A 72,089-nucleotide genomic window follows, 5' to 3' on the forward strand; every position below is an offset into this window, starting at 1 on the left:
CACTTGGTCCCCCTTCCACCTGGTCCCCACTCCACCTGGCTCCCCCTTCACCTGGTCCCCCCTTCACCTGGTCCCCTCTCCACCTGGTCCCCCCTCCACCTGGTCCCCTGTCCAGACCCACCGGACAGTCCACTAAGACCCACGGACCCCTAGGGAGAGAATGGGGAGGGGGACAAGAGATGTAAGGAACGGACAGCAAGTCAAAGAATCTGATCAAGCTGACAAAATTTTATTTTTCTCAGGCTGCTTATAAGCACAAGGCAGAATGTGGGATGGAGGGCAGAGGAGGAGCTAGGGTGAGAGCGAGGTCAGCCCCCTGCTGCTGTATACCGCAAGGGCAGCAGCCCCCTGCTGCTGCATATCACACAATGCTCCCTTCATGGTCAGGTAGCCCTGCGCTAGCAGTTTTCTAGAAGCGTGGGACAGCAGGACTGGAGCTAACCTAGGTGAAACAGATCTATATCTGGTTATTGAGAAACCTAAAGACAGGAGGTCTCCTGGAGAGTTCTCCGAGAGGTCACTGAAAGGGAGAGAGCAGGAGAGGTTTTGTCAAGCAGAACACAGGGGGTCCAAATGGCCATATTTGCTAAAAGCGCCCCCATCAGTCCCCCCTCCACCTGGTCCCCTCTCCACCTATCTTTGATGTCTTGCTGGTATCTCTGATCAGCTGAAGCAAACTGGAAACCAGAGAGCTAGGGGACGTCTTGCTACTGAAAGAGGGGCCTTTGCCGAGCAGAACACAGATCTAAGCATGGAGAGACAAAGCGAAGATAACTAGCCTACTCGAAAGTCAAGTCACCAGTTTTGGACGTTGTTCTCTACTTTTTCCTTCTTGAAATGTTCTCTTCTCTTGGCTCTGTCTTAGTTACGTCACCTTGCTGTGATAAGACACCACGGCCAAGGCAGCTTATAGAAGAGGGAGCTTACTGTCAGTTTATATCACGGTTTCTTCAGTTTTTAAACCTTAACTCTGAGATGGGATAAAAAGATATGGAAAATTTGAGGGACATAAGAAGGGGAGAGGAGCTCCTCAGCCAGGAATCCAATATATCTGCACACTAAAGAGATGGGCGTGTTATTTTCACATTAAAAAGTAGAATTTGAAGGGAGGGCTAGAAAGATGGGTCAGCTGTTAAGAGTACTTCCTGATCTTGCAGAGGGCCCAGGTTTGGTTCTCAGTCAGTTAACCACATGGCAGCCCACACCGGCTGCAACTCCAGCGCCAAGAGACTTTTCTTACCTGTGTGGCTTTCAGCACACATGTGACTCCATACAAACATTCAAACAGACAGACAGACAGACAGACAGACACACACACACACACACACACACACACACACACACACACACACACACAGGTCATGCAGGTCATTGTCGTCAATGTTTGAGATCTTCTCCAGATGTCAGCAATGCTTGGTTTTGTGGCATAGGGAAGGTCTTTGAAATACCTATTTTTTTTTTTTTTTTTTTGGTTTTGGTTTTTTTTGAGACAGGGTTTCTCTGTGTAGCCTTGGCTGTCCTGGACTCGCTTTGTAGAGCAGGCTGACCTCAAACTTACAGCCTCTGCCTCCAAAGTTCTGGGATTACAGGCATGTACCACCACACCTGGCTTAAAAGACCAGTGTTTGTTTGTTTGTTTGTTTTTCTTTTTTTTTTTTTTTTTTTTTTTTGTTTTGTTTTGTTTGTTTGTTTGTTTTTCAAGACAGGGTTTCTCTGTGTAGCCTTGGCTGTCCTGGACTCACTCTGTAGACCAGGCTGGCCTCGAACTCACAGCAATCCACCTGCCTCTGCCTCCCTGAGTGCTGGGATTAAAAGTGTGTGCCACCAGGCCCGGCATAGGAATGTAGATGGTAAATAGGTCTGATGCATGCCAACATTGGAGTGTGAGGCCTTTAACGAAGTCATGAATTTGGTTGTCATCAGTCGAGAAATGGTATTTGAAGTGATGACTTCTCCATGTACAACGGTGGTTGTCACTCAACCTTCCTCATGCTGTGACCCTTTAATACAGTTCCTTATGGTGTGGTGACCCCAACCGTAAAATTATTGTGTTTGGTTGAGACAGGGTTTTTCTGTGTAACAGCCCTGGCTGTCTTTGAACTCACTTTGTAGACCAGGCTGATCTCAAACTCACAGAGATCTGCCTGCCTCTGTCTTCCAAGTGCTGGCGTTAAAGGCGTGTGCCACTACACTCAGCTAATATCTGTGTTTTCCGACGATCTTAGGAGACCCCCGTGAAAGAGTTGTTCCCCACCCAAAGAAGTCACGACCCACAGGATGAGAACCCCTAATATACAGGAAAAGGATGCAGTGGTGACAATTTTCCAGAGTGATTTCAAACAGCTCCCATCAGAAGCCTACTGGATTTTTCATCTTTAATAAGAACACGGCCTCATTTTCTATAAATTCTAAACCAAGCACACCACAAGCCAGAGATTTTTCAACAAGAGGCCTCTATTTGCCCAGCCTTCTCCCTCAGGAACCTTTGACAGTGTAGGTGATTTTATTACTCTGAAGGTTCTACTGACATCTGGTGGCTGGAGGTCAGGCTTGCCAAGCAGCCTGCAGTGCCCAGGGCAGCTGCCCATAGCAAAACTCCATCCATCAGCTATCCCCCTACCTTGTAGTCATGCTGTTGTTGAGAAACATTAACATCTCTGTGCAAATAGAAGTATTTGTCTGAAGTTGAAAAAAGAATTCTGAAAGTTGCAATATTTGAAAATGCTAAAGGTCTGTGTGCTAAGTTGCACAGGTACTGGTAACTGTGAACTTTGACCTGAGGGTTTTTTTTTCTTTTTGCTCCCAATCTTGTGTTTGTTTCATTCCTGGTGATAACGTGAGTCCATGCATAAAAAGGAATACAAAACAAGTGACATAAATTATCTTTCTGGGGCTAAAAGCGTGAGACAGGCACGTCACATATACCCGTGAAAGAAGCTTTGTGGTGTGTTTTTTCCTTACGTGGTTTTATTTTGGCCCGAAAGATGGCAAAATGTTTTCTGTTTTAATTAGATTTATTTTCCACAACCCAGCTGAATCATTTCACAGATGTCCTTTTGACAGTATCAGTCAGTTTGTGTCACTTACGTGCCAACTTAAGAGATGCCTTCAGTGAAATTTACACATATTCTGCTTGTTCTTCCTTTAGCCCCGTAACAAGTATAAAAGTGTTGGTATGTTGTAGCTGAGGTGCCACTCACAGTTGGTGGCTGCCTTTTTAACTGCTGTGGTCCCTGGTGGGTTGACTATGCATCAGTGGGATGGGCACACACTTGTACATATGTGGACAGTACTGATTAGACTCGGTATGATATATGTGGGTATTAATGTACGTACAATATATGTAGATGTATAGTAAGGACATGCAGTAGGGGTTGGGAGATCTGTCCAGGAGGGGTTGGAAGGGGGGAGGAGTGTGGGGTGAAGATGATTGACATACATAATTTGCATGTATACATTTTTTTTTTTTTTTTTTTTGGTTTTTCGAGACAGGGCTTCTCTGTGTAGCCTTGGCTATCCTAGACTTGCTTTGTAGACCAGGCTGGCCTTGATCCACCTGCCTTTGCCTTCCTAGTACTGGGATTAAAGGTGTATGTCACCACGCCTGGCTCATGTATAAATGCATACGGAATGCGTTTTCACAAAGATGTTTTAAAGAGTTGATGGTAAGTAGGACCTTAGGAATACAAAGCAAATAGTGCTAATACAACATTTAAAAGTAATGGCAGTTTATACAAATATATTTAGAGATATTTCTTTTCTTTCAAATAGTAAATGTATAGGAAGATAGAAAGGATACTAATAAAGAAATATATAAATAAAAATTATGAGAATGAATTTAATTAAAATCTTAAATGTAAAATTTTATTTAGATACATTTATTTACAAATAAATTTACATATGAATTTATTTACATTTGCTATGCTACAGGAATCTTTGTCTTCAGTTCTTACATGAAAGCTGTTAAAATTCTGCTGAAAATTACAGCATGCCTAAATGGATGCTGATTTTGAATGTGTGGATATGAGTGTATGTGCGTTCCCTGCTAATTACTAAACTTTTCAGTTACTTAGCCAGCATCCTCAGTATGGCATGGTCAGTGCTGTGCCCCCTCTCTGGGCTGAGACAGGTTCAGGAAGTATTCCTTGGCCCTCCAAGGAAGATGTAGGTTGTTCATAGACTGTTTCCAAGTCCAAGGATGCCATCACTCAGGTGTTCTCTAAAAGGGATCATTTCATTAGCCTTGTCTAATTCAGATCCATCCTCAAATCGTGTCAGCGTGAAAACAAATCTAGGTTTATGTCACTATCAGAAACAAGTAGACCCCATTAAATATTATTAAAGTTAGAATCTGAAATGTCCCCCCAACATGTATGTGTTAAAGTCTTCTTTGCCAGCTAATGGGTTTAGTGACAATTTTGGAACATTGGTATCTTTAAAATCACAGAAATAGTATAAGAATATGTTTTCATTTTAGTCCGAGGTGTGGAGTTCAGATTGTCTACAGCTGCTGGTTATGATTTGTCTCGTGCTCTAGCAGAGGCAAGGCTTTGCCAACTGTGGATAGTTTCTGCCATTGTGTGACCTTTGGAATTCTGGGAACATTTCAGAAGGTGCATAAATGCTAGGGCCCCAAGAGGTGGTGAGGGTGGTTATTGGTCACTTAGGGAGATTGTTTGTGGTTTGTTAGTAGCTGTAGTCAAAGAAGAAACAAAAGGAAAGAAATTAGGGTCCTTGTTTCTCTCCTCTCTAGGATTGGGGGATGAACCCAGAGAATAAAAGAGGAACAAAGAAGAACCCACAAAGTAGCAAAGATGAGGTGCCATGGATACAACTGGCTCGTGAGTGCTCTGACTTATCAATGAGTTATTCCACTGATGGGGTCATAGTTTGATGGCTTTATTGGGGGGTGGTAAAGACTAAAGAGTTGGGCTTATTTATCCAAGGAGATCACCAGAGACCTTAGCTGTTGAGAGGCATCTTGTGACTGGCCCTTGCCTGTCTTTCTCTCTCTCTCTCTAAGTCAGCTCTGAGGTGAAGGCGCTCCACTGCATGCAGCCCCACTGCTGTGTGTGCATCACTGTGCCCAGCCCAGAAGCAATGAGGACACGTGACCATGGGCTGCTATCCCAGAAACCGTGAGTAAAATAATTCTTTCCTCCCTTAAACTATTTCAGGCATTTGTCACAGGGAGGAACACTGACTATGACAGGTGTGCTCAACCACACCAGAGCAGCAGGGCACATGGCCTGAGAAGAGAGCCACAGGCATTGAGATTCTTGCTCTCTAGCACTGGGTCTTTCTTCACAGATGAGACTCCCATGTTTGACCCTTATTTTTTATTAATTAAAGCAGGTGTCCTGGTGCAAACTCCTACACAGCACCTTTTGCCTGTGTTCCTGGCCTTGAAATGCTGTTTCCATTCTGATTTCAGTCATATGTGGCGATGCCTTTTCCTGTCGTTAATAATTAACGCAACCTAGTTGACCCAAAATTTTCCCATTCAGTTCACTTAAATGGAAGGTAACGTCAAGCAGGTGACATATATGGTTTTGATACCATCTCAAGCCATGGGCTTTTGGGGAATGTTTTTGGTTTTGGTCTTCCTGGAGAAAAGTTGGGGACAGGCGCAAATGTAAGTGAGCAAGGCATTGTTGTTTTACAGTGTGTGTGGCCTGTGATGCCTATAGTGTGTGTGAGCTGTGATGACTGTAGTGTGTGTGAGCTGTGATGACTGTAGTGTGTGTGAGCTGTGATGACTGTAGTGTGTGTGAGCTGTGATGGCTGTAGTGTGTGTGAGCTGTGATGACTGTAGTGTGTGTGAGCTGTGATGACTGTAGTGTGTGTGAGCTGTGATGACTATAGTGTGTGTGAGCGTGATGACTGTAGTGTGTGAGCTGTGATGACTGTAGTGTGTGTGAGCTGTGATGACTGTAGTGTGTGTGAGCTGTGATGACTGTAGTGTGTGTGAGCTGTGATGACTGTAGTGTGTGTGAGCTGTGATGACTATAGTGTGTGTGAGCTGTGATGACTGCTGAGTGGAGGCGTCAGACTGTGAATCTCACAAGACCCTCTCTTCTGAGACACTGGGTATGCGAGCTCATCTGAAAGAGAAAGTTGTGTGCAGACCAGTGTGTGGCTAACGTATGACAGCTTGAGGGAGCGCTTGGTGTCCGTCAGTGGCTAACCCAGGAGAGCTTAGGTATTACTGCCACCTGTGAGAATGACAGAAGTGTACTAACATTGCTAATTAACAGAAAAGGGAACCATAAGAATGCATATATACCAGCACTCGGGAGGCAGAGGCAGGGGGATCTCTGTGAGTTTGAGGCCAGTCTGGTCTACAAAGTGAGTCCAGGACAGCCAAAGCTACACAAAGCAACCCTGTCTTAAATATATGAAATCACGCACACACACACACACACACACACACACACCCCTTTGTATTTGTTTGCTCGTTTGTATTTGGTGCTTAATTTCTTTGTGTTTTTTATGGGTTTGTTGCAGTTAAGCCACAGTTGCTTGGGGATCAGATCCTTTTTTAATGAATTAGTTTACCTTTAAAAAGTAATTTGATTTACTTCTAAAAATTTTCACACATTTTGATCATAATCTTTCACCTTCCCCAATTCCCCCTAGATCCTCCTCTACCAAACCTCATGTTCTCTTTCTCTCTTAAAAATGAACAAACAGTAGTGTTGGAAGTCAGGTTAGAACCTGGACTCCCATGACTTGTGCCAAGAAGCACTCTGAAAGCTTTCTGCACTGTTGTGTTGGTCCTTACTGACAGGCAGCGCCTCATGAACACCATGGGACTCAATCACTTAATGCATGCATGTATGTTTGATTCAATAACTATCTGGTGAGGACTTTCTCTGACAAGAGTCACATAGGAAGGAGCAGCAGGTGGCAGAGCAATTCCTAGAGCTTTCGACATAGTGGGAGAATCAGGGAATGACTGACCGACCCAATGAGGAATGCATAAATAAGGGTGTGGTGGGAGAATCGGAGAGGAGTATAAGAAGACATAGAGGTCAAAGGGCAGAAATGGAGGGGCAAGCCTGGGGAGAGCATGCCGGGTAAGGGCCAGAGTAACACTCCTGCCTCTCTGCAAGCTCAGGGCCCGATGTGCCACTGCCAGCCAAAGAATATAAAAACAGGAGATTTTTCACTCAGCACACTGCGCTGCAGATACATCTGAGAGGACCAGTGTGTATGAAGGAGACCCACAGCCAGATTAGGGCTTTGATATGTTGAGTGCGCTAAACCCTCAGTGCTATACCTGGCTGGCCCCATGGCCCAGGACAGATGACCAGCAGGTTGGCGGTCTTACAGTGGGAGCTATAGTGAGGCCTCTGTTCTGAGTGTTGTACAACACAGTGAAGATGGCACAGTGAGTGACGTATACATGGCACTCTAAGGATGGAATCTTGTTACCCGTCGTCCTCATTTCCTGTGTCTCTGCTAAGCTTAAACAGCAGAGGATGTAGGCTTAAAGATTCCTCAATTGGTCTGGAAATGACTCCAAATTACTTGTGGAGGAGATCAGGTGGGTTCTGTAGTGGTCTTAATTGCTGACTAGCTTCATTGTTATGAAAGACTTGCTGATTGGGAAACCTTATAACTTATGTTTAATCTATAAATTAAAATATAACAACATAACTAAAAACATTATAATGTTGACAGTTGCCTGCAACTACCCTCAGATTGGGTGGTGGGTACACCCCTATTTGTTAGGACACTTCAATGAGTCAGTGTGGAGCCCTCTGGGGTTAATATGTAATTCTCTTTGGTGTAGTAGCTCTCCACTTCTTACCATTAAATCACATCTAGTTTAGATATATTATTTTTGCTGTTTTTTTTTATAAGTTTCTACTTAATGATATAATGAAGAAATCAATACAAAATTTAAATACATATTTCAAAACCAGTCAGGGCTGGGGGTGGTGAGCACACGGGACAAAGAGGCAGGAGGATCTCTGAGTTTGAGACTTGCCTGGTCTACCAGGTAGAGAAACCCTCTCTCTAAAAATGTCAACAAAAATGTGTTTCAAAGCTTGCCTTCAATTCCAAGCCAAACAAAACTGAAGAGTCTACAGTTGTAGACTTGTAACCTTGACCCCATTCATAAACAGAGAGATTGGAGCGCCCTGGGTAAAGTCCTGCCTCGTTCACTTATAAAGCACATGGCCTTGATCACATTCCTTTTGCTTGAATGTAGCATAGGGATAATAGTTTTACCGGGGACATCCCTGACCTTCTGTAAGGAGTGAGAGAGTCCTGTGAATTCCTACCAGAGCCTGGGATGGGGAACACCTTGGTGTGTTGCCGGTTGCCAGCCAAGGACTCCCTTGGCTCAGGGACTCCCTTCCTCCTTTAGTTTACAGAGCCTCCTGTGGTTGATTTATCTCTGCCCACGACTGTGACACATTTCTAAGATCTAGTTCTTTCAACTACTGTTGAGGGAGGTCTTTATTTCTTGAGCAGTACACGCTAATGTTTTATAGTTGTGTTTTTATTAAGCTCACCACAAAAAGATGACAGAAAAGAACTTACCTTCACGAAGACAGCAGCAGACAGAGCTGGCATTCAGTGACTAACATCTATTTGATATCTTTATTCATTGGAGAAAAACGACGCCACTTACATGTTCTAGTCAACCTTGGATTTTGTGTGTGTTTTTATTTTTACACCGGCATTTAACTGTTAATGTATTATGGCCTTATTTGGTCCTTGTCAGGTAACGTAGGCCAGACACACTAGCACTATTTTTTTTTTTTTAACTGTAAACCAGATTCCCTGCTCTGTTGTTAGGGCTTCATTTCAAGTTACTTCTCCTCAGAAACTAGGCTGAATTCGCCATACATTACAGCATCTGTGTAGTTTCTAGTCATGGCTCGTAGAAAACACAGCAGCCAAGACATGGCCGGGAACCAGAGTAAGGAATGTGTGCCCGCCTGCTCAGCTTTTTCCTGTTTCCACAGATACGTTAGTCCAGCACAAATAGTCTTTCCGAGTCGGAGTGCCTGAGAACATTTCACTTGAAGCCACTGCTTCACTGATGCCCTTGAGGCGACGATCTCTGTGAAAAGTTATCCTAATGAAGACATTAGTTACTCTTCGGGTTCTGTTAATTTATCGCCAGAAAACAATTTCCAAAACTATACAATCTTAACAGTACGTATTTGTCTTTCTTTTTAGAATATGTATAGAAATATTTTGGTAAAATATGTAAATTTCCAGTATTGATAGCACAGAGATCTGATGGTTTTCTATCAATCTTCCATTGTGTAATTAATAAAGGGAAATCATTAAGTGACAACAACCTGAGCTTAACAGAATACTATATATATATAATTTAATGATTTATTTATTTGCATTTTATGTGCACTGGTGTTTTGTCTGCATGTGTGTCTGATTAGGGTGTGAGGTCCCCTGAAACTGGAGTTACACACAGTCGTGAGCTGTTATGCGGGTGCTAGGAATTGAACCCTGGTCCTCTGGAAGAGTACCCAATGCTCTTAAGCACTAAGACATTTCTCCAGCCTTCTCCATTCCCTTGCTAAAGATTTATCTCTTTTTTATTTATGTGGGTGGCTATATGAGTTTATGTGCACCATGTGTGGTCAGGTGCCCAAGAAGGCCAGAAGGTGTCAGACCCCTTGGGACAGGAGGATGGGGAGGTGTCAGATGAGGGTGCTGGGAACAGAGCCCCGGGTGCCCTTGACCACTCAGTCACACCCTGAGCTTAACAATAGTCTAAACAGAGAACTGTGTTTACTTGTTGAGCAATGCATGTAAAATGTTAGCAACTTTTTATTGGAAAATGAAATCGTATCAGTGTGGAAACATTTGGAGATGAGTTAAAAAGAATTTTGTCTATGAATGATCACTAAACCAGAGAACCATCACAATGCATTTAACATTGTCCAAACTTAAGTAATCTACGGTGAAGTGCATAGTGTCCTGAGCTGATAAAAACATTGCTCTCTTTTACTTTCTTCCAATGACTTCCTCCCTCCCGACTTCCAGTGATGATGGCGCCCTGGGGGGATGGAGCCTGGGTTTTCAGGTTAGCCAGGACTCCAACATGGAGCCACAGCTCCAGCCCCCAGAGAAATGATAGCTTACTGCAGGGAGCAGCTCTCACTGAGAACCAGCAACAGAACAGCAAGCTCAGCAATGCCTTTTCTTCGGTTACAAAACATTTCCAGGCATGGTAAAGGTTCAGTGGTAGAACGTGGTGTGTGCAAGGCCCTGGGTTCAAACCCCAGTGTCATGTAGAGTCATTTTGATACAGGTTGTTTGGAAAAGGACTTGCAACCCAGCCTATTAAAAATTCTGACACTAGAAACCTATGCAATTGAGAGAGGGTAAGCTTTAGCAGGGGCTCTGTGGCTGCATAGAAACTGAGGCTTCTCTACAGTGAGAAATTCATAAGGAAAGCAAAAAACAAACAACAACAACAACAACAAAACCCACCACCACCACCACCACCACCAAACCATTATAGAAGGCCTAAGGTTAACGATTGACAGGTTTTTAAATTCTTTTTTTTTTTTTTTTTTTCAAGCCTGAGGACCAAACCCAGGGACTTGTGTTTGCTAGACAAGCGCTCTACCACTGAGCTAAATCCCCAACCCCACTAAATCCCCAACCCCAATATTTTAAAGTTTTTATGGCTATTTATATATTTATTTATTTTGGGTTTTTCAAGTCAGCGTTTCTCTGTGTAGTCCTGGCTGTCCTAGACTCGCTTTTTAGACCAAGCTGGCCTCGAACTCAGAGATCTGCCTGCCTCTACCTCCTGTTTTGATATTGAAAATCTCCGGCCCAGTGTACCTACTTAAAAATGATGCAATATACACAAGCTCAATTTTGGTCTCAGTGAGATTAGAGTGTGTGTGTGTGTGTGTGTGTGTGTGTGTGTGTGTGTGTGTGTGTTTGTTTAAGAAGGTCAGCATGTTTCTCAACTTACAGTCGCTCTTTCCCATCTGTGGTTTTTATTCTTGTTTACAGATTCAGGCCAAACAGTTGTCTGAAGGACAAAACTCATATTCCTATGTGTTTTTGGAAGTCGTGTCAAAGGATTTCTCAAAATCAGAAAAAGTGCCGATCACCTATGGCAATGGCTCTCTCCTCATTCATGTTGACAGGCCTGTGTACACTCCAAGGGAGCCTGGTAGAGTATATGATGCCTCTCCCAGGGGCGAGGAGGGACAGAAAGATGTGGGGCTTTTTAAAAAAATTTATTTATAATGTGTATAGTGTTCTGCTTGCAGGCCAGAAGAGGGCACCAGATCTCATTATAGATGGTTGTGAGCCGCCATGTGGTTGCTGGGAATTGAACTCAGGACCCTTGGAAGAGCAGCCAGTGCTCTTAACCTCTGAGCCATCTCTCCAGCCCAATCTGTGGACCTTTTAACATCTGAAATTAAGTGAAGACAGTTCCTACCCCTCACTTAACAGAAACTCAAACGCTAATGGCATTTATACTCTTGAACAGCATTTTCATTTCTAATTTGTAGAGGAACTGCTAAATACATCACATGATCGATGATTCCTATTTTACCCACCCTGTTAGAGAATTTATTCATAAGAAATACAGAAGACATCATTGCAAATACATATTTGGAAATAATTTATCATAAAATGTTATTTGTAAAACAATCTTAGGTTCAGGAACTAGTCAAGTTGTAAAAAGAACTCCTAAGGGAGAGGATGAGGTGTTTGGCAGGGCTTAAAGTCCACCACAGAGACTTGTAGATGCTGATAGTCTTAAGTTTATCCACCTAAGAAGGTCCGTCAAGCATGGTCTCAGATTTACAGTTTTACTCTTTTTTTCTTTTTAAAGATTCATTTATTTTATTTATTGCATATGAGTGCTTTATCTGCAGAAGAGGGCATCAGATTACATTATAGATGGTTGTGAGCCACCATGTGGTTGCTGGGAATTGAACTCAGGACCTCTGGAAGAGCAGGTGGCGCTCTTAACCACTGAGCCATCTCTCCAGCCTCCCAGTTTTACTCTTGGAGGGGAAGGACAGGAGCCACAACCCCGTGACTGAGGAAAGCCTGTTTCCCCAGAAGAACTAAAAATAAGACAGAAAGATGTCAACATTGCTTATGAAATGTTCTGGTTTTTTTCACCCACCACTTCCCATCAGCACATTTAGAGATGGAGTCATGCCAGGTGTCCATGTGAGCTGAAGAAGGTGGGCTGTCTTGTTGACGGTTCTTTGGGGGAAGGACCAGCAATGGCAGCCAGGAGCATCATGTTTTTTTTTTTTTCCAGTTTTTTTTTTTGTTTGTTTGTTTGTTTTTTAACCGTGTGCACAGTAAATACTTTCTAGTTTCCTTGTACACTGATGCTGTGAGGTTGTCTGTGTAGCCTTGACCGTCCTGGACTCCATTTGTAGTCAAGGCTGGCCTTGAACTCAGAGTGATCTGCAAGCCTCTGCTTCCCAAGTGCTGGGATTAAAGGCATGTGCCACCACACCAGGCTGGATGTAACTAATTTTTACTATACACATGTTCTTCATAACTTTTACATAAGTAATTTCATAAAGTGATCCATCTTTTTCACTAGAAGTACCTCAAGGGGATTGGTTTAAAATGGACTCATCTCTAGTAATGTGTATGTTTACCAACAGTTTTCTTTTAAACATGTATTTTTATCTGTGGATCATATAACACTTTTAATGAGATTTTATTTCATTAAAGATGTTTTCAACTATATTATTTTATTAGTCTTTGAGAATGCCATCCAATGTATTTTAAATCATTTTCAGCCTGGAGGCGTTGTTTCTAAAATCATAATAGTCCTGGTTTAGAAAGGCTTTTGACAATATCACTTATTCCCACAGTAAAGGTTTCTGTCTATTCGCTGGAAGATGCCTTAGCGCCAGTCACTAGGGAAACGGTCTTAACTTTCATAGTAAGTATGTCCTTGGTCCCATGAGACTTCCCTCACAGATGTGCTGAGTGAGTAGGGCTGTGTTCTTAGGGGAGAGCGTTCTATCGGAGGGGCCCGTCATAAGAACAAAGTCTGCATTCCTGGGTGCTTGTGGGTTTGTTCGTGTGTTTGTTTGTTTTCCATGCAGAGTTGAAGCAGGGCAGCTCCCATGCCCAGTGTCATCTTCTCTCAAGCCTAGCCTCCAGGACAGGGGGCCAAACCAAGTCTCTATTCTTTAAACCTTACCTGGTACCAGCTATTGTTCTGTAACAACAACAACAAACACAACAACAACAACAACATGACCTAAAACAGGGTGGTCTTTCTTCCTGTTTTTCTTCTGTTTCCCCAAAGGACCCTGAGGGATCAGAAGTTGGCATAGTAGAAGGAAACAATCAAACTGGAGTCGCCTCTTTTCCTGACTTCAACATTACTTCGAATCCCATGTAAGTAAAATGTCAGTCAATGAGTTCTTTTCTGAAGAACACACCTGGAACTTCTGTCCAAGGCAGAAGTAGTTGAGTGGAGCCACCTGCTGCTGACAAAGGACAGCACAGGTGGGGACCTGTGAAACCTTCCAAAGAATTGGAGAATGTAGGCCCAATTCCTGGCAAGACAAAAAGGAGTCCCAGATACCAAAGCACAGCCCCAACTTACCAGAAATCTCAGAGACCCGGGATACTGAAAACACCACACACAACACACACACCACAACACCACACACACACACACACACACACAGAGTCCCCAAAATTTCCCATGCATTCTTTTGATAGTGAGAGCAATACAAATTTAGAAGAGAAACAAAATCTTTTTGTTTATTTGTTTGGTGTTTGTTCATTTGTTTGTTTGTTTGTTTTTGAGACAGGATCTTTTCTGTGTAGCCTTGACTGTCCTGGACACTCTTTGTAGTCCAGGCTGGCCTAGAACTCAAAGCAATCCACCTTCCTCTGCCTCCTGAGTGCTGGGATTAAAGGTGTGTGCCCCCAGAAAGGCATGAGTCCTTTTTGTTTTTTTCAATAAAGCCATCAAGAGCTTCCTCTAAAAGAGCCTAACAGAGTGTCTGTCTGTAGGAGAGTGGGGATTGGTTATAGCGCAGTAGACAAGTCCTTATGCCTGGGCAGGACAGAGATTTGGCTGTGATTGAAAACTCTCCCTCTCTCTCTCTCTCTCTCTCTCTCTCTCTCTCTCTCTCTCTCTCTCTCTCTCTCTCTCTCTCTCTCTCTCTCTCTCTCTCCCTCTCTCTCTCTCTCTCTCTCTCTCGGAAATTTTGTTCTATTTGGCCTTACATGTAAGGATTTTAAAACCATGTTTATACAGGATCTGATGGAATGAGCACCCCTAGTGTGTGTAAATCACAGTAAGAGGGGAAGGTGCAAATAGAAATCGAGCATGCGCAACCCCTGCTCTCAAGGAACAGAGAGCAGGAAGCCAAAGACAAGGGCAGCTATAAAGCTACCGCATAACTTACAGAAGAACACTGTATAGCCATGCCCCTCTGTCCTCTCTCAGGGGCTTTGTATTGACTTCATCTTGAAAACATTTCTCCTAAGACCATGGACTGAAGTTGAGAGGTTAAAATAATCTGGGTGATTTAAAATTGTGTAAGTTCTTCAAGTGCTGCAGAATAGAGTTTGTCGTTACTGCTCTTATTTCCCAGATTTCACCTTGTGCCAGCTGTCCCATGGCAGATTATTGGCACCCACCGTGACGACACATGCCTTAGCAGCCTGGCATCTGTTGTCCACTGCACAAAAATGCGTGCCTGTCCTTGACACTCTGCTTTACAGTCCTCTTCTTCAGGACATGGGGAGACAATGCTTTGCACAAATACCATCCCTGGATGTGACTTGATATCCCCTTTACTCTCTACCTCCGTATTTTCTCATGCATTTCCCTTTTATCTCCATGTCTTATTCATTATTCATTTATTTCCCCCCCCCCCCCCCATGCACTAGACTACAAACTCCTTAAGGACAAGGCCCCGAGCTGCTGATAGTCGTCATGGTAACCATGCCATTCGCCTCCATTGATCACACCCTCTATCTGCTTGGTGCACATCATTTCCCAAACGAGAGGCAGTGACTTGCCTGCTAGGAAAAATGTAGAAAATCTGAGTTGGTGTGGACTATGCGCCATGCAGTCTGTGTCATTCGTTTCCTATCTCAGCGTAGTGCTCACTAAATGTTTTGGGGTGAAGGTTTCTAATGGGTTACTTGACTCAGTAAAGAAGCCATACTTTGTTTGCAAACAGACTTTTCTTTATATGCGATGTGAATTTCCTCACTGGCACAGCATCTTTCCAGGAGTATTATTATCTTTTTTTTTTTTTTTTTTTTTTTTTTTTACTGTATTGTGGGTTTAACTGGTAAATTCTTGGTTGAAGTAAATTCTGAAATTGTCATCAGTTCTCCAAACCAAATTGCTGTTTTTAGATAAAATATGTAGGAAATATACAATTATGAAAAACTAATTGTTAGGCAATTCCTGTTATCTTTGGATTACACAGGTATGTCTATTTACTGTTTATAAATCTTCCTTCAAACTTTTACTTAGGGTGTATGTGTGCACACATATCTGTGTCTGCCACCTTCTGCATATATGCTCAGTTCCTCAAAATAGGAATTACTAGATTGAGTCTTGGTGACTAAACTACTCACTTCCCTCTATGACTTCAAACATTTGCTTTCACAGACAGGGTAGATGGACAGTTAAGGCTAAATATAAAGACGATGCATCAACAACCGGAACCACGCAATTTGAAGTTGAAGAACATGGTAATCTTTGGCGTTTTAAAACTTAATGATAAAAAGTTAGGATTTCCCAGTCATTCTTTTCAATAAGGAAGCTGATATAAACCACACCCAGATGGAGATGAGGCTCCATGCCAGAGGCAGGGAAGTGCTGTGTGGGATAGGGCTGGGGAGTTCATAGTTGTTACAGACAGTGGAGAGTCACAGCTATGTAGCACTGAATACTGTCGTGGGATTTTTAAAAGAAAGATATAATGTCTTCCTCACTTTCTTCTCTGTCTGTCTGTCTGTCTCTGTCTGTGTCTGTCTCTCTATCCCTGTGTCTCTGTCTCTGTTTCTTTCTTTCTCTCTCTCTCTCTCTCTCTCTCTCTCTCTGTCAGATAAAGCTTACAAAATAACTCTCATGCCAACATGTGCCCCACCACACAGAGTCGAAGAGCAAGGTACTCTACCACTTAGGAGATTGTCCTGGAGCCTGGAGTCCGCTTGCCAGGTAGAGGACGCCAGCTAGCCTTTGTAGATTCGTGTTCTTCCTGATAGATGTGGTATGCTCCTCTGCGGAGCCTGGCTTACTGAAGACCTTCCTAGGCTTATGGTTTTAGTGGGAGAAAGAACCATTAGAGAGGAGTTCAGTAGCTAAGCAAACAAACAATGAAATCCAAGCTGATCAGAGCATGAGGGTTGGTACTGCAGGACTAGATCTAGTTTTCAGCAACATGACAACAGTAAAAGCCTTAAGACTCTCCCACCATTCATTTCCTCCCTCACAGATGAAGCCCATCATGTGAGTCTCCAGCCAGTAAATTCCCTGGAACAGAAGATAGAAGAAGAAGGTACAGTACAAACTCAACGCAGCGGTAAACCACTGCAGGGAGAGCATTCCAAGGACCAAGGAAAATAAGACATGGGGTTTCCCCACCGAAAATGCAGGGGGTGGGGAAAAGGTGGATGTGGAGGTTTAGCGCACCCCTCAAAAACATCCAGGGAAGCAAATTCAGGATTTGATTGGCCATAACCTTAACTTGAGGAAAACAGTTCTTTTACATGTTCATGCCTAAAACGATCTAAAAATAATCTTTCCCACAAACACATCTGGCAAAGGAGTCCTTTAATGGCTGAGAAAATAGCCCTGAGATTCTCAAGCCTGAGGCGTAATGGCTGTTGACGATAAGGACACCTGTGTTGCCACCATTTTCAGCTTCTAAATACAAGCATCCAATACTGAAGAAATGCTGTTACGATGGAGCCAGATACAACTACCATGAGACCTGTGAGGAGTGAGCTGCCCGTGTGAAAATAGGCTCCAAATGTGTCAAAGCCTTCACCGACTGCTGCAATCTGATTGACTTCAAGCAGATCATTCTGGCGATGCCGATGCCCCCACTCGGTTTGTATGACATTTTCTATCAGAACCTTGCCAGATCTGGGTAATTTTGTGTGTAAATGAAATCCTCTGAGTAAAGCAGTTTTCATGCCCTGTTTACAACTAAGAGTTGAAAGGCCTTGTCATGCCCAGAAGAAAAGTCTGTTGTTTTTCTTGGGTTTCTCACTGACCCTGGAGCTCCCTGATTTTGACAGGCCACGTGGACAGTACCTGCAGGGGTCCAAGTGTCCCTGCCTCTCCAGTGCTAGGAATGCTGGGAATACTGCTGTGCACTGCTTTGCCCTGCTTTGCATAGGTGTTAGGAATCCACACTCAGGTCCAAAGGCTCCTACAGCAAACACTTCACTGACTGAACATCTCTCTGCTTCTATTTTCTCTCATTTAAAGGGGGAATTTTTAGATATTAGGGATTATTTAGGGTCATAAAGGCAACTTTGGGCCATAGACTTCTATTCTGTGACCAATATTCCTTAAAGCACAGCATAAGTTTTCAACTTTAATACAAATCCCATGATTTTTTTTTTTTTGTGAACAAATATGAATTATCTAACTGTGAACAAACCAGAAGGGAACAATAGATTAGAATGCAGAGAAAAACAGCTTGTTATGTAATTGCCACCATAATAAGTGTCCCAGCCCAGGGGGCATGCCCAGGGGACATGCTTCCCTGGAAGAGGGAGTGGGGATTAAAAGAGCGGTAAAGAGACGATAGAACTATAGAGCCAAGACAGTGAATTCTGGTCAAGGCTCTCCTTATTACAAGTGAGTACAGTTTAATAGCAAGGGCACCACAAGCTCTATTACAGTCTCACTTCCCCTGGCTCCCAGGCAAGAACACACCCCTCTGAGTAGTTCCCTGTAAGATGTTCCTTATTTCTTTCAAAGGTAAGCAATCCAAAGATAGCCTAAACACAGAGACCTCCTTCGGCAAAGGTCAATGTTTTGATGGTCACATGGCTCCCCACAATACACACACACACACACACACACACACACACACACACACACACACACACACAAAGCGTCTGTCTTAGGTTGGTGAACTAAAAACCCTTCTTACCTGTCTTCAGGGTCCTCAGGTAGAATTTCACAGGCTCTGTCTTAGGTTGATGGAGATGCGGATTCACCCTTACCCACCACTGGCTGCCTTCGTCTCATAGGGTTAAGGCAGCGCTTCAGCTCTATACCACGCACTTGTGCTTTGTATCGGCTGCAATCGCTGAGACATGAGCTGTGTCAGGCAAGGAAGGAAGGCACAGGCTATAATTTCAAGCCCCGCCATCCCTGCCACGGATAATCCATGCTGTAGAATACTCCTAGTTCCAAAGAGATGATGTGGAACGCGAACCTAGCCGCATTATACTCACAAGGAGTCTAGGGAAACCTAGCATGGACATTGCAACCTGCCCAGTCTTCTCGAATCGCTAACTTTTTAGTTAAGGCATAAACAATATTAGTAAAGCAATAGCAAAAACAATAGTAGATACAAGAATAATAACAGAAATTTTACCACTCAACAGTACAGCACAAGTCTTTTTTCAGTTCTCCACAGTCTTGCTGATAAAACTGACCCTAAGAATTAGGGTGGGAAAGGACTTGTAAAACCTGAAATTTGAGCTTCTGGAAGGAAAATATTCCGGAAGAGTCTCTGCAAAGCAGCATTTGCAAAGTTCAGTCAGGTCTGCAAGGAGGACGCTTCGTAGGCACTGGAACACTTGGATTCTCCTTTCCCATTCGTACACAGGGGAAGGAAGCAGTTGAGTGTAGTTGACATACGTTATCACAGGAAACAGGTTGGAGAAAAGGAGGATCAGGAATATGTGTCCAGTGAAGCTTCACCTCCCACCTCAGGATCATCAGCCGACTCATCCACGCCAGCATCCACTTGACGCACAAGCCTCTCGGGTAGCCAGCGTGCAGCATCATGGTCCTGTGAGAAAACACAAACAGAGCCTCTACCCTGTATTAATACAGGGCCGGGTCCGTTCCACTGTCCAGTTAAAGGATCCTTCCTTGTCACTGAGTGTTAGCGTGCCAGAATTGATCGGCTGCAGACGTTCCTTTGGCATCAAGCAGTAAGAAAATTTAAAACAAAGATAACATGACTCACAGCATTTTTAGGTGATTGTGGATGTAGTTCCCCCTTCTTTGCTTTTGCAAATGGGTTTTTATGGTAGAATGATCTTGTTCCACCATAGCCTGTCCTTGAGGATTATAAGGAATTCCTGCAATATGCTTTATAGAAAAAGAGTCACAAAATGTTAGAAAAGCTTTGCTAACATACCCTGAGCCATTATCTGTCTTGATAGCCTTAGGCATACCAATGTGAGAAAAGGCAGACAGACAATGGGCAGCAACATTTTCTGTAGCGTCTCCAGACTAGCGAGAAACAAATATATACCCAAAAGAGGCATCTATGGAAACATGGACATATTTTAACTTTCCAAATGTAGGCATATGTGTAACATCCATTTTCCAATGTTGATTAGGCACCAGCACTTTGGGATTAACTCCCAAACGTGGTCCAGGTAAAAACTGCGGACATGTGGAGCATGCCTCCACGATGGCTCAAGCTTGTTCTTTAGTAATCCAATATTGAAGTCTTAGACTTGGGCTATTAATATGATGTAAATCATGAGCCTTTTGAGCTTTTTCTACCAAGTTTCTAGTAGCTGCATCTGCCAATGCATTACCTGTAGCCAAAGGTCCAGGCGAATCAGCATGAGCTCTTAAACATCCTATAAAAGAAAGGATGTTTTTTTGTTTGAATAGCTGTTTGGATTTGTGAAAATAATCCACTAGCCCATGATTGGGGTTGGATTTGCCCTCTGCTACATAGGCCCTATCTGAATATAAATTAATAGCACAAGAGGCATCGTGTTGAAAAACCATCAGCTACCACTTGTAGCTCTGCAATTTGAGCAGACTTAGCAGAAGGAGGAATAACATATGTCTGTTCGCCAACTACGTCACTAGCTTTCCCATTAGAAGAGCCATCAGTAACATTCAGCAAACCATCTGCCACAGGCTGAAACTGAGCGATTTTAGGAAAAATAACTGGCTATCTTTCCAAAAAGTGAAGAAGCTTGTTAGAGGGATAGTGATTATCAATATTCCCAAAAAAGTGGGCACAGGCTAACAGCCAATCATCAGTATTAGCAAACAGCCAGTCCTGCTGTTCCTTAGAATATGACTGAACAATAAAGTCAGGTTCCTTGCCAAAATACTTTTTTCCTTGCAATCGGCCTATACGAATCAATTTCCCAATAGCCAAATTATATGGCAATATTACTTTATTGGGAGAAGATGGTAAATGTTCCCGCATAATTGGAGCCTCTTGCCAAAATACGGCAGTAGCTGCTGTATGAGTGGCCAAAATAACATACGCCGAAGGCTTGTCATAATCTATATAGGTTATGAATTGATGGGAAATAGCCTCTTCCACCAACACCAAGGTTTTTCTAGCTTCAGCTGTAAGCTCCTGGGGTGAATTTGGAGAGGAGTAAGATTTCAACTAAAGGACTCAAATTTCCATTTGTCAACTTTAAATAAGGTCTTATCCAATTTTGTATCACCAAGGAACTTCTGAAAATCATTTAAAGTCTTTAACTGACCCACTCTTAATGTGATCTTTTGGTGTTTGATTTGAGAAGGAAAAAGCTGAAAACCCAACTTCAAGTATGGATCTACTTTTTGGACTTTTTCAGGAACTATCTGCAGACCAGAGATAATTGAGTCTCCATAAAAGCATAACATAAAAGCCCTTGTTTCCCATCCTTCCCAGCAATAAGTGTAAATCCATATAATGAATGATATTCAAATTAGTATACTTTTCTCTAACCTTTTGTAAAGCTGCAGCCACAAATTTTTGACATAAGGTAGGACTGCTGGCCACTCCTTGAGGCAGAATCTCCCAATGATATCTTTTCATTGGTTCCTTAAAATTCACAGAAGGAACACTAAAAGCAAAGTGAGGGCAATCTTTTGGTTGTAGGGGCATAGTGAAAAAACAATCCTTAAAGTCTATAATAATTTTGAAAGTACTTTCAGAATAGCTACAGGGGAGGGCAATCCTGGTTTTAGTGCTCCCATAAGGTACATAGCCTCGTTAACTTTTCTTAAATCTTATAATGACCTCCATATCCCTGACCTTTTCTTGATTAGAAAAATAGATTCCATAAGATGTCTGGCAGCGAGTTGTTCCTGCACTAACACCTGGGCTGCCTGAATCTTTTCTGTGGTAAGGGGCCGTTGATCCACCCATACAGGTTCATCTGATTTCTGGATTATACCATCAGCATGGAGTGCAGTGTGGTCAATAGCCCCTAGGACAAACTTCCTAATCCTGCAGTCCCTAAATTTCCCCTAGCTTGGACAGGGTGAATAATACCTGTTCCGTGCTTTCCTAACCCTTTTCCTGGCAGATATCCCTGTTGTAGCATTTGCTGCGTAACTATCTCATTGGGACTACACATCATAATTCCCATTTGTTCCAGGATGTCTCTTCCCCATAAATTTACTGGCAAGCCTTCTACAATATATGGCATACAAGTGCCTTGGTTCCCTTCTAAATCTCTCAATGTCAGCAGATCAGTGCTCTGCTCAGGGTTTTGAGACTGACCGATTCCTCTTAGATTGGTAATGGTACTTTTTTTTTTTTTTTTTTTTAGGCCAATGGGCAGGCCAATACTGTCCAGAGATAATAGAGGCGTTGGCCCCCATATCCATAAGGCCCCAAAATGCTTTTCCCTTTAGGAAAAGCTTTAACTGAGGGCATTCTTTACTTATTAGCTGCACCCAATAAACATCCGTTGACCCAAAATCCTTGATTTCCTCTGTGCCTGCTAGCACCTTTGTTAGGTAGGTGAGGCACGGCAATGAACATTAACTGACCTATGCACTGTTTGCGTTGAATGATATAAGTGTCGGTATGCAAGCTAGTCATAATTTTTTATTTCTCCAGTATAATTAGAGTCAACAACTCCTGGTGCTACATGTAACCCTACCATAACACTTCTGCTTCTTCCCACAATTAGTCCCATCATGCCCAGAGGTAAAGGTCCATAGACCCCAGTAGGTAAGTCTTGCATTCCCATCTCAGGGGTTAAAACTGTGTATAGGTGGAGGGACTGAGGTTCAATCCTGCGCTTTCTGGGGTTGCTCTGACAAGTTGTAAAATGGATTTGTGGGGTCCTGAGGAACAAACGTCATGGCCCCATAAACTTGTTTCAGGTTCTCCGCTGGCCTCATTTCCCATTTCCCTGCCACTTAGGCAAAGGCTGTCCTTGAACACAAGCGCGAGGTTTACACTGATGAGCCCAATATTTACCCCGCCTGCAGCAAGGGCAAACTCCAGGGGTAGTTTTATGACTCCCTTTCCTGTTGTCTCTAGACTTTTGTAGACAATTCTTTACTTGATGCCCTTTCCGAACACACCCAGAACATCCCTGCCTTCCTTTTGCCTGCCAAGTGAGCATAGATTGTACTGTCATTCCTTGTAAAGCTGCAGCCATAGCTAATCATTGATTATAGGATGGGCCAATATCAGCACACAATTTAACATGTCCTGTCAGATCAGATTTATTTCTGTAGGACCTAATCACAGCATGACTAGGAGCACTGGCCGTTTCAAAGGCTAATTGTGTCACAGAAGGAATTCCACTTTGAGCATCACCAAGAATTCTCTCTGCTGTTTAAAGTAACTTATCCACAAACTCCTTAAATGACTCATCAGGGCCCTGCTTAATACTAGATAAGCTAATGCTCAGATCTCCCTTACGAGGTAGTTCGTTCCATGCTCTCGATCAGCCACCGTGACTTGTGCATACACTCCAGGAGGGTAGTTAATTTGATTGCCATTACCCTCAGATGGCCCTTCTCCTGCTAACATGTTAACATTCCATTGAAGATTCCCTTCTTGAGCATTAAGCTCTGCAGTCCTTTTTACAGCATCCATAAAATCTGCTTTCAACAACAAACAATCTTCCTCTCTTAGACATGCCTTACTCAAGGTTTCCCAGTCAGCAGGAGTGAAATTAGTATTCACGAGTGCATTAACCATTGCTGTGGTAAATGGAGCTGTGGGTGCATACTGAGCACAAGCAGTCTTTAATTCTTTGATTTGTTTCCATTCTTTAGGGGGCATACTGTCTAATTCGGTTGCCCTGAGGATCTAATATCTCCACAACCGGAAAAGTAAACTGTCCATCCGTCTCTTGTCCTGTATTTCTACCTTCCTGTATGGCAGTCTCCAATGGAGACATTTTCTGGGGACTGTTTCGTACTGAACTGAAAACCTTTTCTTTCTGTCCCCAAGGATTTTTCTCAGCATTGTCGCAAATTTTTATTCTATCTAATTCTTTCCCTAATTGTCTCTGTCTATCTTCCAGAGTTTAAACCTGTCTTCGAAGATCTTCCTTAAGATCCTGCTGCCCTACAGAAAAATCTGGAGGTACCATAGGCGGAGGAACCCGGTCCTGCTCGAGATAGCAAGCAGCCTCGCTTCTTTCATCTTCCTCATTACTGACCCTGGATTCCCTCACTTCTCCCATGACCTCTTCAGCTTGGGATATTAATTCTCTTATTCTGCCACTTTTATGTTGGGGGTCAAGAACAGCCCTGATCAAAGCCCAAAGTGTAAAATCCATGGCAGATGTCTCTTCAGGTCCATTTGTAACATAGTGACACTGCAATCTTTATCCACCTTTATCCCACATCTCCAAATTAACCGCTCCTTCCTCAAGATACCATGGGCATACTTCATTGACAAACTCTAAAAACTCAACCAATTGCTCAGTATTTACCCGTATTCCTTGCATTTGAAGCGCATATTCCAATGTCTGTCTGAATAAATCTTTGCTATTTCTCTGTCGCATGTTTTTGCTGCTTACTTACCAGTTCTCTGCAAAGCAGACGACTTCAGGGGAAACGTTCCACTTGTCTCTTCGAGGGCACCCTCCAAGGCAATGTATGTTACTTAGTTCCTCATTTCTAGGTCCCTGTACCCAGGCACCATATGTCCCAGCCCACGAGACAAGCGGAACACGGTTCCCTGGAAGAGGGAGTGGGGATTAAAGAGGGCAGACAGAGACTCGAGAAATATGGAGCCAAGACAGTGAATTCTGGTCAAGGCTCTCCTTATTACAAGCGAGTACAGTTTAATAGCAAGGGCACCACAAGCTCTATTACAGTCTCACTTCCCCTGGCTCCCAGGCAAGAACACACCCCTCTGAGTAGTTCCCTGTAAGATGTTCCTTATTTCTTTCAAAGGTAAACAATCCAAAGATAGCCTAAACACAGAGACCTCCTTCGGCAAAGGTCAACAATTCGAAGGTCACAGCACACAGCCTAAGCACAGGATTTCTAGCATGGCTGGGGTGGCTCCCCACAAATAACAAAGATGCTCTGCTGTGAAATCCTTCTGGTCAACCTCCTCTCGCACCTGACACCATAATCAAAGTAAGTTCAAGGGTAACTTAACTGTGAGGAAGTCTTCTCAGGAAAGGGAACCCCGTTCTGGTCATGCAGTGGTCTGGATTCTGACACAGGCTGTCCTTTGAAAAGAAACCTAAAGCTGCACAGTGGGACTAAGAGTGTTGCAGTCAATGCAGTGTCATAAAGCAATGCATCCTTGTACCCTCACCCTAACAAGGTTGTCCGGAGACTTGGACAAAATGGTGGTTGGGAAAATACTAAACACTCAGCTCTTTGTCACAGGTCCTGGGCTCTGAGGCTCCAGCTGTCACAGCAAAGTGGCAATGAGTCCTTTACCCAGACCTTCGTGAAGATGACAAGTGAAAGTTAGACAGGCAGGCAGTGCTCCATTCACCATCTACAGACTGCCTCCTTGTCACATGCTCAATAAAGATATTCTCCCACATAAATAAACAGGGCAGACAGGTTTCAGCTACTATGGAACCTGTGTAAGATGAGAGCTGCCTGTATTTAATTATGGCTGAGATTTCTGGTTTACATATGAAACTGCTGATTTGTCAATGAACTATGTACTTTCACAAAACAAATCTCACTGTTGGCTATGTACACACGCCTTTAATCTCAGCACTTGGGAGGCAGAGGGAGGTGGATCTCTAGAGGTTGAGGCCATCCTGGTCTGCATAGTTCGTTCCAGACCCCCTGGAACTGTATAGTGGAACTCAGTCTCAAAACAATAAAGCAAGTATCCCATTTAAAACATAACTTAACCAGGCAGTCAGTGGTGGCGCACACCTTTAATCTCAGCACTTGGGAAGCAGAAGCATGGGGAATCTCTGAGTTCAACACCAGCCTGGTCTACAGAGTAAGTTATAGGACAGTAAAGACTACACAGAATACACACTGTATGAATAAACAAAACAAAACAAAACAAAGCCTGTTTTTCAAGAAATTGGAAAATCCTTCAGTTTTTATGAATAACTTACTAAACTTTATCTTGTTTTTTTCCCCCAGATATTTTCATTTAATCCATTACTATACTAGAATATGCTTAACATTAATTCCTGCAAGATAGGGTATTTGAAGATGACAAGTATTTTCTGTGCCTTCACTTTTGTTGGAAACTAATGGGCTAAATCACACACAGTTGATGCAACAGTGAGATCTTCCCATTAACTTTGCAGTAAGCAGCCTTGGCTGCAGAGAGGCCATCTTCATAGCTGTAACTCATCAGCTGGTCTCACAAGTGAGAACAAGTTGGCAAAATGAATTCACCAGAACAGCTGAATTGCCACACCTAGTGACCCTGCCCATCTTCCTGTCAGACTTCTAGGCGTCCCATCACAGAAGAGGGTGCCACAAAGACTGCTGACATCCAGCCCAGGGGGAGCTGTGGACTCAACATCACAGTGTGCCACCGTGCTGCCCAGATGTCCCTAACTCTGCAATAAACCATCAAGAATGATCAGCTGTGCCAGCAGAGTAGGTAGCTGCTAAAATGACACTATGTTTGTAAATACGCATCATAATCTGAATATTTCAATAAAATGAAATATCATGACCAATATTGAAAATGTTTCATTGATGAAATCTTTCCCACATTGTTTGCATCTCAGTTATCAAGTTACACCCTGGCCGATTTTCTGTTCTAGGCCATTTATTTCTATTCTCCCCAGTTTCATCTTCATTTTCTCTGTAATTATTTATATCTGGATCAATTCCTTTTATGAAACTTTTACTCTGTCAGGTTCATTTGTTTCTTTTTTTTTTCTCATTTAATTTTTGCCTTTTGGAGACTTCAACTCTTAGTTGCTTTAATTTGTTGGCCATAATAATGTATTAAATGTAGCCTGGGAGTGAGCAGGTAGCTACAAGGATTTTCAAGATTTTTTGGGATGGGGAACCTGTTAATACTCAGAGCGAGTGTTTAGCCTACAAAGCCCCCAGCTTAAGCCTTAGCACTAATAAATAAATTCAAGATTTAATTCTTGTGCTATTTTGACTATACCATGTTTTCCCCATATTTGTTACCCCTTGTCTATTTTGCTGTGTTTATTTCTCACAGAATGTTCATTATGAATTCAAACCAGCATTGGAAACACATTTCTTGTAGCAGTGAGCAAAGAACATCAAAATAAATGCAGTCAACTGAGTTAAATTTCTTTCTATTTTCTTTCTTTCTTTTTCTTTTGTTTGTTTGTTTGCTTGCTTTTTTTTTTTCCAAGACAGGGTTTCTCTCTGTAGGCTTGGCTGTATCTGAACCCACTTTGTAGACGAGGCTGGCCTCAAACTCACTAAAATCCACCTGCCTCTGCCTCCCAAGGGCTGGGATCACAGGTGTGGGCCACTACCACCTGGCTGAGTTTAATTTCCTCAGTATTAAAATTCTTTCTGGAATGAACCAATGTACTGTGGCCAACATCCTGGACACAGAAATGAACACATGAAACTACAGCAGAAGTTCCCATACATATGGGAGAAGTCGGCCTCTGTAACAAATGGTCTATGGTAACAGCAATATGCCATGTGGAAGAATCGAACTAGATCCCTATCTCTCCCCATGTACAGAGCTCAGTTAAGATTCGAACACTTGAAATGCTTGTGAAAAATATAGGGGGAACACTTTAAGATCTAGATATGGGCAAGGTCTTTCCAAATAGAAAATGAGAGCAAGAGTTGACAAATGGGCCTGCAAGCAATGAAAGGGCTGCTCAGAGGGCTTGGGAGATGACTCGATGGGCAAAAGCACTTGCTTTCTAAGCATGAGGACCTAAGTCGAAATCTCTAGCACACATGCTTCTCTTTCATTTTTTCAGCCAGGTATGTAATTCATGCATGTAATGCCAGCATTAGGAGGTGTGGCAGATCCCACTGTTCAGCCAGCCTTGTGGAAACAGCAAGCTTCCTGTTCAGTGAGAGACTCTGCCTCAAGGCAATGAGGTAGAACATGAGAAAAGGCACCCAACACCCTACTCTGTCCTCCCAATATGTGTTCATGAGCAGGTGCACCCACATACTCCCTATACTGGCCACACTATGAATATACACCTCACACACATGTTGGGGGTTGGTCTGATGTATTTTGATGCTAATTAATAAAATGCCATCACACCTTGGCAGGGCAAATGAGATAGGTACGGCTAAGGTTCCCCGGTTTGGAGAGACAGAGAGAGAATCTGGGGAAGAGGAGAGTCCCAGAGGAGGAGAGAGGAGAAGACTGCCGCCATAGGATGAAACAGACTTGGATAAAAGAGAGACTGCTAACTCAAGTCAGTCTACGTTTACATGAATTCAAACTGCAGAACAAGCAAGTAACTTATATTGCTAATCCTATTACATGGGAATAGCTCTGAGACTGGCTGAGACATGAGTGTCTATGCATAGTCGAGGCTTCCTGTTGGTTCCAGAATCCCCATGATTTATTATTAGATGCCATTCTTCATATGGCATGGATGAAGATTTACAGATGTCTTTCTCATCCTTAATTGTTCTGTGCATCCTGCCCGCCTAATATATTCATAGTTTTAGGACTGTATAGTGCCTGTGAGAAATTATATGCTTTCAGAGTATGAGAACAGGACACTCACTGATGCTGGATCAGACCTGAAAGGATTCACTCCTCCAGCATGCTGAGATGCTGACATCCTGTGTCCTTCATGTTCCAGTCCTAAGTGCTTCACTTGCTGTTCCTCATTAGAAAAGGACAGCTTCAAAGTAGACTCCTGATCCCAATTGGTCCAGCATCTCAGACTGTCCCACACAGGACTTATATTAAGCCTGGAATTTCTCAACATTTAGAGGCTGGACCATAAATACTATTCCTAGCTTGTTTAACCATTTTTCCCCAAATTTTATTTGGGCCCCAACATAGGTATTATTCCCCCCAAATTAGCCAGAAGAAACCTTAAGAGAAAGATGCCCTGTTTTCCTTAAAGGGGTAGGGCAGGTTTTTGGTTGCTTTCTTGGGCTATAGATGTATATTGTCATTGAGAGGTATGGAGACAGGAGTTGAAAAGAAAGAAAGGGAATATAGAAACGTATAGGGATGATAGGACAAAAATTTTTTACTCACAAATAAGGTTAATTTTAATTCATCAATTTCGAATTTTGTATGTTGATACAAAATAGGTTTAATTTTGACACATTGAAATAGAATTCCAATTTAATATTATTCTTCAAACATTATATTTCTACTCTACTATGAGGTATTGTACACATACAACTCAATTAATACATGGTTTATTTCCAATACTCTGATAGTACTATTGCAGGCTGTTTAGGATAATTAAGTAATAGAAGTTAATTGTTAGTTGCTCAAGTCCAGGAAAATAAATCCTAGGTTTAACAGATAGATATGATTCTACAGATACATAAGATAAAATAGTTAGAAATGGTCTTCAAAAGCCTCAGAGACCTACAGAATATGGCATTTAGAAATGGTTTTATTATTTTAAGGATTCTTTGACAATAAGACAGGTTAGCTTCCAGCCTACCCCAAAGAATATGGTGAGCATTGAAGAAATTCCTTGCAGAGATGGCTTTGAGTGTGGCAAACAAGCCACTGGACAAAAATGTCCTTTTATCTATCTGCCACAGACAAAATTCTGCCTAAAATGGGCAAGCTTGGAAGCAGGCACAGTTGACAGCCAGTGTCAGCTGTTACAAGGTAGGCAAGTCCTCAATAGTTCCTGCTTCACAAAGATGTCTGTGAGAGATTTGGGGCCAGAAGGCTGAAGATGATGCTCCAACCTTAGTGAAAGTTTTGGGTGGCTGTTCAAGCACTGGCAGAGTAAGTTCTTGTTTGGACTTTCATTTCAAAACAGAGTCTCAGAAAGGCAGAAATGTGATCATGGTTTGAACTTCCAGGCAACCCAGTTAAATATCCCAGGTGTGCAGCCAATCACAATCTGGTTTGCTTGGACATCTCATCCCTAGTTCATTCACCTCAGCTAACAGCAGTTTGAGAAATAAAGTACATCTTGATTTAAGAAATGGTTAAATTGTGTTGATTCTAAGTGAAACAATATTAAAATCACATTTGATTAGGATATTGTGTAATTTCACTGTTTGAAGAGGTATGTCTCCTCTGTACCTAAGGCATTCTGTGACATGGCCCAATTGTAGTAGTTGAGGCTCAAAGATACACAGAATTGTTTCTGTTACCGTAGCTATTAAAGGCTACATACATTCTGGCCAAGTTCTCTCAAAATCTGAATTCCCAAAATTTGTAACCTTAACTGTACATGTTTATCTCAGTCATGTCATGTCTCTTATATGTGAAATGTTTCTATGGACACCATACAAACAAGCCTCTGTTCATATATATTTATATATTTAGATTAACATATGACTTTTCAGTTGCATAGCAATGCCAGCATCCTCAGTATGTAATGGTCAGTGCAGTGTCCCTTCTCTGGGCTGGGACAGGTTGAGGAAGTATTCCTTGGCCCTCCACGGAACACGTAGGTTGTTCATAGACAGAAATAGTATAGGAATGTGTTTTCATTCTAATTCGAGGTGTGGGATATGGGGCTGCTTCAGACAGTCTACAGCTGCTGGTTATGATTTGCCTCATGCTCTAGCACAGGCGAGGTTTTGCCAACTGTGGATAGTTTCTGCGATTGTGTGACCTTTGGAATTCTGGGAACGTGTCAAAAGGTGCATAAATACTAGGGCCCCAAGAGGTGGTGAGGGTGGTTATTGGTCATTTAGGGAGATTGTTTGTGGTTTGTGACTAGCTGTAGTCAAAGAGAAACAAAAGGAAAAAATTAGATTAAGGGTTTTCCTCATTCTTCTCTCCCTTCTGTCCTTGTTTCTCTCCTATCTAGGATTGGGGGATGAACCCAGGGAATATAAGGGAAAAAAGAAGAACCCACAAAGTAGCAAAGATGGGGTGCTCATCTGGCTCATGAGTGCTCTGACTTATCATTGAGTATTCCACTGTTGGGCTCGTAGTTTGATGGCTTTATTGAAAGAGATGGGCTTATTCATTGAAGGAGATCACCAGTTACATTAGCCGTTGAGAGGCATCTTGTGACTGGCCCTTGCCTGTCTTTCTCTCTCTTTCTCTAAGTCAGCTCTGAGGTGAAGGCGCTCCACTGCGTGCTGCCCACTGCTGTGTGTGCATCACTGTGCCCAGCCCAGAAGCAACGAGGACACGTGACCATGGGCTGCTATCCCAGAAACCATGAGTAAAATAATTCTTTCCTCCCTTAAACTATTTCAGGCATTTGTCACAGGGAGGAACACTGACTATGACAGGTGTGCTCAACCACACCAGAGCAGCAGGGCACATGGCCTGAGAAGAGAGCCACAGGCATTGAGATTCTTGCTCTCTAGCATTGGGTATTTCTTCACGGGTGAGGCTCCCATGTTTGAGTCCTTATTTTGTATTAATTAAAGCAGGCATCCTGGTGCAAACTCCTACACAGCTCCTTCTGCCTGTGTTCCTGGCCTTAAAATGCTGTTTCCATTCTGATTTCAGTCATCGTATGTGGCAATCCCCTTTCCTGTTGTTAATAATTAACGCGACCTAGTTGACCCCAAAATTTCCCGTTCACTTCACTTGAAGGTAACTTCAAGCAGGTGACATATGTGGTCTTGATACCATCTCAAGCCATGGGCTTTTGGGGAATGTTTTTGGTTTTGGTCTTCCTGGAGAAAAGTTGGGGACAGGCGCAAATGTAAGTGAGCAAGGCATTGTTGTTTTACAGTGTGTGTGGCCTGAGAGGACTATAGTGTGTGTGAGCTGTGATGACTGTAGTGTGTGTGAGCTGTCATGACTGACTATAGTGTGTGTGAGCTGTGATGACTGTAGTGTGTGTGAGCTGTGATGACTGTAGTGTGTGTGAGCTGTGATGACTATAGTGTGTGTGAGCTGTGATGACTGTAGTGTGTATGAGCTGTGATGACTGTAGTGTGTGTGAGCTGTGATGACTGTAGTGTGTGTGAGCTGTGATGACTGTAGTGTGTGTGAGCTGTGATGACCGTAGTGTGTGTGAGCTGTGATGACCGTAGTGTGTGTGAGCTGTGATGACCGTAGTGTGTGTGAGCTGTGATGACTGTAGTGTGTGTGAGCTGTCATGACTGTAGTGTGTGTGAGCTGTCATGACTGTAGTGTGTGAGCTGTCATGACTGTAGTGTGTGTGAGCTGTCATGACTGTAGTGTGTGTGAGCTGTCATGACTGTAGTGTGTGTGAGCTGTGATGACTGCTGAGTGGATTCGTCAGACTGTGAATCTCACAAGACCTTCTCTTCTGAGACACCTGGTGTGCGATCTTGTATAGATATAGTATTCTTGCTGTTTTCATAAAATTCTACTTATTAATATAATGAAGAAATCCATACAGTATAAAATGTGTATTTCAAAACTAGACAAGGCTGGGCGTTTTGAGCACACAGTTGATCCTAGCATTCAGGAGAAAGAGGCAGGAGGATCTCTGAGTTTGAGACTTGCCTGGTCTACTAGGCAGACAAAACTTCTCTCTAAAAATGTCAACAAAAATGTGTTCCAAAGCTTGCCTTCAATTTCAAGCCAAACAAAACAGAAGAGCTACATTTGTAGACTTGCAACCTAGACCCCATTCATAAAAGAAAGACTGGAGCGCCCTGGGTAAAGTCCTGCCTCGTTCACTTATAAAGCACATGGCCTTGATCACATTCCTTTTGCTTGAATGTAGCATAGGGATAATAGTTTTACCGGGGACATCCCTGACCTTCTGTAGGGAGTGAAAGAGTTCTGCAAATTCCTACCAGAGCCTGGGACGGGGAACAACTTGGTTCCATGTTGCCGGTTGCCAGCCAAGGACTCCCTTGGCTCAAGGACTTCCTTCCCCTTTTAGTTTACAGAGCCTCCTGTGGTTGATTTATCTCTGCCCAGAACTGTGACACATTTCTAAGATCTAGTTCTTTCAACTACTGTCGTGAGTGTCGTTATTTCTTGAGCAGTACACGCTAATGTTTTATAGTTGTGTTTTTATTAAGCTCACCACAAAAAGATGACAGAAAAGAACTTACCTTCACGAAGACAGCAGCAGACAGAGCTGGCATTCAGTGACTAACATCTATTTGATATCTTTATTCATTGGAGAAAAACGACGCCACTTACATGTTCTAGTCAACCTTGGATTTTGTGTGTGTTTTTATTTTTACACCGGCATTTAACTGTTAATGTATTATGGCCTTATTTGGTCCTTGTCAGGTAACGTAGGCCAGACACACTAGCACTATTTTTTTTTTTAAACTGTAAACCAAATTCCCTGCTCTGTTGTTAGGGCTTCATTTCAAGTTACTTCTCCTCAGAAACTAGGCTGAATTCGCCATACATTACAGCATCTGTGTAGTTTCTAGTCATGGCTCGTAGAAAACACAGCAGCCAAGACATGGCCGGGAACCAGAGTAAGGAATGTGTGCCCGCCTGCTCAGCTTTTTCCTGTTTCCACAGATACGTTAGTCCAGCACAAATAGTCTTCCGAGTCGGAGTGCCTGAGAACATTTCACTTGAAGCCCACGGCTTCACTGATGCCCTTGAGGCGACGATCTCTGTGAAAAGTTATCCTAATGAAGACATTAGTTACTCTTCGGGTTCTGTTAATTTATCGCCAGAAAACAATTTCCAAAACTATACAATCTTAACAGTACGTATTTGTCTTTCTTTTTTAGAATATGTATAGAAATATTTTGGTAAAATATGTAAATTTCCAGTATTGATAGCACAGAGATCTGATGGTTTCTATCAATCTTCCATTGTGTAATTAATAAAGGGAAATCATTAAGTGACAACAACCTGAGCTTAACAGAATACTATATATATATATAATTTAATGATTTATTTATTTGCATTTTATGTGCACTGGTGTTTTGTCTGCATGTGTGTCTGATTAGGGTGTGAGGTCCCCTGAAACTGGAGTTACACACAGTCGTGAGCTGTTATGCGGGTGCTAGGAATTGAACCCTGGTCCTCTGGAAGAGTACCCAATGCTCTTAAGCACTAAGACATTTCTCCAGCCTTCTCCATTCCCTTGCTAAAAGATTTATCTCTTTTTTATTTATGTGGGTGGCTATATGAGTTTATGTGCACCATGTGTGGTCAGGTGCCCAAGAAGGCCAGAAGGTGTCAGACCCCTTGGGACAGGAGATGGGGAGGTGTCAGATGAGGGTGCTGGGAACAGAGCCCCGGGTGCCCTTGACCACTCAGTCACACCCTGAGCTTAACAATAGTCTAAACAGAGAACTGTGTTTACTTGTTGAGCAATGCATGTAAATGTTAGCAACTTTTTATTGGAAAATGAAATCGTATCAGTGTGGAAACATTTGGAGATGAGTTAAAAAGAATTTTGTCTATGAAATGATCACTAAACCAGAGAACCATCACAATGCATTTAACATTGTCCAAACTTAAGTAATCTACGGTGAAGTGCATAGTGTCCTGAGCTGATAAAAACATTGCTCTCTTTTACTTTCTTCCAATGACTTCCTCCCGACTTCCAGTGATGATGGCGCCCTGGGGGGATGGAGCCTGGGTTTCAGGTTAGCCAGGACTCCAACATGGAGCCACAGCTCCAGCCCCCAGAGAAATGATAGCTTACTGCAGGGAGCAGCTCTCACTGAGAACCAGCAACAGGAACAGCAAGCTTCAGCAAATGCCTTTTTCTTCGGTTACAAACATTTCCAGGCATGGGAAAGGTTCAGTGGTAGAACGTGGTGTGTGCAAGGCCCTGGGTTCAAACCCCAGTGTCATGTAGAGTCATTTTGATACAGGTTGTTTGGAAAAGGACTTGCAACCCAGCCTATTAAAAATTCTGACACTAGAAACCTATGCAATTGAGAGAGGGTAAGCTTTAGCAGGGGCTCTGTGGCTGCATAGAAACTGAGGCTTCTCTACAGTGAGAAATTCATAAGGAAAGCAAAAAACAAACAACAACAACAACAACAAAACCCACCACCACCACCACCACCAAACCATTATAGAAGGCCTAAGGTTAACGATTGACAGGTTTTTAAATTCTTTTTTTTTTTTTTTTTTTTTTTTTTTCAAGGCTGAGGACCAAACCCAGGGACTTGTGTTTGCTAGACAAGCGCTCTACCACTGAGCTAAATCCCCAACACCACTAAATCCCCAACTGCAATATTTAAAAAATTTTATGGCTATTTATATATTTTTTTATTTTTGGTTTTTCAAGTCAGGATTTCTCTGTGTAGCCCTGGCTGTTCTAGACTCGCTTTTTAGACCAGGCAGGCCTCGAACTCAGAGATCTGTCTGCCTCTACCTCCATTTTGATTTTTAAAATCTCCATCCCAGTGTACCTACTTAAAAATGATGCAATATATACAAGCTTAATTTTGGTCTCAGTGAGATTAGAGTGCTTTTGTTTATTTGTGTGTGTGTGTGTGTTTGTTTGTTTGTTTAAGAAGTTCAGCATGTTTCTCAACTTACAGTCGCTCTTTCCCATCTGTGATTTTTATTCTTGTTTACAGATTCAGGCCAAACAGTTGTCTGAAGGACAAAACTCATATTCCTATGTGTATTTGGAAGTCATGTCAAAGGATTTCTCAAAATCAGAAAAAGTGCCAATCATCTATGGCAATGGCTCTCTCCTCATTCATATTGACAGGCCTGTGTACACTCCAAGGGAGCCTGGTAGAGTATATGATGCCTCTCCCAGGGGCGAGGATTTTTGTTTTTGTTTTTGTTTTTAAAGATTTATTTATAATGTGTACAGTGTTCTGCCTGCAGGCCAGAAGAGGGCACCAGATCTCATTATATGTGGTTGTGAGCCACCATGTGGTTGCTGGGAATTGAACTCAGGACCTTTGGAAGAGCAGCCAGTGCTCTTAACCTCTGAGCGAGCCATCTCTCCAGCCCAGTCTGTGGACCTTTTGACATCTGAAATTGAGTGAAGACAGTTCCTACCTCACTTAACAGAAACTCAAACCCTAATGGCATTTATACTCTTGAACAGCATTTTCATTTCTAATTTATAGAGGAACTGCTAAATACATCCCATGATCGATGATTTTTATTTTACCTTCCCCGTTAGAGAATTTATTCACAAGAAATTCAGAAGACATCATTGCAAATATGTATTTGGAAGTGATTTATCATAAAATCTTGTTTTTAGAGCATTCTTCGGTTCAGGAGTTAGTCATGTTGGAGAAAGAACTCCTAAGGGATTCATGCAAGATGCCTGTGTGGAGTGAAGAGGCTGGGCTGTCTCCTTGATGGTTCTTTCAGGGAGGGACTGACAATGGCAGCCAGGAGCTCCATGTTTGTTTTGTTTTGATTTGTTTTTGAACCTTGTGCACAGTAAATACCTTCTGGTTTCCTTGGACACTGATGCTGTGAGGTGGAACAGGGCTTTATGATAATCATCATATGGTTTAGCAAGTGCACCTGCTGCACCAGCTTGCAAAGAAAAGGATCTAGAGCCAGCAATGGTGGCGCATGCCTTTAATCTTTAATCCCAGCTCACCGCGAGGCAGAGGCAGGCACATCACTGTGAGTTCGAGGCCAGCCTGGTCTACAGTATGAGTCTGACAGCCTGGGCTACACAGGGAAACTGTCTCAAAAAAACATAAGCATACAGAGAGAAAAACGTAAACAGAGAAAGAAAAAGATCTACCCACTGTAGATATCGCTCCTTTGATGTTATGAAGTTCCCAGTAAATGGTTGGCTAATTACAGATCTAAGTAATTTTTTTTGTTTTGTTTTGTTGGTTGGTTTTTGGTTTTTCGAGACAGGCTTTCTCTGTGTAGCCTTGACTGCCCTGGACTCAATTTGTAGTCAAGACTGGCGTTGAACTCACAGTGATCTGCCACCCTCTGCCTCCTAAGTGATGGGATTAAAAGCATGTGCCACCACACCTGGCCGGATATAACTACTTTTTTACTATACACATGTTCTCCAAAACTTTTAAATAAGTATTTTCATAAAGTGATCCATCTAGAAGTAACTCAAGGGGATTGGTTTAAAATGGACTCATCTTTAGTAATGTGTATGTTTACCAACAGTTTTATTTTAAACATGTATTTTTATCTGTGGATCATATAACACTTTTAATGAGATTTTATCTCATTAAAGATGTTTTAAACTATATTACTTTATTAATCTTTGAGAATGCCATCCAATGTATTTTAAATAATTTTCAGCCTGGAGGCATTGTTTCTAAAATCATAATAGTCCTGGTTTAGAAAGGCTTTTGACAATATCACTTATTCCCACAGTAAAGGTCGCCGTCTATTCGCTGGAAGATGCCTTAGCACCAGTCACTAGGGAAACGGTCTTAACTTTCATAGTAAGTATGTCCTTGGTCCCATGAGACTTTCCTCACAAATGTGCTGAGTGAGTAGGGTTGTGTTCTTAGGGGAGAGCGTTCTATCGGAGGGGCCCGTCATAAGAACAAAGTCTGCATTCCTGGGTGCTTGTGGGTTTGTTTGTTTGTTTGTTTTCCATGCAGAGTTGAAGCAGGGCAGCTCCAATGCCCAGTGTCATCTTCTCTCAAGCCTAGCCTCCAGGACTGGGGGCCAAACCAAGTCTCTATTCTTTAAACCTTACCTGGTACCAGCTATTGTTCTGTAACAACAACAACAAACACAACAACAACAACAACAACAAAATGACCTAAAACAGGGTGGTCTTTCTTTCTGTTTTTCTTCTGTTTCCCCAAAGGACCCTGAGGGATCAGAAGTTGGCATAGTAGAAGGAAACAATCAAACTGGAGTCGCCTCTTTTCCCGACTTCAACATTCCTTCGAATCCCATGTAAGTAAAATGTCAGTCAATGAGTTCTTTTTTTTTCTTTTAATTTTATTTTTTTTATTAATTTATTCTTGCTACATCTCAATGGTTATCCCATCCCTTGTGTCCTCCCATTCTTCCCTCCCTCCCATTTTCCCCTTATTCCCCTTCCCTATGACTGTTCCTGGGGGGGATTACCTCCCCCTGTATATGCTCATAGGATATCAAGTCTCTTCTTGGCAACCTGCTGTCCTTCCTCTGAGTGCCACCAGGCCTCCCCCTCCAGGGGACATGGTCAAATGTGAGGCACCAGAGTACGTGAGAAAGTCATATCCCACTCTCCACTCAACTGTGGAGACTGTTCTGACTATTGGCTAGATCTGGAGTTCTTTTTCTGAAGAACACACCTGGAACTTCTGTCCAAGGCAGAAGTAGTTGAGTGGAGCCACCTGCTGCTGACAAAGGACAGCACAGGTGGGGACCTGTGAAACCTTCCAAAGAATTGGAGAATGTAGGCCCAATTCCTGGCAAGACAAAAAGGAGTCCCAGATACCAAAGCACAGCCCCAACTTACCAGAAATCTCAGAGACCCGGGATACTGAAAACACCACACACACACACACACACACACACACACACACACACACACACACACACACACACAGAGTCCCCAAAATTTCCCATGCATTCTTTTGATAGTGAGAGCAATACAAATTTAGAAGAGAAACAAAATCTTTTTGTTTATTTGTTTGGTGTTTGTTCATTTGTTTGTTTGTTTGTTTTTGAGACAGGATCTTTTCTGTGTAGCCTTGACTGTCCTGGACACTCTTTGTAGTCCAGGCTGGCCTAGAACTCAAAGCAATCCACCTTCCTCTGCCTGCTGAGTGCTGGGATTAAAGGCGTGTGCCCCCAGAAAGGCATGAGTCCTTTTTGTTTTTTTCAATAAAGCCATCAAGAGCTTCCTCTAAAAGAGCCTAACAGAGTGTCTGTCTGTAGGAGAGTGGGGATTGGTTATAGCCCAGTAGACAAGCCCTTATGCCTGGGTGCTCTCTCTCTCTCTCTCTCTCTCTCTCTCTCTCTCTCTCTCTCTCTCTCTCTCTCTCTCTTCTCAGAAATTTTGTTCTATTTGGCCTTACATGTAAGGATTTTAAAACCATGTTTATACAGGATCTGATGGAATGAGCACCCCTAGTGTGTGTAAATCACAGTAAGAGGGGAAGGTGCAAATAGAAATCGAGCATGCGCAACCCCTGCTCTCAAGGAACAGAGAGCAGGAAGCCAAAGACAAGGGCAGCTATAAAGCTACCGCATAACTTACAGAAGAACACTGTATAGCCATGCCCCTCTGTCCTCTCTCAGGGGCTTTGTATTGACTTCATCTTGAAAACATTTCTCCTAAGACCATGGACTGAAGTTGAGAGGTTAAAATAATCTGGGTGATTTAAAATTGTGTAAGTTCTTCAAGTGCTGTAGAATAGAGTTTGTCGTTACTGCTCTTATTTCCCAGATTTCACCTTGTGCCAGCTGTCCCATGGCAGATTATTGGCACCCACCGTGACGACACATGCCTTAGCAGCCTGGCATCTGTTGTCCACTGCACAAAATGCGTGCCTGTCCTTGACACTCTGCTTTACAGTCCTCTTCTTCAGGACATGGGGAGACAATGCTTTGCACAAATACCATCCCTGGATGTGACTTGATATCCCCTTTACTCTCTACCTCCGTATTTTCTCATGCATTTCCCTTTTATCTCCATGTCTTATTCATTATTCATTTATTTCCCCCCCCCCATGCACTAGACTACAAACTCCTTAAGGACAAGGCCCCGAGCTGCTGATAGTCGTCATGGTAACCATGCCATTCGCCTCCATTGATCACACCCTCTATCTGCTTGGTGCACATCATTTCCCAAACGAGAGGCAGTGACTTGCCTGCTAGGAAAAATGTAGAAAATCTGAATTGGTGTGGACTATCCGCCATGCAGTCTGTGTCATTCGTTTCCTATCTCAGCGTAGTGCTCACTAAATGTTTTGGGGTGAAGGTTTCTAATGGGTTACTTGACTCAGTAAAGAAGCCATACTTTGTTTGCAAACAGACTTTTCTTTATATGCGATGTGAATTTCCTCACTGGCACAGCATCTTTCCAGGAGTATTATTATCTTTTTTTTTTTTTTTTTTTTTTTTTACTGCATTGTGGGTTTAACTGGTAAATTCTTGGTTGAAGTAAATTCTGAAATTGTCATCAGTTCTACAAACCAAATTGCTGTTTTTAGATAAAATATGTAGGAAATATACAATTATGAAAAACTAATTGTTAGGCAATTCCTGTTATCTTTGGATTACACAGGTATGTCTATTTACTGTTTATAAATCTTTCCTTCAAACTTTTACTTAGGGTGTGTGTGTGCACACATATCTGTGTCTGCCACCTTCTGCATATATGCTCAGTTCCTCAAAATAGGAATTACTAGATTGAGTCTTGGTGACTAAACTACTCACTTCCCTCCATGACTTCAAACATTTGCTTTCACAGACAGGGTAGATGGACAGTTAAGGCTAAATATAAAGACGATGCATCAACAACCGGAACCACGCAATTTGAAGTTGAAGAACATGGTAATCTTTGGCGTTTTAAAACTTAATGATAAAAAGTTAGGATTTCCCAGTCATTCTTTTCAATAAGGAAGCTGATATAAACCACACCCAGATGGAGATGAGGCTCCATGCCAGAGGCAGGGAAGTGCTGTGTGGGATAGGGCTGGGGAGTTCATAGTTGTTACAGACTGTTGGAGGGTCACAGCTATGTAGCACTGAAAATTGTCATGGGATTTTTTAAAAGAAAGATTTAATGTGTTCCTCACTTTCTTCTCCCACCCATGCCCGCCCCCCCTCACAGATAAAGCTTACAAAATAACTCTCATGCCAGCAAGCGCCCGGCCACACAGAGTCGAAGAGCAAGGTACTCTAATGCTAGGAGGTTGTCCTGGAGCCTGGAGTCGGCTTGCCAGGTAGCCTCGAGGACGCCAGCTAGCCTTTGTAGATTCGTGTTCTTCCTGATAGATGTGGTATGCTCCTCTGCGGAGCCTGGCTTACTGAAGACCTTCCTAGGCTTATGGTTTTAGTGGGAGAAAGAACCATTAGAGAGGAGTTCAGTAGCTAAGTAAACAAATGATGAACTCCAAGTTGATCAGAGCATGAGGGTTGGTACTGCAGGGACTAGATCTAGTTTTCAGCAACATGACAACATTAAGAACCTGAAGACTCTTCCACCATTCATTCTCTCCCTCACAGATGAAGCCCATGACGTGAGTGTCCAGCCAGCAAATTCCCTGGAACAGATGATAGAAGAAAAAGGTACAGTACAAACTCAACGCACCGGTAAACCACTGCGGGGAGCGCATTCCAAGGACCAAGGAAAATAAGACATGGGGTTTCCCCATCTAAAATGCAGGGGGTGGGGAAAAGGTGGATGTGGAGGTTTAGCGCACCCCTCAAAAAAATCCACGCAAGCAAATTCAGGATTTGATTGGCCATAACCTTAACTTGAGGAAAACAGTTCTTTAATATTTTCATGTCTAAAACGATCTAAGAAATTTTTTTTTCCACAAACACATCTGATGAGGGAGTCCTTTGATGGCAGAGAAAATAGCCCTGAGCTTCTGAAGCCTAAGGCGTTATGGCTGTTGGTGTTAAGGACACGTGTGTTGCCACCATTTTCAGCTTCTAAGTACAAGCATCCAATACTGAAGAAATGCTGTTACGATGGAGCCAGATACAACCACCAGGAGACCTGTGAGGAGCGAGCTGCCCGTGTGAAAATAGGCCCCAGATGTGTCAAAGCCTTCACCGACTGCTGTGGGCTGAATACGTTAAAGCATTTCCATCTGTCGATGCACCACCATCAACGTTAAGTATGACATTTTCTATCAGAACCTTGCCAAATCTGGGTAATATTGTGTGAACTAAATCCCCTAAGAAAAGCAGTTTTCATGTCTTAGTTACAACTAAAAGTTGAAAGGCTTTGTCATGCCCAGAAAAAGAGTCTGTTGTTTTTCTTGGGAACCGGAAGCACTGTAGAGCATAGAACGGTGGTCCAGAGCCAAGGCCCCGTGGAGCGGAAGGCAGCTCACCGCGCAGACTCAAAAGAGTGTTTATCCCGAGTCTCAGACAGGAATCTGAGATCAGATATCTCCAGTTGGCCCCCAGATAACAAAATACAATGAGTCTGTCACATTACAATCACTAAAAGTTGAAATCTTCTTTCAGCCTTACTAGATGTTTCAGAGTCAAAGGGCTTTCTTAATGTTTTCAAACCTTTAAAGATTCTCATTTACATATTGTCTTTAAAAAAACAGACAAATGGGGCTGGAGAGATGGCTCAGAGGTTAGGAGCACTGGCTTCTCTTCCAAAGGTCCTGAGTTCGATTCTCAGCAATCACATGGTGACTCATAACCATCCCTAATGAGATCTGGTGCCCTCTTATGGCATACAGGTGTACCTGCAGGCAAAACATTGTATATATAATACATAAATCTTTAAAAAGAATAGAAAACAGACCTAAGTGGAGTGACTCCTTCTGACTTTATTCTTGATTAGCTTTCTTTTTCAATTATTTCTTTTATTCGGAGGATGGTTGTGCGATCACATTATTTCTCCCTTTCCTTCGCTTTCTCCAAAACTGCCCCTCTTTGCTCTCTTTCAAATTCGTGCCCTAGTTTTTCATTAATAGTTACTGCATTCATCTGTGTATATGCATGTCTATGCATACATACTCCTAAATATAACCTGTTTAGTCTGTATATACTTGCCTGTTTGATTTCACACATACATTTTGGCATTTGAGCGTTTGGCCTTGGGTAACCAATTGGTGTGTTCTTCCTTGGGGAAGACTGTTGCTCTGGCTACCCAGCGTTCCTTGGGAACCTGGAGCTCTTTGTGTAGAATGGAGGCCTGTTGGTCCTTAGCCCTCCACTCTGTCACATCTACTGTTGTTGCCCATGTTCAGCTCACATTTAGGCGGTCACTCTGGTGAGACTCTGTGATGTAACTTGTGACATGATTAGGAGACATGGTCTCATAGCAAACACTTTGCTCCTCTGGTTCACAGCCGCCTAGGATTCCAAAAGATCCAACCCTCTTCTGGCTACCACGAACACCTACTCACGTGCACATACCCACACAGAGACACAGGAACATACATGTGATTAAAATAAAATATACCAGGCTGGAGAGATGGCTCAGAGGTTAGGAGCACCAGCTGCTCTTCCAAAGGTCCTGAGTTCAAGTCTCGGCAACCGCATGGTGGCTCACAACCATCTATAATGAGATCTGGTGCCCTCTTCTGGCCTGCAAGCCTATATGCAGGCAGAACACTAGATGCAATAAATAAATAAATCTTAAAATGAAACAAATCTTTCAAGCAAGAAGAAAAGCATGAATTTGGAGTTAGGGACTACTAAATATTTTCTGTATGGTACTTCGTTTGTGGCTTTTCAAACAACCTGTCATGTACAGTTTGACCAGCTACACAGGCGAGGAGACTGAGGTTGGAAATTGATGAAGCGATATATGAAACCTACACTGCTGGGGACCTACTGTGTGCTCATTATATGGATTGAGCATAGCAAAATGGCTTGTTATTTAAAAAAGGTTTTGGCAAATTTTCAGGTAATTGAATTGTAATTGATTCCTATAAGACTTAGGCTATGTAGATATACACATTTAAAGTATGATTCTTAGGTTGTTTAAGAGGAGTTTTGAAAGGCTGGAAAACAACACCCCAAATGGCTAGAACAAATGAGCCTTTTCTCTCAGGTGAGTGGCCATAGGTCTTAATGGTACCAATGTCTATATAAGCAAACCACGTGAAACTATCATATACAACTGGAAATAATAAATATTTAGTGGATTATTTACCTGTTTACTCAGCCGACATTGAATACCACCTAAGGATCAATAATTTTTAGGTAATATTTGGAACAAACTTTAGAGTCAGGGGACCACTTCTTATTATCCAGTAGGCTTCAAGACCTTCAAGGTCATTCCGGGAAGCAAGGCATCATGTTTCAGATGCTCCTAAATTAAAAGCCATGAGCATTAGATAGAAATTATTATCATTATTACTATCTCTAATATTGGCTTGTGCAGGTGGTGCCTAAAGTGTCTAGATTCCATGTATTTATCTGATGTTTCAAATTTCTAATACATGTTGACATTTTTTTTTATTTTTTGTCAGAGCCCCATAATAGCCCTGCAAAGGATTTATTGTCTCTAATTACTCTGTGTGTGTTTGTATGTATAGTGTGCATGTATGTATGTGTTCACATAAATGTGTGCACATATATGTGGATGTGCATCCACACATGTGGAGGCAAGAAGTGGATGTTGGGTGTCTTCCTCAATCCTCCCCACTTTATTTTTTGGAGACAGGGTCTCTCACTCACCTGGAGCTCCCTAGTTTGTCCAGGCCACATGGATAGTGGCCTGCAGGGATCCTAGTGTCCCTGCCTCTCCAGCACTAGGAATGCTGGGAATGCTGCTGTGCACTGCTTTGCCCTGCTTTGCATAGGTGTCAGGAATCCACACTCAGGTCCAAAGGCTCCTACAGCAAACACTTCACTGACTGAGCATCTCTCTGCTTCTATTTTCTCTCACTTAAAGAGGGAGTTGTTAAATATCAGGGATTATTTACAGTCATAAAGGCAAGTTTAGGCCATAGACGTCTATTCTATGACCAATGTTCCTTAAAATATAGCATAATTTTTTTTCAACTTTAGTACAAATCCCACGAATGTTTTACTTAGTTAACAAATATTGAATATCTAACTGGGACAAACCAGAAGGAAAGAATAAATTACACTGCAGAGAAAAACATACTGTTGTGTAATTGTCAATATAATAAGAACGTTGCTCTGCTGTGAAATCCTTCTGGTCAACCTCCTCTCACACCAGACACCATAATCAAAGTAAGTTCAAGGGTAACTTAACTGTGAGGAAGCCTTCTCAGGAAAGGGAACCCCGTTCTGGACATGCAGTGCTCTGGATTCTGATACAAGCTGTCTTTTGACAAGGGACCTAAGCGCCAAAGTGGGACTAAGAGTGTTGCAGTCAATGCAGTGTCATAAAGCAACGCATTCTTGTACCCTCACCCTAACAAGGTTGTCTGGAGACTTGGACAAAATGGTGGTTGAGAAAATGCTAAACACTCAGCTCTCTGTCACAGGTCCTGGGCTCTGAGGCTCCAGCTGTCATAGCAAATTGGCAATGAGTACTTTACCCAGACCGTCGTGAAGATGACAAGTGAAAGTTAGACAGGCAGGCAGTGCTCCATTCACCATCTACAGACTGCCTCCTTGTCACATGCTCAATAAAAATATCCTCCCACATAAATAAACAGGGCAGACAAGTTTCAGTTACTATGGAATCTGTGTAAGATGAGAGCTGCCTGTATTTAATTATGGCCAAGATTTCTGGTTTACATATGAAACTGCTGATTTGTCAATGAACTACGGACTTTTAAAAACAAATCTCACTGTTGGCTGTGTACACACGCCTTTAATCCCAGCACTTGGGAGACAGAGGGAGGTGGATCTCTAGAGGTTGAGGCCATCCTGGTCTGCATAGTTCGTTCCAGACCCCCTGGAACTGTATAGTGAAACTCAGTCTCAAAACAATAAAGCAAGTATCCCATTTAAAACATAACTTAACCAGGCGGTCAGTGGTGGCGCACATCTTTAATATCAGCACTTGGGAAGCAGAGGCAGGGGGATCTCTGAGTTCAAGGCCAGCCTGGTCTACAAAGTAAGTTACATGACAGCAAAGACTACACAAAGAAGCCCTGTCTTGAAAAAACAAAACAAAAATCCAATTTTTCAAGAAATTGAAATATCCTTCAGTTTTACGAATGACTTACTAAACTATCTTGTTCCTTTCCCCAGATATTTTCATTTAATCCATTATTATACTGGAATATTCTTCATATTAATTCCTGCAAGATAGGGTATTTGAAGATTACGAGTATTTTCTGTGCCTTCACTTTTGCTGGAAAGTAATGGGCAAAATCACACATAGTTCATACAACAGTGAGGTCCTTCTGTTAACTTTGCAGTAAACACCCTTGGCTGCAGAGAGGTCATTTTCAGAGCTATAATTTATCCACTGGTCTCACAATTGAGAACAAGTTGGTAAAAACAGTTCACCAGAAGAGCTTAATTTCTATGCCTTGTGACCCTGCCCATCTTCCTGTCAGATATCTAGGTGCCCATCACAGAAGAGGGTGCCACAAAGACTGCTGACATCCAGCCCAGGGGAAGCTGTGGACTCAACAGCACACATCATGATGTGCCGCTGTGCTGCCCAGATGTTCCTAACTCTGCAATAAACTACCAGGAATGATCAATTGTGCCAGGAGAGTATGGGAGCTGCTAAAATGACACTATGTTTGTAGATACGCATCATAATCAGAATATTTCAATAAATGAAATATCATGACCCATAATGAAAATGTTTCATTGATGAAATCTTTCCCACATTGTTTGCATCTCAGTTATCAAGTTACACCCCTGGCCGATTTTCTACTTTAGGCCATTTATTTCTATTCTTCCCCAGTTTCATCTTCATTTTCTCTGTAATTACTTATATCTGGATCAATTCCTTTTATGAAACTTTTACTGTAATTCAGGCTCATTTGTTACCTTTTTACATTCAATTTTTGTCTTCTGAGGACTTCAACTCTTAGTTGTTTTAATTTTTTGGCCATAATAATTTAGTAAATGTAGTCTGGGAGTGGGCAGGTAGCTACAAGGGTTTTCAAGATTTGGTGGGATGGAGCACCTGTTAGTGCTCAGAGCAAGTGTTTAGCCTACAAAGCCCCCAGCTTAAGTCTTAGCACTAATAAACAAGTTCAACAACACTAACAAACAAATTTAATTCTTGTGCTATTTTGACTATAACATGTTTTCTCCATATTTGTTACCCCTTGTCTGTTTTGCTGTGTTTATTTCTCAGAGAATGTTCATTATGAATTAGAACCAACATTGGAAAAATATTTCTTGTAGCAGTGAGCAAAGAACATGAAAATAAATGCAGTCAATTGACTTAAATTTATTTCTTTTTCTTTTCTTTTCTCTTCTTCTTCTTCTTTTTTTTTTGTTGTTGTTGTTTTTGTTTTTGTTTTTCCTTTTTGGTGTTTCAGGACAAGGTTTCTCTGTGTAGGCTTGGCTGTCCTGGAACTCACTATGTAGAGCAGGTTAGCCTCGAACTCACTAAAATCCACCTACCTCTGCCTCTCAAGTTCTGGGAACACAGGTATGTGCCACACCACCTGGGTGAGTTGAATTTCTTCAGTATTAAAATTCTTTGTGGCATGAAGCAATGCACTGTAGACAATACCCTGGGAAGGTTCTTGCTAAAATATTATTGAGACGCAGCTTGATGCTCTAAAATGTTTTTGCTTCCTAGTAATGGTTGGTATATTATTCCACAGAAATAACCCCAAACCATCGGGGCAGCTGCCATATATAAAATTCTAGCCATCAATGCATATGCATCAAAGTAGCCACCAGATGAAGGGATTCTTTCAGTAAGATGTGTAGCATTAGTTGCCTGTCTAACAAGACCCTGCTAAAATATCAAAGCTGTTAGCTTCTTTTGTTGCATATTAAGCTGAATTCATATAATTTTAATTACTGCTCCATTCTCGATCTCCCTTTTGGACTATCACATGAACCAAACACCACAATTTTAATACATTTCCCCCTCAAATTCTCTTATGTCCTACTTGGAAACAAGTGAGTAAATAGCTTACATTACACATTCCATGGCATAAAGAACAACACACAAATATGTGCACCAAGGGCTGTTGTGAGCCATCAGAAGACAGCAGGGCCTTACTGTTGTCCGGCACAGCACCTGGTGGGCTTTACTGGACCACCATAAGTCTCTAGCACCACACAATCTAGGTGGTGCACGTCTGTAATCCCAGCATTTGGGAGGCAGAGGCAGGTGGGTCTCTGTGAGGTTGAGTCCAGCCTGGTCTAAAGAGTGAGTACCAGGACAGCCAAGACTACACAAAGAAATTCTGTCTCCAAAAAAAAAAAAAAAAAAAAAAAAACAAAAAAACAAAAAAAAAAAAAAAAAAAAAAAAAACAACAACAACAACAACAAAAAAAAAAAACCAAGCAAACAAACAAAACCCGAGAGAGAGAGAGAGAGGCAGTTTTCTCCTTTAAAAGCAGGTGATATCCTATTTTATCTCACCCTCCTTGCCATGTCTAAGGCACTCAATCTCCCCCTCTCTCCTCAATCTTTGCCTCAGAGTTAAAGGCAGTCACTTTATGTGACATATGCATTATGCATTTACTGCATCCAGAGTGTGGCAGGAAGCAATGGGGCTCTAGGAGTGAAGTAGACAAGTTTACCCCATTGCAGAGAGCTTGTATTTATTTTGCGTAGCTCCTGATGCTTTATTTTCAAGTGTGCTACAGAACCGTAGCAGCCCAAATAGCACCATACTGGCACCAAACCAGACATATAGGTCAGTGGAGGAGAGGACACAGAAATGAACACCTGAAGCTACAAGCCAGAAGTTCCCATACATGTGGGAGAAGCCAGCCTCTTTAACAAATGGTATGGTAACAGCAATATCGCACGTGGAAGAATTGAACTAGATCCCTATCTCTCACCATGTACAGAGCTCAGTTAAGATTTGAACACTTCAAACTCTGCCAACACAGGGTGAGCAAGTCCTCAATAGTTCCTGCCTCACAGAGATGTCTGTCAGATACATTGGGCCAGAAGGCTGAAGAAGATGCTCCAATGTTATAGAGAGTTTTGGGTGACTATTCAGGTAGCGAATGGTCTCTGTCATCTTCTCATTTGGAAAGCTACTAACCTGCACTCCCGGCATACTCAGATAATCCAATTTACTCCTTCTCAGGTCTCTGAGGGAGTTGAAGACCAGGTAGCTTAGTTTTACAATGAAGCTTAATTGTTTAAGGGTTAGGATGTTTTAGGGTCTAGATAGATGTTTTAAGTTGATAATGACAGTATGTGATGGAGATTGATTTACATTCAGAAATTTAGGTGCACCAAGATAGGAAAGATGTCTTCTTCAAGGCTGTCAAATATATATAGCCAAAACACTAAGAATGTAACATTTATATAATTCCTGATTGCATCACAGTTCTTTTTGCCATATGTAATCTATTATATATGTGAAATAATGTAAATGTATATGTACAAGAATAAAATAAGTAATAAAAAAGATTTGAACACTTGAAACTTCAGTCAAAAATATAGGGGGAAACACTTTAAGATCTAGATATGGGCAAGGTCTTTCTGAATAGAAAGTAAGACTAAAAGTTGACAAATGGGCCTGCAAGCAATGAAAGGGCTGCTCAGAGGGCTTGGGAGATGACTTGATGGGCAAAAGCACTTGCTTTCTAAGCATGAGGACCTAAGTCTAAATCTCTAGCACACATGTTTTTCTTTCATTTTTTTAAGCCAGGTATGTAATGCATTCACATAATGCCAGCATTAGGAGGTGTGGCAGATACCACTGTTCAGCCAGCCCTGAGGAAATAGCAAGCTTCCTGTTCAGTGAGAGACTCTACCTCAAAGCAATAAGGTAGAACACGAGAGAGGGCACCCAGCACCCTACTCTGTCCTCCCAATATGTGTTCAGGCTCAGGTACGCCCACATACTCCACACACTCGCCTCGCTATGGATACATACATCATACATACATATACATACGCCAAAAATAAATAAATAAAGTTGCACAAGAAAGCAAACAGCAGATTGAAGAGGCAGCGTACAGAAGGGAGAGAAATCATCGTCATCCATTAATCTCACAGAGGATTACTAGTCAGAATGCATAAAGAACTAAAAGATGCAATGCCAAATAAAGGATCTAACCAATAAAGGAATAAATAAATGAGTTGGATACAGCTTTTATTTTGCTTTTTCAAGACAGGGTTTCTCTGTGTACCCCTGCCTGTTCTGGAATGCTCTCTGTAGACCAGGCTTGTCTCAAACTCAGAGATCCATCTGCTTCCGTCTCCTGAGTGCTGGGATTAAAGACCTGCGCCACCACCACCCAGCTGGACACAGCTTCCAAAAGAAGTAGAAACGATGCCAAGAAGCACTTGAAGACATATTTATTAATGTTGTGTGACTTCCCAAAGAGTCACAAACAGACATCTATTCTCCTGGATAAAAATACCCATGACCAATCAAAGAACCAATTCCACCCAAGTCTAGCTTGGCAAACCTAAGAGTTCATTGGGGTTACAGGAACACAGAGTGATTTTGGGGCAACTGAGTCACTAAAGATCCACCCTAATGTGGGTAAAGAATCAAAAAAGCTGCATCCCTGAAATTCCCCACCATACTCCCAGGCAGCGCCACTGTGAGTCTCTTCTCACGCAATTATATGCTGCTCACAAAAACTCGAGGTGAGGATCTGGTGAGCCTGGGAATGCTCAGGGCTTTCTGAGCCTAATTTCATGAACTTCCTGTGCCCTGTGAGTTCCCTTGGGTATTGGGTCTTCTGAGAATCCCAGTCTTCTCCAGAACGACTCAATCTGGAGGAAGTGGCTACTCAGCCATTGTCTTTAGCTGTCAGGGAAACATAAATCAAACCCAGTTCCTAGAAATTCCACCTCACCAGTCAGAGCGGCCATCATCAAGAACAATTCATATGAGGCTAAAGCGGAAAAGGAAATCAGTATCAAGGTTTCCCAAAAAACTAAAAAACATAGAACTCCCATATCACCCATACCAATCCTGGATATGAACGCAAAACATCCAAGTCAATATACGATAGAGATAACTGCAAACCCTTGTCTGTTGCAGCAATATTGACTACAGTTGATTTAGGGGATCAGCCTAAGGGCCCAGCACTGGATAAAGGATAAAGAAAATGCAATGTATGTAGACAATAGAGCTTTGTTCAGTCATAAAGGGGCTGGAGAGGGGCCTCAGTGGTGAAGAGTGGACACTGCTTTATGCAAAGGATCCACGTTTGGATCCCAGAACCCACATGGAAGCTCACAACCACCTGCAACTCCAGCTCCAGGGAATCTGCACCCTTTGAATTCTGAGGGTACCATCACTGACAGATGCATATAGATACATGCAGACCAACATACACACACACACACACAAATTAAAAACAAATCTTTAAAAAGACAGCAAAATTACATCATTTGCAGGAAAGTGGACAAAACTGCAGATCAATGTGTTAAATGAAATAAGCCAGTCTCAGAAAAACAAAAATATATTTTCTGTCATATATATGTGTGTGTGTGTGCGCGCGCGTGTGTGTATGTATGTGTGTGTGTGTGTGTGTGTGTGTGTGTATATACATATATATATATATATATATATATATATATATATATATATATATATGATATTGGTTTTTGAGACAGGGTTTCTCTGTGTAGCCTTGGCTGTCCTGGACTCACTTTGTAGACCAGGCTGGCCTCGAACTCACAGAGATTCACCTGCCTCTGCCTCCCAAGTGCTGGGATTAAAGGTGTGCACCACCACCGCCCGACTTTCTGTTATATATTGAGTTCAGTCTCTCAGTTACTTTTCCTTTGCCATGACAAAACACCATGACCAAGGCAACCTAGAAAAGAAAGCATTTGATCTGGGGGCTTACAGTTCCTGAGGGTTAGAGTCTATGCTCAACATGGCTGGGAGCATGGCAGCAAGAAAGCAGGATGGCACTGGAACAGCAGCTAAGCTCACATCTGGTCCACAATCACAAGCCAGTGTGGGGGAGGGAACTAACTGGGAATGGTGCAGGCTTTTGAAACCTCAAGATCCACCCCTGAGGGCGTGCCTCCTTCAGCAAGGCCACACCTCCTAATCCTTCGCAAATGGTTCCACCAATCTGGAAACAAGCATTCAAATATACAAGCTATTGGGGACCATTTCATTCAAACCAACACATTCAGGAATATTTTAAAGACATAAAGGTGAAAGGGGATGGTCTGGGAGGAAAACGATGCTCTTCAGGAGAGGGAATTCTGACAAGAGATGTAACGGGGAAGATGTGATCAAATTATTCAATGTATATATATATATATATATATATATATATGAAAATCTCAATGAAATCTTGTACAATTAATATTACACTAATAAAAAAAGTCTCTTATAATAGTTCCATGGGGACTGGAGAAATGTCTCCGCGGCTAGAGCACCTGTTGCTATTATTGGGGTCCGTGGTTTCGTTTCCAAACCCTACATGGCATCTAGAAACTTCAGTTCCAGAGGATCCCAACGCCCACTCCTTATCCCTGTGAGCACTGCACTTATATGAATGAGTGTCCTATAGGAAACACAGGATACTCAAACACATAAAACAACAAAACAACTACAAAAGCGGTCTTCTGGTGCTGAGCATAGCAGTGCACCCTTGTAACCCAACCTCTCAGTAGACTGAGGTAGGCGAATCACAAGTTCAAGGTCACTTGGGCTACATAGACAGTTCAAGGCCAAAATGATGAGCTTGGTGGTACAGTAAATGATGGACTTTACCCCTAGGTGGAGGGAGTCCTTGTCTGTTGTTCCCTTAAGAGTTTGTCCAGGACCTGGAGCCATGGCTCAGAGGTTAAGAGCACTGACTGTTCTTGCAGAGGTCCTGAGTTCAATTCCCAGCAACCACATGATGGTTCACAACCATCTATATTGTGATCTAATGCCCTCTTCTGGCCTGCAGGTATACATGAAGGCAGAGCACTGTATACATAATAATAAATAAATCTTAAAAAAAAAAAGTTTATCCAGTTGGGCATCACAAGGCCCTAGTTAAGTGGACATCCTTAGGAAAAGGCATTCACTGTAAAATAATGTTATTTCCTTCCCTGAATTCCTACCATACCCATAGCCTACCCCCACGCCCAAGTGCAGTCCCTAGAAGTGGTTATGAGGCTTAACTAGGTCTGTTTGCCCTTCTGAGTCCCACTTCAGAAAGACTTTATTATTTCTTTTTCTTCTATCTTTTCTTGTGGATGCAGACAGACCCTAAGTATTCTTTTTCCTGGCACCCTGGGCTTCCTTACTCAAAGCCCCCTCCCCATCACTGCCTGCCTGCCACCTGCTGGTCAGAAACAGCATAGTAGGTTTTTTTTTTCTCTCCCCTCCAGACAGCTGTGAGATTAACAGCTTGCCTGCTGGCTCTGGTTTGTTTTGCTATAACTCTAACAAACTATTTTTAGGCTCACATTGGAGTCTGTTTTAAGGTCCTTTTATCAAGGAGGCTAAAATCCCCAAGAAGGGACCATGATATTCCCGGTATCACAGGCTGAGGTTCCCCCCTGCACACTCCAAGATCAATGGTAGTGCACCATTTATGCAGCCCGAACAGCATCATAGGTAAGACTGTCTGAAAATGACAATCATAAAAAAGACCTTGGGATGAGGCTCTCTGGTGGGGGCACTTGCATTCAAGGCCAGTACTGAAACAACAGGCCGTGGCCGACCCAGTTCACCTGACCCCAGCTGCACGGCTGATTTCCTCCTGTTGGTTACAAGATTGGGTAAGCGGATTCTGAAAATGTCAACACTTAGGGGCTCAGGGCCACAAGTTCTGATAACAGGATAAACTCCAGAGCATAGGGTTTGTCAGGCTCCTCACTTTGGTCACTTCGTTTGCTCCTCCTTGGTGATGACTTCCGTTGGTAAACCTAAGTTGTCTTTCCGTGTGTGGCCGGAGGTTGGAGACCTGCTGGAGAGGGGCTGACCTATGGCCCACAGGCCTGCGATGTGGAGCGTCCATGGCCTCGGTCACTAAAACCGCTGGCCCTACAGTGATGCGTGCTACAGTCATTGCCATCAGAGATGGCAGTGTCTCCTGTCACCATTGGTCTGAGGCCAGTGCATTGCTGATCGGGGATTTCCTAGTGTCTGGGTCAGCAGTATATTGTTTGATTTGGTTCACAACCCATGCTGTGGTTTAATGTTCTCCTGCCCCAGGGTCAGACATGCACAGTGTCCGAGGCGTCGCCAGCATCCGAGCGTTCGTTTTCACTCAGGCAACTGCACTGATCTGGCTATGCTTTATGAGACCCACTACTCCACACACAGAAAGCCTAATGCTGCCATAGTTACACATTCATAAAAGTCGCTGGTGCGGGTGAATGTGTTTGATGGCACGTTCTACCTTAAGGGGCAAGTTCTCTAGTCACCTGCGTAGCATGCCCTGGCTGGCCAGCCTCTTGATGAAACAAGGAAGACAAGTAGGTCCTAAGGAGGAAGTGGCGTCTGGAAGATAAAGCAGCAAGGGTCGATGTCTGTCTCCATTTCCAGGATAGCTACAAAAGAAGTTCAGACTCCTTAGCATAGAAGTCCAGGCTGCACAAGGCTTGCCCCGAGCCTGCCTTCCAGAGTCTCCTTTGAGACTCAAATTCAGTCATTTGGCAGCAAGTCTATGAGTATCTTTTAGGCTCTATGAAAAACTCCAGTTTCATTTTTGTATGTATGTATGTATGTGTGTGTGTGTGTGTATGTATGTATGTGTGTATGTGTGTATGTATGTTAGATCAACTCTCCTATATCGTAAAAGTCAGGAAGGAAAAACAACCAAGAGATGTCCCTATGAAGCCAGTCACTGTAACCACCACCCACAGTATCAATACGCCTAGAAACTTGTACGTGAGTAGAGGCCGTGCAAGCAGTTGAGTCAGGCTACAGGAACCGTAAGACAGTAGCAGAGTGTCCTAGCTTCCTCCTAGTCTGTGGGCAGCGCCTTTCTTCTCAGTGTTTGGAAGACTGCCTTGGGGTTAGATCTCAGATCTGCTCTAAGGGTTAGTACAGGCCTCATCAGATCCAGTTAGAACCTGATCATCTCCAGGGCAGCCACACCACTTTCTCCAGACCTGGGCTATTCTGCATAGAATTCAGGAGAAGAGGCCCCTCTCTTGTTCTTTGTGTTTGGGTTGCCTCTTCAGAAGTGCAGCCTAAAACAGGGATCCGTTCTCAAGAGAAATCCGCTAGCGGTCAGCAAAACACACACAGCGGGAGAGGCTAGGCCATGGTCATGCAGTCAGCTAAGGCCTACCCTCACACCGCTCTCATGGAGGCCTCTGGGGCATTAAGGTGTCATAGTCTCAGAATAAGTCAATTATCAATAGAGGGACAAATGCAGAGAGAAGATGTAACCTCAAATGCATTTCCGGGGCTGTCTTCCATGGCTGAGCTGAATTACACAAAGGAGGGCCTACATAGGCGACTCCAGCACTGCCCGCAGGCTGAGTATGCTGACCAGTAAAGAGGGCCTGGCTGCAGGATTCACCACATCGGGTAAAGTGCAACTTGGAGCAGCCGCTGACATTTCTTAGTCACTCCACCTTGAAACCTTTTCTTGAGTCTAGCATTTGGGTGGCTTCCTTCCATTTTACATGTCAAAGTCAAGTTTCTCTGCTTGGAACTCCAGGATTAATTGTGGCTAATAAAAGGCTATCATGTAAATACTGAGTCTGTCCTTCTTAGTGCTACCACAGTTTGTTGCAAATAATTAACTGGGGGACAAATTCAACCAAAATTCAGGATGGCTACCCACAAAAAGAGGGGCAGTTTGAAGAAAGACTGTGTTGATGATAAACAGCGCCCACCCAGGCCATAATGATTTTAAGCATAGTCAGGGGACAGGAGCGAATGTAAGATTCCATTTGCATTTGAAAAATATATGGTTGTAATTTTACAGAGACCAGAATTGGCTCAGTGACACAGGATGTTAAATGTGACTTCTGGGCCCCACAGGGGAATTTCTTCTCTTCCCTAACATCTAGTGTTGCTGCTGTGTGAGCATTTGTGAGCCAGAGTTTGTATTCTAGATGCCTTGTGGGTTTCCCTGGCTGTTAACCTGCTCCCTTCTCCTCCCCAACACTATCATTGGCAGAGTAACTTTCTGGTTGGAATTTTGTTTCAAAGTGGAGTCTCAGAAAGGCAGAAATGTGACCCTGGTTTGAACTTCTAGAGAACCCTATCAAAAATCCCAGGCGTACAGCCAATCACAATCTGGTTTGCTTGGACATCTCATCCCTAGTTCATTCACCTCAGCTAACAGCAGTGAATGTAAATTCACTTGCAGTGGATTTGTACCATGTATTTATGTAACTGCTAACAATATGCCGGTAGGCAAGGACATTGCTTTGTGTGCTCTTAAGCTTACATAAATGTTATTTTGGTTTTTGTGTCATTTTGCAACATGGCCCATGCAACACTGTATCACATTACAGGAATGCTCAGTGAATTATCATTGTATTCTCTCTCTCTCTCTCTCTCTCTCTCTCTCTCTCTCTCTCTCTCTCTCCTCTGTGTAGCCTTGGCTGTCCTGGACTCGCTTTGTAGAACAGGTTGGCTGTCTACCTCTGTCTTCCTCAGTGCTGAGATTAAAGCCTTGCACCACCACACCCAGCTTATAATTTTTCTCTTTTTTTTTTCCCAGCTTATAATTCTTTTCTTTAGGTTGCAAGTTTATTTCTGATATTACAAATAACGTCTTAAGGAGCAATTCTATGCCTTTCTCTTTAGAAAATGTGTGAAGGTTCTCAGAAGGCATCAGCTTAGAGAGTTTGCCTTCACAGTGCCCTCAGTAGAGAGACACTCTAGTGCTATGTGCTGAGCTCTCGGTGAGATGCTGGGACACTAACGTCTCAGGTGTGGATAGCCATGTAGATTGTGAAGGAGCAGTTAGGCCAATGGTGTATGATGGGCTGGTATCAACAGTCCAAGTCATCTGGGAGAGGGAACTTTTCTGTCATCTTATTTTTATTTGTTTATGGAAGGCAGGCTTTAACTTGATGTAAAGTCAGTGTATCTTGAGCCCAGGGAGAGAAGAAATTGGTGGCTCGGCTTCCAGCACTACAACAAATCTCCTACAGAATCAATTCATAGACAAGAAGAGGCTGTTTGGGTTTATAGTTTGAGGGATCTCTGAGGCAGACATGTTGCTTTCAGGCTGGAGTTCGGTGAGGAGGTAGCTTATCATGGGGGCTGGGGGAGGATTGATGAGGGAGAACCATGGCGCCCATGACAGAGAGGAGCGACAGGGAAAGGGAAGCACTGCAGTCTTCCTTAAGGGCATACCCCGAGACAACTGGAGATGTCCCGCTAGGCCCAACTTTCCGAGGGTTTTATGAAAGTAAGACTTAGTTCGCTTTGTTGTTTGTTTGTTTGTTTTTCAGTTTAGCCCTGGCTGTCCTGGAACTCACTTTGTAGTCCAGGCTGGCCTCAGATTCACAAGCTATCCCTCTGCCTCTGCCTCCCAAGTGCTGGGATGAAAGGTGTGGCGCACCACGCCCACCTCACTTAGGTTGGTAAAGGGAAGTGACAAGGATAGAATGAACAAGAACACTTGAAAGAAACTATTTAGTGGTTTGCAGCAATGGCTTATACACCATGTGCGGGGCTCCAGAGCTCGCACGCAACTCCCGCAGTGGGACTTTTGGGTGTATATGAGGGGGGATAGGCAGATAACAGGGCTGCCCAAATCCTGTTCACTTGGAGTGACACCACTCCGTGTATCTTGAGAATTTTCCCACGAAACTTTGGTGAGCATTCTTGAAACAAAATGCATTTAAATCCAATTTAAATACACACACACACACACACACACACACACACACACACACACACACACACTACACCGAGGCAATTGAATAATAAGAGGTATTTTGATTTAAGTTTCCCCAACTGGAAAGAGTTTGTGCTCCCAAGTCCCCTAGGGCAGCATGTTGGGGAAAGCGCATCGGCTGACTGTGAGTGTGTTGGGATCTCCAGAGCTTGTAGGGGGAATTCATGTGCTCTGCCCTTTTTCTGATGGCATATTCTTTGGGTAAAAATAAGTTAAGAATAACAGTATTGGGCCAGGTGTGGTGGCGCATGCCTTTAATCCAAGCACTCTAGAGGCAGAGGCAAGCAGATTGCTGTGAGTTCGAGGCCAGCCTAGTCCACAAAGCGAGTCCAGGACAGCCGAGGCTACACAGTGAAACCCTGTCTCGGAAAAACCAAAATAAATAAATAAATACATAAATAAATAATAGTATTGAGGCATGGGACTGGATTTGAGACCAAAATCAGGCTGAGGGACAAGCCCCTGTGCCAGCCTACCGCAGTTAAATAAAACTTGACAAGGCATCATTGTCAAGTCTCTGTTTAGTGATTATTCCGTTTCAGAGGAGCTACCTCTCTTTCTCTGGATGCCCTCAGATTTAGGCACGTGAACTCTGTGGTGGCAGGCACGGGCCATGCCAGCTTGCCTATGCTAGCCAGGCAGCAGGCACCAGAAGCCAGGCTAGACCAGCTTGGTGGACTGGGGTCATTTGGCTTTGAAAATCATAGTCTAAGATCCCTTTTCACTCATGAACAGGAAGTCTATGGTTCATGTCAATAGTTGCTTTCTTTTTACTAAATAAGCATGCAGTCACTGCTTAAAGAGTGTTCACTTGAGAGACACAGAATCCTTTACCCTCCAGGAGCCCCTTCTCACCACAGCCACTTAATGAGCAACAAGGAAAGGGGGCGTGGTCGCAGGAGAAATGAGAAGGACCCAGTCTGGGGGAGGCTCTGAGGACCAGGCTGCCTTATTTAGGGTTTCTATTGCTGTGACAAACGCCAGGACCAAAAGCAATTTAGGGAGGAAAGGATTTGTTTAGTTGACAATTCCACAACAGGGTTCATCACCTACGGAAGCCAGGAGAGGAACTCAAGCAGGGCAGGAACCTTGAGGCAGGAGCTGATGCAGAGGCTATGGAGGGGTGCTTGCTTAGCACCGCTTGCTCAGCCTGCCTGCTTATGTAGCTCACAGTATCACTAGCGCAGGTGTGACACTGCACGCAGTGGGCCTTCCCACATCAATCATCTATCAAAGAAATCCCCCCCACACAGGCTTGCCTACAGGCCAATCTAGTAGAGGCATTTCTCAATTGAAGTTCCCTTTTCCCAAATGACTCTAGCTTATGTCAAGTTGACATAAAACCAACCAGCACACTAGGCAAAGCCATCTGGTCCCCACCTGGAGGGCAGAAGCTAGGTGACCGTCACAGGCGGTTCAGTGACCCTCGGGGATTTCTAGCAGAGCTGAGCAGCTATCTGCTCTCAGAAACACAATATTTGTACAAAACGAGAGCCAACCACCCACCCTCCTCTTCCACACACAACATCACGTTCTTGTGCAAAGGTCAAATTTTAAAACACGAAGAAAACCTGTCTTGGAGCTACATTTAGAAGACAGCCAGATTGAGGCAGTTTTGGTGAAACAGTCGAGACTCCACGAGTTGTTGAGAACTGTCATTCTTTAAACATTTTCTCTAAGAGTGGTTTAAAAAATACCACTTACTAGGATTTGTCCACAAAGCACAAAGACCTCACATTTCCTTGTACCTGCAATGTAACCATTATGTTTTTTAACCGGGCAGTCTTTCACTCTCTCAAGTTCTGTTTCCCGAAAATGATCATGAAAGTACTGTTTGTTTTAACTTGACCCGTCTTTTGCAACCCAGCTTAATCATTTTACAGGTTTTCTTTGGAAATACATGAGCTAGATAAAAGAATAATAGTGGCAGGGTTTTTTCCATTTCAATGGTATGTATAAAAGAAATACTACTAGTGTATAAGACTTTTCTTTCTGATACACGTTCAGAAATTTAGACGCACCAAGATAGGAAAGATATTTTCTTCAAGGCTGTCAAATACAAATAGCCAAAACACTAAGAATGTAACATTTATATAATTCCTGATTGTGTCATGGTTCTTCTTGTTATAGGAATCTATTGTATATTTGTGTAATAATATAAATGTATATGTAAAAAAAATTAAAAGAATATTTTTCTTTCTACACCTTTTAAAAAAACAAATTCAGTTAAAGTGTTCATAAATAAAACCCTACTAATTTAAATGAAATCCTATTAATTTGCCCTGTGACCAAAAAAATCTGACCTATAGGGCTATGCTTAGATATATCCTTATTATCATGGTTATCATCATTAATATAGATGGGGTCTCACATTCCTCTGGCTGGCCTCAAGCTCACTATATGGCTGAGGATGACCTGTAATTTCCCAATTCCCCTGCCTTTACCTCCCGAGTGCTATGATCAGAGGTGTACACTATCAAGCCTGATACACATGCAAGGCTACGGGTCGACCCAGGGCTGAGCATGCGATGCAGACACTCTACCAATGGAATGTACCTCTCGCCCTGGCAAGGCAACATTCTTTTGTTACCTTAAAATACAATACATATTATATACTAACAGACAGATGAATACTAACAAAAGGAAAATGTAAATAAAATTCCTAATGAGCATAAAACATAAAAAATAAGTGTAATTTTAAAAATCTGAAAGTTATTGCTGTTTAGTTTTACTTAGTTATAAATAAGTTATGAAGATCAGTCGTTTCAACATGTGCACTTCTAATCCTAGCACACAGGAGGCAGAGGCAGGCGGATCTCTATGAGTTCAAGACAGCCTGGTCTACACAGTAAATTCCAGGACATGTAGAAAGACTCTGTCTCCAAACACCAAATTAAAAAGAAAAAGAAAAGAAGAAAATCAACTGTCATGGGAAAAACTATTTATAGCATTCATATTGAATTCTTGTATTAAACTATTGAAGTCCTCACTGAAAAACATAAATTTTTTGTTGTTTTGGTTTTGGTTTGGTTTTTCGAGACAGGGTCTCTCTGTGTAGCCTTGGTTGTCCTGTACGCTCTTTGTAGACAAGGCTGGTCTCAAACTCACAGCAATCCGCCTGCCTCTGCTTCTCAAGTGCTGGGATTAAAGATGTGCACCACCACACCCAGCAACATAAATGTTTAAAATAAAATATTCCATGACTGATTGTACGCACATTTGGAAGAGTGACATGTGAATCCATCCCCTCCTAAGCCAAGCATCTGGCTAGGGAATCACCTGAGCATCTCTGCAGGGCTCCCATCCAGCCACCTTTTCCCATCTAATGTCCCGTTTCTTTTCTACACTGACACGGACCCCTCTGCAAACCTAGGTTAGCCTTTAACTATGAACAGTGCCGAGGGTGCTACTATCGTTTCTTTAAGCCGGACTCATTCTGAAACCACTCATTTAAAACAAAACCCAGGCAAGTCTTCCATCGATCTCAGGAACAAATGAAGCCGACCAGAAGCGAGTGTGAAGGTGGCAGGGTGGCAAAATAAACGAAGAGCTGAGGGAAGAAAGCCAGAGGCAAAGCAACTGCTGGCGCGCAAGCTCTGGGCCTCTCTTCACGGGGGCCAGCGCTCATGTTAGAGTCCTCTTACTTAAGCCAGGCGGCGTGGTGGGCCACCACGCCTTTAATCCCAGCACTCTGGAGGCAGAGGCAGGTGGATCGCTGTGAGTTTGAGACCAGCCTGGTCTACAAAGGGAGTCTAGGACAGCCAAGGCTACACAGAGACACCATGTCTCGAAAAACCGAAGAAGAAGGAGGAGGAGAAGTTAAATGCCACTGTCATTATTACTGAACACGATAGGATATTAAAACATGTTTTATGATTATTAAGACACCCTCTCATTCCCATTTCTGAGTTTAGCTTTCTCATTTAAAGATCTTTTTCTCTGACATTAATAATTAACCAGAGAACTAATTTACCCAGATTCTTCAAACTCAATTTACTTAAAAGGAAAGCGGCTCCAAGAAGGCCGTGCCCATGGGTTTAGGCCACCTCCAGCCATGGGCCTCTGGGGAATACTGTGCTTTTTAATTCTCCTGGACAAAACTCGGGGACAGGAACAAACGTGAGTAAAGCCAGCCATCCCGGTTCTCCTAGGCGTCTGAGATGTGCTGAGTGGAAAGGAGGTTGAGCAGGTTGTGTGAACTTGGGAATAACTGTCTTCTTCTGAAATGGTAAATGAATGGTTTCAGGTCCCCACACGAGAAAGCTTCCCTTGGAAGCATTTTTGATTTGCTCAGCAGCTGATAATGCCACTGTTCTTGTGCGACTGCTACCTGCAAAAATAGACCCAAGGACTTCTCATTTTCCTATTCAGCAGAAAGTGAAAACAAGACAATCAGTTTTCTTGGCATTTATTTCTTCCTTGTCCTTGGTGCTTAGCTTGTGCTTTTCTATGTCTAAGAGCAGTTAAGGCAGAGTAGCTCCAATATGGTAGTCTCATAAATCCAATTGTTTCGGATCATAATTTTAACTAAAAGATGTGTCAGATTATTTTATGGTGAGTCTTGACGCATTCCCACCTCAGGAACAAAATTCAAAACTGTGGTTGTAATTACCTCTACATTCATGAGCCAATTTGCCATAAGTTTATTGCTACCAAAATCTTGGCCTTTTAAATAGTGAGGTCTTATGTACAAATATCTAAGTATAGGAAATTAACTGGATAGTATGTCATTGAACTTATTTTTTCTTCCTTCCTTCCTTCCTTCCTTCCTTTCTCTCAAGTTGAGGTTTCACCATGTTGTCTACGCTCATCTCAAATCATATGCCCATGTGAATCTCTGGCATCTGCCCCGTGGCCAGCTGGTACCTCAGGCATTTGTTAATATGCTGAGCCTATTCAGTCCATATACGATGACAAGTCTGCGCAGGGGAAGTGACTGGCCGAAGGTCACACTGATAGGGAGAGAGGAGCTTTACTGAGGTTTCCTGTTCACCACGTCAGTTCCTCCTGACTTTGACAGAAATGCAACCGTAGAAAGGCAAATGTAAAGAAAACATAGAGTAATGACATAAGTATGCCACACATGCTCTGAGATTCCACTGCAAGCCCGCAGCTACCCCAGGACCAGTACCCAGTACTACTTTTATTTACTCCTTTTTAATGGACAAGCTCAGGGAGATGAAGATTAAACACCAGAAGCTGGGCCCGGAGATTGTTGTCCCCTGGAGGTGTTCTGAATTGCTTCTCTCTTCTACTACACTGACCCTGACTATACACGTATTTCTTGTATTTCTCTGGAAACCCGAGGAAGTACACCATTTACGTTTATCACTTTGTGATTCAGCAAAGAAAAATAAATTTTGAACCTCATACTAGTTAGCATTCTTTCTGCCATCCTGACAAAATGCTGGACACAAGCACTATAAAAGAGAAATTCATTTTGCCAGACTTCAGAAGTGTTAGTCCATCCCTGCAGGAATGGGCTGACAGACAAGGCGGTTCCTGTCGCTCACCTAAGAAGCAGAGAGAGAATGCTTGCACTCAAGGGCACACGCCTCTCTTCACCTCCTCCCCAACCCCCCCCCCCCCCCCCCTGCTTCCCCTCCACCATTGCATGTGGTCCCTCCGTCTATGGGATGTTGTCATCATCCACATTCAAGGTATGAGGATGATAGTTATTGCATGTGATCCCTCCGTCTATGGGATGTTGTCATCATCCACATTCAGGGTATGAGGATGATAGTTATTGGCCAGTCCTCCCTGGAAACAAACCATAGACACACAGATGTGCTTTACAAGCCCTGAGACATTTTTCCAGTCCAAGAAAGATGACAATCAAGCTAACCAGCATGGACACCTTCCTCATATGTAACAGGTTCTGCAGGTGGGAGAAGAGCTTGTACTCCAGCTGAAGAAGCAGAGAATGAATGAATGAATGGATGGATGGATGGGTCAATGAATGAATGAATGAACGAGTCACTGAAAGAATGAATAAATAAGAACAGGTTAGCTTTAGTATTATGAAGAATAAAAGCAAGTATAGAAACCAAAGGCCACTATTTAAAATATGCATAGGAAAGGCTCCTTTACAAGGGTGATATATAAATAGAGCCTGGAAGAAATAAGGAAAAGCCATGCAAATGTTTGCAGAAAAATAGAAACAGCCCAAGTAGTATCCCTGTCTGTGCAAACTCAAAGGACTGCCCTCCTGAGAGTATGAAGAAAAATACTCAAGATGAAGCATCTTCCTATGCACAGACTGTGTTCCTGCTTCATCAATACAGGCCAGGTTACGTAAAGGGAAGTTACACAGCCAGTGTTAAAACATTTGTGTGTGTGGGGGGGGGGTGGCGTGGATAGGCATACACATTCCATAGCAGACATGAGGAACCCAGAGGATGCCTAAGAGTCAAGTCTTTCCTTCTACTACCTGGCTCCTGAGATCAGACTCAGCCTATCAGTTAGTGGCAACTTGTTTTTCCCTGCTGTGCCTTTTCGCCAGCATGCAGCCAGCTTTAGAAAATGTGTGTGTGTGTGTATGTGTGTGTGTGTGTGTGTGTGTGTGTGTGTGTTTAGCATTCAGTGGCTCATGCCTATGCTGAAATCTTTCTGAACAAGTTATGTGTTTACACAGGACCATTAAAGTCCTCCTTGGGCCCAGCATCCCTGGGCGGCTGTATCAGGAGTGTAAGAAGGTCTGCAATGCAAAGGTTGTGAGCCTTTTCTTTTCCTGTTTCAACAGCTACGTCATTTCAGCACCCAAAGTCTTCCGGGTTGGAGCATCCGAAAATGTTGTGATTCAAGCCTATAGCTACACTGAAGCATTTGATGCGACGATCTCTTTAAAAAGTTATCCTGACAAAAGAGTGACCTACTCTTCAGGCTATGTTAACTTATCCCCGGAAAATAAATTCCAAAACTCAGCAATGTTAACAGTAAGTATTCATCCCTCAGTTTATTTACGTATTATTGGTAAAACTTAGTTTGAACACTGATAAAAGTATATTCATTAGTTTTGTTCCACAACTGTGGGGTTATGAGATGGTTAATAGCCACTAGTGATGGGTGAAACACAAAACTCTCAACAGAAAATTTATACTTGTTTTTGTGAGAAAAGTGCGCCCATGCCCACTTCTTTAAAAATAAAATAGTCAGCCAGGCGTGGTGGTACACACCTTTAATCCCAGCACTCCAGAAGCAGAGGCAAACAGATCACTGTGAATTCGAGACCAGCCTGGCCTACAAAGCAAGTCCAGGACAGCCATGGCTATACAGAGAAACCCTGTCTTGAAAAACAACAACAACAAAAATAGTCTCAGCTGGGCGGTGGTGACACACACCTTTAGTCCCAGCACTTGGGAGGCAGAGGCAGGTGGATCTCTGAGTTTGAGGCCAGCCTGGTCTACAAAGGATAGTCAGGGCCACACAGAAAGCTTATCTTGAAAAAAACAATAAATAAATAAACATTCTCTATAAAAACATTTAGAGATGAACTGAAAATACTTTTAATGTGAATTAGAAATGGAGAAATATGGTCAGGAGTGGTGGTGCACACCTTTAATCCCCGAGAGGCAGAGTCAGGCAGATCGCTGTGAATTTGAGGACAGCCTGGTCTACAAAATGAATTCAGGATAGCCATGGCTATACAGAGAAACCCCATCTCAAAAAAACAAAAAACAAAAAAAGAAACAAAAAAAAAAAAAAGAAAGAAAGAAAGAAAGAAAGGGAGAAGCATGAATTGAATGTGCATATGAGCTATAGCCTATCACAGCTCACAGAAATCCATGGATGTTTGTTGAATGTTTTTGAATGTTTGTTGAGAACCTCATCATTCTAAAACTGTACATAACTCCGTATGCTATGAAAACACACAATGAATAAAAAGAACAAGTGGATCAAATAACTTTTTCTTTCATTAAGACATTTTACTTCGTATTGATTATAAACCAGATTTTAAATTTTTTAGCATATTCACTGTAGATACTGACGAGTTTCATAAAGACAAATTCTACCTACCTACTTTATCCATCCATCTATCTATCATCTATCTATCTATCTATCTATCTATCTATCTATCTATCCATCTATCATCTATCTACCTATCTCATTTAGCTTGGATAAGAGCTTATGAATCTTGTTTTTTGATGAATTTTAATTTCATTTATATGAATGCATCTTTGGGCGTGGATAGGTATGTGACATGAGTTCTGGTATCCATGGAGGTCAGAAGTGTCAGGTCCCCTGGGCCTGGAGTTAGAGATGGTTGTGAGCCACCTGACTCAGGTGCTGGGAGCCCAATGCGTCCTTCTGGAAAAGCAGTACCTGTTTTTCACCAGTGAGCAATCACTTCAGCCCAGTCTTATTTATCTCTTCATATTGCTCAGGTTTTTTTCCATTTTAAAGGTTTATCTTGTTCGTGTTCTTTAAGACGGTGGTGTGCATCATCACTTGTGATTTTTTTAAATGTAGGCATTTATAACTATAAAATTCACTCTCAGAACCACTTGCATTGTATCCTCAACATTATTTTATGTTTTCGTTTTTATTTGATTCTTGGAGTGTTTTAACTTCCCTCCTGGTCTTTGATGGCTTGTTCATTATTCAGTGATGTGTTGTTCAATTTCCATGACTTTGTGTATTTCCTATAATTTCTCCAGCTGCTGATTTCTAGTTTGAGTTCACTGCCACTGCCATAAGAAATCATTTCAACATTTTATTTATCTACACATGCTCTATGTTTTAAAATGTGGTTGTGTTTTAGGTAAAGTTCTGTGGGTTACTGAGGGAGGTGTGTTTTCTTCAGTGTTTGGGTAGAATATTCTATGGAGGTTTTGTTAAGTTCATTTGATATGTAGTGTCATTTAAAGCTGGTGTTTCGTGGTTGATTGTTTTTGGAGGAGGGGTCTGGTGAAAGCATGGCACTGAATACACCCACTATCGCTGTGCTGATGTCAGTCTGTGCCTTCCATCCAATGGTGTTTGTTTTATGATTCTAGATGTGCTGATGTTGAGTACACATATGTCTAGAACTGCAGTGTCTTCCTAATGGATTGTTGCCTTAACTAATATGAAGTGACTGTCTTATCTTTTTTGACTAGTTTTTAAGTCCTCCCCCAGGTGGCATGGTAGCTACCTACACTTGCTTGCTGCCTAGTCCATTTGCTTGGAATTTCTTTTCAAGCCTTCCACGCTAAGGCTGTTTGTCTTTGCCAGTAAGATGTGTTTCTTACAGTCAACAGACAGTTAAGTTCCATGTTTAAAATCAATCTGCTACACTGTATCTTTTGACTGGAGAGTTGAGACTATTGCCAGAGTTGTTACTGAAAGGTGTGTTAAACCCTGTTGTCTTGTTTCATTGTGTTTGGTGCTTTCCATTCCTCATTTGAGCATTATTGTTCTAGTGTGGCTTATTTTTTTCCTGTGGCTTCATGAATGTGTTTATCTTTCTCTCAGTTGCCTCTCACAGATAAAAATATGTTGTTCCGTGCTCTCTTGGCACTTGGAGTTTCTGTGGAGAAATTTGTTGTTATTCTGCTGTGTTTTGTTTTTATAAATGATTCTATGTTTCTGACTTACAGCTTCAAATATTCTTTCTTTGTTCTGCGTACTTGGTGTTTTAACTATAGTGTGATAAGGAGAGGTTCTTTTCTGACCTAGTGTATTTGGACTAGTAAATGCCTCCTGTGTCCAGAAGCCAATATCTTTCCCTAGATTTGGATGTTGTTCCATTCTGATTTTGTTGAATATGTTTTCTAGGCCTTTAGCTTGAACTCGTCTATGCCCATGAACTATGAAGTTATTTTTACATGGTGTACCATAAATGGTGTATGTTCTGTTCATGTTATTATTTTATTATAGTCATTGTCTGGTTGGATCTTGTAAGTTCTCTGTATTGCCTTTAAGCCACACATGCCACTTGATATACTCTATTGGAAAGGCTTTACCCTGGCCTTTAAAATCCATCTTATTGAGGTTTTCATTTCTAAAATTTCAATTTGATTATTTTTTTACTATTTCTTTTTGTTGAATTCTCCTTTCATATTTTCTATTGGCCTCCTTATTTCATTCATGTTTTTGCATTCTCTTTTAATTCATTCAGGAATTTATTCCTGTACTCTCTGAGTTCATTGAACATTTTTATAATCATTATTTTAAATTCTTTGGGAGTCCATCTAATTCACACTCATTGGGACCCATTTCTGTGGCTTGGTAATTTTGGGGTCAGTCATGTTGTGATTCTTTTTTTTTTTTTCATGTTTCTTTGTTTCTGCAGTTGGATTTGAGCAACTTGGATTAGGTCATTGTAGATTTTTAGTGTGTGTTTAAAATATTTCTCCCCCTTCAAGTGGGACTAAGTTGTAGTAGGGCTGAGTTCTCGTTCCTCCAACTCTAGACTGTGGCTATAGCTCAGAGGCGGAACTCTCAGCCCACATGCTCAGGGGATCAGGCACATTCTCTGTTACCACTCTGAGAGTAGAGTTCTAACTGCAGAAGCAGTCACAACTGCTAAACAAGCGTGCTGTGAAAGTACAGTAAGAGCACATTAAAAACAATCACCCTTTAGACTACAATAATTTTCGGACAATATAGAATCAAAGATAGCACAGCATTGACTTAGGAATTAGCAATTAAGAGTAAGAATGGGAGGGAAATATTTAAAGTAAAGTAACTTTAAGTTAAGTGAAGATAGCTACTAGCATTAAAACAACAAAGGAAATGGGGAGATGACCACACACACACTTGTAGGGCCAGAGGACAACCTCAGCTGTGGTTCATCGGTTGCCATCAGCCTTGTTTCTTATGGCAAGGTCTTTCACTGGCCTGGATCTCACCAGGTTGACTAGGCTGGCTAGGCAGCAAGCCCCAGGGATCTGTCTGGACCTCATGCTTGCAGGACAAGAACTTTGCAAGCAAAAGGTTTTCAATTACCGAAAGCTAATTTTTCATCATGAAAGGCTTTTGGCAAAATTAATTTGCTCTTCTATCTCTTGTACCATTTGGTTGCTTCTGTTTATTTGTTGGTTGAATTGGTTGGTTTTTGAGATGGAGTTTCACTATGTAGCCCAGGGTGATCTTGACGTTGCCCTGCTTCATTCTCAGAGTGCTAAGCTATGGTTATTTATTTATTTTTGTCTGTTTTTTGGTTTTTCGAGACAGGATTTCTCTGTGTAGCCTTGGCCATCCTGGACTTGCTAGGTAGACCAGGCTGGCCTCGAACTCACAGAGATCCACCAGCCTCTGCCTCCCCAAGTGCTGGGATTAAAGGCGTGCGCCACCACACCCGGTTTATACTGCTTTCTGAATGATGCAATGTGCACATCGTTTTCTGCTTCTAATGAGGCCGCATTTTTGTGGCATGTTTTGTCATCTTTGTGTAGTCACAATTTTCTTAACCAAAATATGTTATTAACAACTTATTGACCGAGCCTACGATCAACTCAAACAGTAGGAAATGAGGATTAACTGACACAACAACAAAACCTTAAGGATATCAGTCCCGAGGAACAATTCTCCGGTCAGGAGCCACAGGATTTCTTCCACTGGAACTGGAAGTAACCAGACCCCAGAGCCTTAGCAGGAGCCGGAGCTCTGAAGCCTTCCCTCCAGCGGTTTTCTCTAGGAGCGTCTTGAAGGGCAGGGATGAACAGCCAAATTTATTCCGAGTCTTCAATCCGCAAAGGCACCAGTTCTGGGCTCATTTATATGTCTCCTCCCAGAGTCTGTTCACAGAATCTTTTTCATCTGGTAGCAATTAAGCTCCTGCACGAGGTGGTTGCTCTTCTAGTGAATTAACATCACCTGTTCTCTTACTGGACAGCTCGATCCCACACTTGGGATCCTAAAGAACAGGTTTCTCTCCTTCACCTTTGAGTCATCCTCTTTTCATTATTATTTTTACAGATACATCCCAAGCAATTGCCTGAAGAAAAAAGCTCAGTTTCACATGTGTATCTGGAAGTTGTGTCAATGCATTTTTCAAAATCGAAGAAAGTACCAATAACCTATGACAATGGATTTCTTTTCATTCATACAGACAAACCTGTTTACACTCCAGACCAGTCAGGTAGAGTATAAATGACTTATTTGCAGGAAAAGGCAGGGGGTTCCGCCTGGCCCCACCCCCCCAAAAAAAAATCAAAAGCCGCTTAAAAAAATCGAAATCAAAATCCTAAGGACTTTCATATTTTCAAATACCATTTTGGTTTTTAATTTATAGAGAAACTTCTAAATAGAGTGAAAATGAACGACTCCATTTGCTGCATTGTCAGTTATTTCGAAATAGACAAAAAAGCTTCCTCTCCAGTTGGCAGTGGAGCACACCCATTTAATCCCAGTACTGGGGAGGCGGACGCAAATGGATCTCTCTGAGTCCCAGGCCAACCTGGTCTACAGAGCTAGTTATAGGACATGCAAGGCTACCCAAAGAAACCTTGTATGGGGGGGGGGGGGGGGGGAAGCTTCCTAAACACTGTAAAATGCTGTTAGAACATAAACATATTAAACAAATAGATTTTATTTCAAATAAAATTTTGACAAAGGAGAAATATTTATCATAGATCCGTGTTTATAAAAAAAAAAAAAAATGCACAGAGTTGGGATTGAATTCTCAAACTGGGAAAAAACACCCAACATGGGAAAACTAGCTGTCTCGGGAGATATAAGAAAGATCGTGAGGATGTGTGGCTACTAACATCCAGTGGCCATTCGTCAGTGAGGGGGTCTGCTGAGACAGTACCATAGTCATGGTACTTCTGTTATAGAGGGAGGGCGGTGCAGTCAGCCTGAACCCCGCGCTTGAGGAAAGCCCTGGTTTACACGGAAAAGTCTGACGGCATCTCCTCAAGTCCCTGTGTTTGCAAAGTCAGTTCCTCCCTCCCTCCTCCTTGCCGTCACTGACCTTAAAGGACACTAAGGATGATTTATAAGAGCGGTACATGTGAAGGAGGAAGGGGTGAGATTTCATTAACGAAATTGGTGTTGGGGAAGGACGGAGAAAGGGAGGCAGGGCCAGCGGTGCTTCAGAAGCGTTGAGTAAGGTGCTAGTGGCTATGGTTGCTGATGACGTCAGCAGTGATGTGGAACAGAGCCCCTGCTGATTGGCTCAGACAGAAAAAGCCTGGAGAGAGTGAGCATAGTGCTACCAGGTGCTACCAGAATAGTATGAGCTCTTGATTGACCAAAGATCACTGGGGGGAGGTGGGGAGGTGCGGAGTGGGGGTTAGAGAGATGGTTCATCAGTTAAGAGTACATGCGTTAATAAACCTAGCTTTGATTCCCAGCATCCACACGATGGCTCACAATTGTCTGTAACTCTGGTCCCGGGAGCTCCATCACCCTCTTCTGGACTCTGCAGGCGCTGAGTGCACACAGCACACAAATACACACTCAGGCAAAGGCGACCGCACCCGCAATTTTTAAAGGCTTTTTAACTGATTTATTGTGAGTTTCACATCATGCACCCCAGTCCCACTCATCTCCCATCCAGTCATATCTACTTTTCCCATTCACAACCTCCCCATCAAAATAAAACCAATTCTCTCTCTCTCTCTCTCTCTCTCTCTCTCTCTCTCTCTCTCTCTCTCTCTCTCTCTCTCTCACACACACACACACACACACACACACACACATCAACAACAACATAGAGAAAACATCTCGCCGTGGAATCTAGCGTGTCGGTATACCCCTCTGCCCACACACCTTCACTTGCAAATGTTCATTGCAATGAGACATTGCTCTAGTTCAAGGCCTCTGGCTTCTGTGACACCATCAATACTAGATCCTCACTGGGACTCCTCTCAGTTATCTTGTTGTTGCCCTGCGTCATGGAGATCCTGCAGCTTTGGATCAGCAGGACAGGCCTATTCAGGAGTCCCAACTGTTGGCCTTTGTTCTTGCCCTAGGGGCTGGCTCACCTGTGCCTCTGCCACCAGGGTCAGCTCTACTGAGCTGTTCAGGTGAGGTGCAGGCCATCTCTTCCTAGTGCAGCAGCTGGTGAGGGACAGGACTAGCTCTCCCTATCTCGTGATCCTGTGGGCAGCTTTCTGTAACCACCCCATGACTGGGTCAACTCTCCCATACTCATGGCCTCAGGGCCAGGTCCACTGTGCTGCCTGGGTGAGGCACAGGGCCTGTTCTCAGTGCAGTATCCAGTCAGGTGTGGGGCCAGTTATCTCTCTCTCTCTCTCTCTCTCTCTCTCTCTCTCTCTCACACACACACACACACACACACACACACACACACACAATTTAAGGTGGAAAAAAGATGATTTTCTTTTTTAGAAAAGAAAAGCTGTAGTCTCTTTTTAACTTTTCAGCTCAATCCTACCTAAAATTAAGCATCACCTCACTTTGCCCTTCTGTCATAGAGGATGCTTCATGGAACAGGTACCATTGACACTGCCTGTCACAAGGGTCCTCACACTCTAGAGCAAGTATGTAGTCTAGACCCCAGAACCCAGGACCTCTCTTGGTTGTCAAGGCTTCCTTTGGGAATGGCCTCATGTTTCCTTTCAGGACTTGACTGGGAAGATCCAGCATCTTCACTTACTCTAGTCATAGAAGAAAACAAGAGAACATCTTATAAATGTTTCTCCTTTGGTGACAGAGTAGTTTAAAAGCAGGTGCTGGATCCATAGTAGCCAGGGTCAAATCCAAGCATGGATGATTATTGGCTGTGTGATAGTTAGTGTATGAGTTTGCCTCTCCCAGCCCCACCTTCTTAATCTGAAGAGCAGACAATAGTACAATTTACCTTGTGAAATTGTACCAATTAGTGATGTAGGTGAGTACAACCCACGATGGGTGCAGGTGTGACAGCCCTGGGCAAAAGGTCCTGAATTTATAAAAGTAGGCTAAGCAAGCTAGGAAGAACAAGTCAGTGAGCAGCGCTCCTCTGTGGCCTCTGCTTCAGTTCCTGCCTCCAGGTTCCTGCCTTGAGTTCCTGCCCTGCCTCCCCTCAGGGATGGAGTGTCACCTGAGAGTTGTAAGCTGAAGCAAACTCTTTCCTCCTCAGGTTGCTTTTGGTCATAGTGTTTTGTCCCTGTTGGATTTTGTAAGTAGAAAGACACATACTGTCTGAGTCAAACTTCCAGTTTTCCACTAGCTATGATAAAAAAAAACATCTCATGCTCTCATCTAACCACACAGTAGCTACTTGGTAAACAGTTACAGATATAA

At 42.7% G+C, this 72,089-nt stretch overlaps 2 protein-coding genes and 1 pseudogene across 2 annotated transcripts in view; all 3 read left to right on the forward strand.

Annotated features, from left to right (window-relative positions):
- The first annotated feature begins 5,546 nt into the window (after window positions 1–5,546).
- Window positions 5,547–17,139, forward strand: LOC127206991 (complement C5-like; annotated as a pseudogene).
- A 4,996-nt stretch (window positions 17,140–22,135) lies between these two features.
- LOC127206992 (complement C5-like) lies at window positions 22,136–41,344 on the forward strand. The gene is given in 11 exon segments (XM_051166287.1): window positions 22,136–22,145; window positions 31,095–31,210; window positions 32,451–32,469; window positions 32,981–33,159; window positions 35,000–35,162; window positions 36,747–36,817; window positions 37,192–37,283; window positions 39,793–39,875; window positions 40,156–40,218; window positions 40,551–40,613; window positions 40,980–41,344. Coding segments are annotated over 11 exon segments (1,050 nt in total). The 3' UTR covers window positions 41,171–41,344.
- Window positions 41,345–60,829: 19,485 nt separating this feature from the next.
- LOC127207046 (complement C5) overlaps window positions 60,830–72,089 on the forward strand; it is a 79,166-nt gene continuing 67,906 nt past the window's right edge. Inside the window, exons 1-3 of the mRNA XM_051166331.1 lie at window positions 60,830–61,031; window positions 63,655–63,847; window positions 68,814–68,976. Of these exons, the coding sequence (XP_051022288.1) occupies window positions 60,967–61,031; window positions 63,655–63,847; window positions 68,814–68,976 (421 nt within the window). The 5' untranslated portion in view covers window positions 60,830–60,966. The remainder of the gene's footprint in view (window positions 61,032–63,654; window positions 63,848–68,813; window positions 68,977–72,089) is intronic.

The sequence above is a fragment of the Acomys russatus genome, chromosome 24 (genome assembly GCF_903995435.1).
Source record: "Acomys russatus chromosome 24, mAcoRus1.1, whole genome shotgun sequence".
NCBI classification, from domain to species: Eukaryota; Metazoa; Chordata; class Mammalia; order Rodentia; family Muridae; genus Acomys; species Acomys russatus.